This window comes from Cryptomeria japonica, chromosome 7, assembly GCF_030272615.1.
Source record: "Cryptomeria japonica chromosome 7, Sugi_1.0, whole genome shotgun sequence".
NCBI lineage: Eukaryota > Viridiplantae > Streptophyta > Pinopsida > Cupressales > Cupressaceae > Cryptomeria > Cryptomeria japonica.
Window position 1 is genome coordinate 585404888 of NC_081411.1, and position 72089 is coordinate 585476976.

Sequence of the window (72089 nt, forward strand, 5' to 3'; positions counted from 1 at the left end):
GGCATCATCATGCTGAACCTCAAAAATAAAGCATTCAATCTCACTACTGTAGTTCTTATCAGCACTCACCTTGCTATCATTTTCATTCACAGAATGAGGGACATTAACAACCAATTGATGCAAACAAGGAACATGAATGTTACAATCTGGATGTGATACTTCACTATATTGATCACACTCCATACTATCCTTGTTCATCCAACTCAAAACATCTGCATCCTCAATATCCCAATCATGGAAAAGAATGCATACCTCCGGCTGAAACAAATCCTCAGCTAAATCTTCTTCATTCAGACTTACATCCATCTGAAAAAATTCCATTTGTGGTCTGAAGTAATCATCACATAACCCATGCCTCTTATCTTCATCATGAAGTAAAACTTTGCAACACATGCTACTGCTATTCGGAACTTCATCAGCATTACAAACTTGTTTAACACAAGGGGAAACTTCAGCATTTTCATCAATGAGATCAACACTATGAACATTAATATCAAAGGCAAAGAACTCCATATCTGGTTCAAGCATACTATCAACATTCACATCCTCTTCATGGTACTTCAAATTCTGAAAGCATTCAAATATGGGTTCATTTAAATTTGAAAATAAAACATTATCCGAACTTACACACATGTTCTTATCTTCAAAGATACTTTCATTTTCAGATTCATGACTAAGATATACAACTTGGTCTCCTCTTATATCATCTTCATAAGATGAATAATAAGAATTCTCATAACCATCATCAGGTGCATGACTGGCATTCATTTGCTGGTCAAAAGAAAGTGAAAAACTTGTGCCAAGATTGATCTCATTTTGAAATTGATCTTCATTGTTCCCCGGTATACCTTCAAGGTGTTGAAAATCGAACTCAGTGTCCTCATAATCAGCAACACCACTCCATTCTAAAACACATTCATCACTGGGTATACTTGCATTGAAAACACTATCAGCATCATCCACAATTTCATTTTTAGTTTTATCAGACTTAATCAAAATCTGATTTACATCATATTGCACATTTTCACTTACATAATCAGCAACATTTAGTGATCCTTTAGTATTTGGTATTGCAACATTAAACACATCAGCAACATGTAAAGACCAATGGTCATCACCATCATTGTTTTCATTTTCATTATCCTTGAGAGATGCACGATTAACTTCAGAGTTTGTAGTCACATAATCAACATAACCGACATACAAATCAAATGGTACATATCCCTTATGTATGTCTATCTCTGTATCAACATTATCACAACAATTCCCATTGATCATTCCATCATTACTGTGAGAGATAACTAGCATTAACAACAAAGATTCTTGACTCTTATTTAAAATTGATTCACATATATCAGCAAAACCATTCAGAACAACAGGGCTTGACATATTTTGACACAGAATGTTTTGATCAGTATCAAATGGTATTTCACCATTGAAGGCATTTTGGAAAGAAACAACAATAGACACAAATCTCTTGGATATCCCAAATTTCAAATTATTTTCAATGTCCCTAGCTATGTTAAAGGCATCATACAAAGTTTTGGGTTCTTTGTTTCTCAATAAGAAACCCATCTTCTCGTCAAATGCACTCATATAGATATCCAAACATACTTTATCATCAAACTTATACTTTCTGGAAATTTTAGTCAATGTTTGTGAAAACTTGATATTAAATGTTGGTACCAATTCATCTTCCCTGATTTGTATGTATGTGAACTCTTTTAGTAAATCGCAATCACTTGCTTTTTCATCAAATTGGTCTATGAAATCGGAAATCAATTCCTCCCATGAGAAAATACAATCTGCCGGCAAAAAGGAAAACCAATCCCTTGCATCTCCTTTCAGTGATTGAACAAACAACTTCATACACACGTCTTCTTGACAAATTTCAAACTCTCCCATCAAATCTGGAAATCTTTTCACATGTTGACATGCTGATTCTGATTTCTTCCCACTGAATATTGGCAAATATTTTCTAATTTTTGTGGGTATGGGATTTGGGTAACCCGGAACATCTTTGAAATTTAGAGCAGCATAATACTTCATACTGAAACCTTTCCTATTATACAGTTGTGACACTTCACTAGGTATGGTCATATGTGGAAATACACCCAACTAAAAAACTTCACTACACATTTCTTCTTACTCCCACAAATGATTATACAACCTTGGATAAAAGAATGAAGCACTTCAAGCACATATCATCATCCAAATCTATCCATAACATTGCTTGACACAAAGCTTTCCAAATTTGCATACTATAGAAGAACATATACACTGGACATTCTGCAAAATAGATATGCAAATAAATTTGTGATTCCTCTCTTTCCCTCTTTACTAGTGTTGTTCACTTAATGGGAAAACTACATTACTCATTCAAATTTTCAGAAAAAACATCTTGCATTGAAACTTCTGAAAATACCTGGGTGTTTGCAGCTGTAAGACTTGTAGATCTGAGCCTTTATTTCAACTTTCAGCACTGTCTTTTATCTCAGAGTCGCCACCTCTTGCATAGAGGACATTTTGAATAGAAGAATGCCATTCAACACATATTCAAATTCTTTATTGTCTCCTTCAATATTGCTACAATAAACATTCTTCCAGGCCACAAACACATAGATTTGGGAATAATCAACACCACATCTATGTATATCTTTCTATTGCACTTTATACCAAACTTTTATGATGAAGAATTCATGTGTAGATCTATATTAGCAGTGATAACCCATATCTTTGCACTTATCTAAAAAACCATAAAAACCTTGTGCAATACTAATTGTACAAACATTAAACACTGGTATGAACCACCAAGTCACCACCCAATAAGGAATTGGGGAAAAATTTCCATACAGCTGCAAGGACTTGCTCACATCTCAACAACATGAATTTACTGTTACTCCTTAATAATATATGACATGAGAAAACATATCATTTTGTAGATCCAGAACACTAAACACTCTCTTCACCAAAAAATCAATCTCAAACTCTGTGCATATACAATGAACAGGCTGGATGGCTATGAAATTGACAGGATGAGGAGTACATTCAACTTATAACCTTATCAATCAAACATTCAAATCCATTAGATTCCCCAGTAGAGTTGCCATTTTTGTTGTTCACCAAATCTGGTTAACCCAAGTTCACTTGCAATCCTTCTATGAAACAACCAATTTTAGTCTATGAAACACATAAGGGCTTGGACAACATAACATAGGACCCTAATTGATCCTCCTACACTTCAGGTTCTGCTAGACCTATGGGAGGACACCCTTTTGATGCACTGAATCAAACTTATTTACTCACCATGACAGCATCAATAAAGCAGATAAACCATTCCACAAGCTCAACAAACTAGATAACACATACATATTGGCTAAATCTGTATAAACGACAGATGAAAAAGAGCTTGGAATGAAAGAACACAACCCCTAAACATAAAGGGAAATAGATTTGTCTTTTAAAATGTTGATCTGAAACTATCCCCAAATCTGCAAGACCAGTACCTTGTTCATTGGGCAACAGAGTCACACACAGAACTACAAATGTAAATCATAGACGCAAGTTTATTTTCCTTAAACAAGATATTCATGCATCAATACCTTATACTAATGCATTATTTGATTCATTCACAAAATTATCAGATCTGGATACATATTTCATCATTTATGACTGACTACAGAATTTAAAACCTTCATTGAAGGATACCTACAAACAACCACAACAATCTCCTTGAAATTGACAAATTTCATCCTCCTTAAGGATTCAATTCATGAAAATGAAATACATGCCTAGAGACAATACTGTGTGGAATTTACTCATGCCTGACACAAGTAAGACCTGTAACTAGAAAACATCTCCAAGACTGCAATGTTATCTCTGTACCCTAAAATAAACCAAAGAATTTTACACATTTGGGTCAAGAAGTTCAGAACTGGAAGCCATGAAAACTGGAGCCGCTCTCACCAAATTCTGGAATCATTACAATGAGAAGAAAATGAAATAAGAAGAGGGGGGAAAAATATCAGAATTCATCAGAATTTGCCAAGTGTCTCTTTTCCAACTGAATTTTATTTCCTTTCTCTTTCCCGTGGAAACTTCTCTCAAAATATCCAATATTTGTTAAAACAAACTTCACATCTACATTCCTCACTTCGAGAGCTTTTTGGCGATATATAATACTTGCCTATTTGACCATAAATAGACCTCTGGGCGAATTAATTTACTTTATGTGCACATCATTTAAATTTTTTAGTTTTTTATATAGTTTCAACTATATATTTAATCTGATTTTAACTTTGATTTATGGCCTGATTTTGCCCTGACGCCCTGTCACGTGGTGGTCTCTGATTGGCTAATGGGATCCATTGGGATGACACCTCACTGATTAGCCACCTGGACTGCCTCATCACTACCACCTATGCGCCACTGGACTGCCACGCGTACACCACCTCATTGCCATGTCATCGCCATTGGACGGGACCCATGAGTTGGACTTCCACCTGGACCTGCCACCTGTCTTTCACCATTTTGCGATGGCTAACGGTCATGCACCTTCGGGCTTCAAAATCACGCGCGTTGTTGGATCATCTTGAACCTGCAGGGTCTTTAACCTTCATTTTCGGCATGTGCTTTTCCCTATTTCGCGAATCCACGCAAGCCATTGGATCTCTTGCAACTTGCTCGCTGGTTAATCTGCTCCTTCTCTGCAAAATTTGCCTACCTCGAGATCTGTGCCTGCATGGGGTCCACTTGTCGACCTCCTTGGTCACCTCAAGAAGTGCGCCCATGCATGTGGGGTCCTCCTTGGGTGCCCATCAATACCATCCGTCAAAAGCCTCTAAGGCTTTCACAATATGAATGAGTGTGGCCTTAGTCTTAAATATCACAAATGTTCATTTCCCAGGGAATGTGGGATAAAGCCTCATGCCTGGAACTGCAAGTTTTTGAAGATTTTCATGCCCAAACTAGCAATGCCTTTGCTTTGGATTTTTTTCACTTCAAACATAAACGCCTTCTTCACCATTTTATTATGCAACATGCCATGGAGGATACTGGCAAGGGAGCTCCACCATGCACACAGGGAAGCATTTGAGTATGCAGTTGCTACTATTTTTAGCTTGGAGGCTTCAATAACTATGTGAGGGAGGAGGGAAGAAGACTCTATTTCTATTTGCATTCGTTTGAAAGCTTTAACCCCTCACACTCTACCAACTTCCATTTGCAAATGTCTAAAAACCCCATGCAGGCTGCCAATTTCCATTGCATTGGCTTGGGGTTTTCTATACTTCTTCAACTCTCCATGCAGTAGTGAGGATCGACATTCATTTGCTGATTGAATTTATTCAAAATTTCAATGCACATTTACATGTCATGCAGAGGAGGGAGAGGACTGCTGACCATTGCGTTTGTTAAGAAAGGTTTTCTGCCAATGCATTTTACTAAGAAGTTTTCTGCATTTCTCAATTTCCAATACTTTTCAATCTCCTCCTTTGTACGCCATGGAAGTCTCCCTGCAATCAGAGTCCACCTATCACCTAGAAGCTTATGGAGTCTAATAATTAAATCTCCTCATCTGTAGAAATGTGAGAGTAGTTCCACTCCATTCTAAGCAATTTCTCCACCGCCATTGCCTCAAGCCGATCTTGCACATCTCTCAAGTCCATGGGCCTTTCATGCTCTCTGACTGGGTCTGCACTGACTTTAAAGTCTACCCCTCTACTCTGTCAATGGCATCAAGGGTTATGAGGCTACAAGGACTTCATTCTATGTTTGTGATGCCAAAAATGTTGCTCCTCTCTTGGCTGCTCTAGAAGTATTTACATCGTTTAACCCAATTTTCAAAACCATATAGTTTCATAAAAGCCTCTCAATTATATGCCCACATAATGAAACAAAATCATCCCCTAATAAAACAATTTGCCAACAAAAAACAATGCACGGGCATGAGCCAGGTCGGGTCCCAAAGTGGGTCCGAGTAAAAAATTTTTTGTTTTCATGCAACTGACATCTGAAAAACCTTAGGAACCTTAAAATTACCTCTGGAATCGATCGACACCATTTTCGGATCATCAAACTAAGTTTTACAACTTTCAGGCATTTGCGCCACATTTTCGCATTTAATCGCGAAGATGTAATTTTCAAACCAGTGAAAACATCTTTCTGGACCTCGCCGTCTGACAGGCGTGTACTCTGATATACAAGAATGAACTCTACCAAATAGTTTCTCAAGAGGAATCCTGAGCGAAGAGATACTAATTGTCAAAAATGGCCACCTGGCTTTGTCGACACTGTGGACCTGATGAAGTCAATGTTCAGGCAACACATGATGCCTTTCTTAAAAATATCAAACGACCTCCGCAGACCCTCAAATATGAGACATAGGTACCTTGAAGTACATATCAAAACTTAGAATTCTTAGTTCAACCAAAATTCTGACTCGGTGCAAATCGCGCACTCATGAAAATAGCAATTTTAATTGATACGGCAATGAAAGTATGGATCCCTAAAAAAGATGGCTCAAGAAACCCTTTTGAAAACTGATCAAATGGATTGATAGGGGCTTGAAATTTGAAACATAGCTTGTCATTTATACCAGCAATAGCCTAGAAAAAACATTCTGACATGACATTCACTGAGGCAAGTTTTACACTTATGCAAAACAGGGCTCCGACTAGGTCCGAAAACAGGGACTTGTCAAAACATATAAACTGCAAATAGTTCGAGCTTGTTAAACTGAGCAAATGGATTAATGAAGACTTAAAATTTTGCATCATGACTCACATTTATACGTAAAATTCAATCCATTTTTAAATTCTTCATGACGATCAACAGAGCAAAAGATATAAGCACTCAAAGTAAGCTACTCAATAAAATCTGCATTTGTGCCTAAAATGCACTTTCAACTCACCTCTTGAAATGGGTACCTAATAAACTGATCCATACTAGAATCTAAAAGTTGCACATCACTGCATAGGTCAAATGAAAGTTGTAGGACATGCTTCCCAAGCCTTACCCTTTGAAAATCACCTAGCTCCATTTTACCCTCTCTCTAACTAGGCCATTCAAACTGACTCATTTGGAAATGCAGAGCAAAATTTTGAAATGGGCCTCTAAACTTGACTCAAATTTAATGAGTCCCAACACATAGCAAGGCCTACAAATTCTACAATAAAAGACTAAGAAGAGTCATTGAAAGTGTGCATGTTAGAGTTGATGAAGCTTTCTATAAAGGTAGACAAGCACAAGTGAACTGGTATGATGACTCATGTGATGAAGATGAAGTTCAGTTAGAAAATGAACCAAATGAAGTACTGAACAAGATCCCTAATAGATATGTATAGAAAAATCACCCAGAAGAGAAGATTATAGGCAATAAAAATGACAGTGTGTAGACCAAAAGAAGACTTGCCTAGAACAATGAGCAAATCAAGTTTTTCCTCATGACTGAAATGGAACCCAAAAAATTTAATGAGGCGAGCAAAAGTGAGAAATGAATGGATGCAATGGAAGAAGAGCTACAACAAATTGAAAAGAACAAGACTTGGGAATTAGTTCCTAGACTAGCAGATAAAAATGTCATTGGTACTAAATGGGTCTACCGGAACAAGATGAATGAAGAAGGTAAGATTGTCAAGCATAAAGCAAGGTTAGTGTGCAAAGGGTTTAATCAAGTAGAAGGAATTGATTTTGAAGAAACATTTGCACCGATTGCAAGACTTGAACTTGAGGCTATTAGAATGTTCTTAGCATTCTTTGCCTTCAAAGGATACAAGGTATATCAGATGGATGTTAAATCTGCTTTCTTGAATGGAAATTTGGAAGAAGAAGTCTATATAGAACAACTAGAAGGTTTTCTGCTACATGATGATGAAAATTTTGTATGCCGATTGAAGAAGCATTGTATGGTTTAAAGTAGGCTCCAAGAGCATGGTATTCAAGGTTGCATAAGTATCTTAAGGAGAAAGGTTTCAGAAAGGGAAGTGCAGATAGTAATATGTACATCAAAGCAAATGGAAATCACTTGATTATTGTTGTTGTATATGTGGATGATATAATATTTGGAGGCAACAAGGATACCTTGTGTAAAGAGTTTGTTGATCAGATGAAATCAGAGTTTGAGATGTCAATGCTTGGAGAGCTGTCGTATTTTCTTGGTTTGCAAGTTTCACAACAAGATAAAGAAATATTTATCTCTCAAACCCAGTATGACAGAGATATGTTGAAAAAGTTTCAGATGGAAGACAAAAAACCAGTAAGTACCCCCATGGTGATCAGATGCAAGTTGAGCAAGGTTGATGAGTCACCAGAAGTGGATCAGACCCTATATAGATCCATGATTGGTATTCTGTTATACCTTACTGCCTCAAGACCAGATATAGTGTAGGAAGTATGTATGGTGACAAGATTTCAAGATGCACCTAAATAGTCACATGAGAATGCAGTTAGAATAATCTTTAGGTACCTACAAGAAACACTTAATTATGGCTTATGGTATCCAAAGCAAGGAGATTTCACTTTATAGGCCTACACTGATGCTGATTGGGCATGTTGCATTGATGATCAGAAAAGAACAAGTGGTGGAGAATTATTTTTAGGCGATCAGTTAGTTTCATGGCACATAAAAAAGCGGGATTCAGTATCCTTATCTACTACTGAGGCGGAATATATTGTTGTTGCTACATGTTGTTCTCAGGTGCTATGGATAAAGTAGACCCTCAAGGACATTCAGATAGAAATATCTGACCCTATTTCAATCCGATGTGATAACTTGAGTTATGCACTCAAGGACAAAGCACATTTCTATCAAATACCACTTTCTTAGAGAAAAGGTTGCAGAGCAAGAAGTGAAGGTAGAATATGTTCCTACAAGTGAACAGGTTGTTGATATCTTCACAAATCCTCTATCGGTAAACACATTTGAATAACTAAGACACAAGTTAGGAGTTGTCTCACCAACTTTATGCACTTAAATGTGTATGGAGATCTGTGGTTCAGGGGGAGTTCAGAGGCATACATTTTTTACTCTTAGACCATATCCTGGACATAGGGGGAGATCAAATGTTTGTGTGGCAGTACCGACTTTTTTTAAGCTTTGGGAAGTTGTCTATTCAATTTGTTTATCTACCAAAGTCGCCATCAGCTTGACCAAGAGAGTAACTTCACATGGGGAGAACTTGATCATCAATCACTGTTTATGAGTTTTATAGTTGTCTATTCAATTTGTCTATCTACAAAAGTCACAATTGGCCTACCCGGAGATAGGGTAGAGTGTTCTGGCCTACCAGTAATTGGTGTCTGAGCCCTTTGTCATTTTTGTCAAAGGGGGAGATAGTGCATGTTGTGAGCCCGAATTATGGAGGTTAACCTGATAATATGTGTGTTGACATCAATGCCAAAGGGGGAGATTGTTGGGATTGTATTGTCATTGATGTCAATTGGTAAGTAATTCAACCGGTATGCAAGATGTTGCTACCGACATTGGAGATTGTTGGCATGTTGATGTCAACCAGTATGAGATAACAAGTGGTAAGTCTGTCAACCAGTAAGAAAACAAACCCGATAAGTACAGTCTGAGATAGCATGTTCTAACTAGTAGAACAAAGAAGTGCACGTTATAAAGGTTAAACAGTTAACGTATACCAATAGCATGTTCAGTTGGTGACCAAGTTTGAACCGACATAATCAAGTAAGATGTATGTTGAGAGAGATGTCACGTGGACTCCAAGTGGCGAACATGTAGTGGTAGGTGAATGGTGTGTCGGCGAGGTAGTAGCCGACTAGGTCGGTATTAAATGTCCACTGCAAAAATCACAGATTGGTTGTAGAGGATTGCGGCTCAAATTAGATCGAAGGGAAAATATTTTATTCTTTGAAATTATGATAGAAGGAAGATATCTAATGTTCTTGTTGATCTAGAGAAAGAAATAATCAAATCATTCTTTGTGATCGACAAAAGCAAGACCGATGAACAGAGTCCAGTTTGCTAAATATAGAGTAAACATTTATAAAAAGAATAAAAAAGGACAAATCTTTTTGCTGACCTATTGTAGGTTTTCGATTCAAGAAGATGAGATCCGATTTGATACGGATTGTGGTTGGTGAAGAAAACCCTAAGTGCATGAAGTTTGAGTTTTTGTTTTGACGGGAAAGCATGTGTATATAAATATGCACATCTAAGACTTAAGATGTTTGAAGTAAGAGAGAGTATGATGGATGAGAAAGTATGATTCTGCTAGGTTGATCAATCTGAGTGTTGATAGAAAAATATTGAAGTGACTGAGTGTTGGTCGAAGAACCGGTAGGAACGGTTTAACCGACAAGGTTTGAGGCAACCGATTGACAGTTACAGAGTGTAATATTTCATCTAACTGGCAGTGTCTGAACCGATAAGATAGCAATAGAAAGTGAAGGAGAGCAGAGTGAGTTTCAAAGAAGATCCAAAAAGGCAAAAACTGAGTTGTAGAGGATTCAGACAGAAATAAAAAAGGACTGGTAGAGAAGAGAAGCGGTGTGACAAAAAAGAGTTTAACCAATAGAGAGAATTGTTTGCAGGGGTTACAAAACTCATTTGTAACAAGTGTTTATAATTTTATTATTTTATATCTCATTGTATTTCATTGTGTAGATGATCGATACTGGGGTTGGTAATCCATGAGTTGGTGCTCAGAATAGAATAGGGGTTGGTGCTCCTTTGGGTAGGTGCCCATAAATTGCTAGGAGTTGTTGCTCCTTGGGTTGGTGCCCTAAACATTGTAAAACTGTTATTTCATTGTGAGGATGGATTGGAGCAGTAGTGTTAGACAGTTCAAATAACCGGAAGACAACTAAGAGGGGGGGGGGTGAATAAGTTGTCATTAGATTACTGAAACCTTAAGAAATTAAAACTTTAATACTGGAACCCAAAAGATCAATACCGGAATGCATAAACCAATTACTGAAATAACAGATAAACCAATTATGCACAAGCAATACTTAGAGAATAAATACCATCCACATGATACCAAGATTTATACATGAAAAACCCGGTAAAGGGAAAAACCATGATGGGAAGCCTACCCACAGTTAGATAATACTTTTGCAGTAAGTATGTTTTTACAATTGAGGGGCCTGCACTTGCAGGAAGGCCAATAGCCTAGAGCACATTGCTCATCACAAAATGAGTCTCACTGAATACATAGAAATCCAGACTATAATCCAGAAGAATGAATTAATTGCATAGATAGCATATCCTATGCCTGAATACAGTTCTGGTTAAGCTCAATACTGGAGGACTAAATCCTCTACATAAACCCAACTCGATCACCAATGATCGACCAAATCCTCTACTTGAATGATTATTACATTTTTTGCTCATATACATCCTCACCTAATCTACAATGAGATCTTACATCATATATATACAAACCCTTGACCACAAACAATAAGGTCGACCACTAGATGATAAAACAAATACATAATTATAAAACATGTTAGCCTGAGACCAAATAAATAATACCCAACCCATAAGACATCCCAAAAACACATCGAGAGGTCCAATCCACACGTTACATTAAGCCGATCTATAGCCTAAATAAACTAGGACCTAATTTAGGTCCACACACGCTAAAGAAATGATCCCAATCAACTAAGTCTCAAACATGATCACCATCAACATCTTGAATCTCTACTAGAAGCTATACCAACACCACTTATGCATATCATCAAGGATCTTCAACAAAGCTTTTCCAGTGAAATCCTCACCAGAAAAACATACCAAGCTTGCTAGCAGACATGATAGCATCTGATCACCATATCAAAACTAACTGACTGAACATGAATCCGAGTAGCATGAATAAGCCAATTCCATAACCCAAACATACTAGAGCATACCGAATCATCATGATCCAATCCAACCAAAAAACAAACATCCTACCGGGACCAAAAGTATACCGGTAAAGCAACTAAAATAGCTAGTGTTGACATCAATGACAAAACATCAATGCAACACATAATCAGTTCCTCCAAATGGCCAATAATCTCCCCCTTTGGCATTGATGACAACACTAGATGTGAAAAACATCTAAGTGCCAATAAATGACAAACAAGTCTCCCCCAATAGAAGACATCCAACAAAATATTCAAGATGATATGACAGTGAAGTCCTGAACCAAAGACCAAACTCCCCTTGATGTATATATCCCTTAAGTTTTTCACATGAATATCTCTCCCCCTTTGACATCAATGCCAGAAATCTGACAATAATATCAAATAAAAAACATAAACCTTTGATTCACAAGGCTAACTACTCCCCCTAAGTAGTAGCATTCCCACATCAATCCAGAATGAATAGTATCTCTGATAATGCATACCAGACTGATGCCAAATAGCATCAATCAGTTCTCTGCCAAAGGGGAAAAAACCCCTAATCTATCTTTGACGTACTCAAATGATTCTTTAGGCAAAGGTTTAGTGAAAATATCTGCAATTTGCTCTTTAGTGTTCACATAAACTAGTCTAACCTCATTTTATTCCACCTTCTCCTTCAAAAAGTTATACTTGATACATATGTGCTTTTTCTTAGAGTGAAATACCGGTTCTTTGATATGCCAATAGCAGCAAAGTTATCACAGTGAATAACTACCGGTCCAATACAATGCACTTTAATGTCCTTCAACATTTGCTTCATCCATAGAACTTGTGTACAATTAGTAGCAAAAACAACATACTCATCTTCAGAAGTAGATAAAGAAGTACATGATTGTTTCTTGCTGATCCATGAAATCAACTTCTTTCCAAGAAAGAAAGCTCCATTGGAAGTACTTTTTTGGTCATCAACATCACCTGCCCAATCTGCATCTGTATATGTACATAAAGTAAAGTCATCATCCTTAGGGCACCACAAACCATATTCAGATGTACCTTGCAAATATCTAAAATTCTTTTCACCGTACTCTCATGATTCTCTCTAGGATCACTTTTATATCTTGATGTAATACAAATAAAAATCATTATATCAGGCCTAGTCTAAGTCAAATATAGTAGAACTTCAATCATAGACTTGTATCTTGTAGGATTTACCGGTGCAGATACATTTTTCCTTGTCAATTTCTCACTTGTAACCATAGGAGTACTTACCGGTTTAGAGTCTACCATACCAAATTTCTTCAACAATTCCCTAGCATACGTAGTTTGATAGATGAAAATACCTTTATCAGTCTGAGTAATTTGCAAACCTAACAAAAAATTCATTTCCCCAATCATAGACATTTCAAATTCTTTCTCCATATTCTTAGAAAATTCCATGCACAACTTATCTTCACCTTCAAAAATAATGTCATCAACAAATACCTCAATAATAAATATATCATCATGAATGACTTTATAATATAGATTACTATTAGCATTACCTTTAGTGAAACCAAAATTCAAAAGATTTTTATCTAATCTTGCATACCAAGCTCTAGGTGCATGTTTCAATCCATATAAAGCTTTCCTTAACCTGCAAACCATGTTTTTATCATCTGAAAGTTAAAAACCATCAGGTTGCTCAATATAAACTTCCTCCTCAAGATCCCCATTCAAAAAGGCACACATAACATCCATCTGATAAACCTTGTAGTTTTAATGTGCATCATAGGCAAGAAATAATCTTACAACTTCAATCCTACCTATAGGTGCAAAAGTTTTACCATAATCAATTCCTTCCTTCTGAGAATATCCTTTACAAACCAATTTAGCTTTATTCCTTACAACTTGTCCATCTTCATTCAATTTATTCCTAAATACCCATTTAGTTCCAATAACATTCTTATTTTTAGGTCAGGGAACTAAAGTCCATGTGTTATTCTTCTCTGTTTGATCTAATTCTTCTTCCATAGCTTTCATCCAACATTCATCCTTACATGCTTCAATTACTGATACCAATTCAACTTGAGAAATTAAACATACCTCTTTAGCTGCCAATCTCCTTCTTCTCATCACTCCATTGTTCTTATCCCCAATGATCTGATCTTTTAAATGATTCATCCTTACATAACTAGGGGTCTTCTAACCCTCTGTTCCTCTTCTTGGTTCTTCAGTTAATGTTAAATTTTCTGATACTGCTGGAGTAACTAGTTCAACATTCTATTCCAGTAAAGATTTTACCAGTTCAGTTATGATCATTTCCACTGTTGGTTCTTTCTCTTAAACTCTGATTTTACTTTTATTTAGCTCACCCACCTTGACATTAGCGCTCTCCAAAATTCTTTGCAATCTCTTGTTATAACATCTATATGCTTTTCTTTCATTAGAATAACCAAGAAATATTCCTTCATCACATCTAGGATCAAATTTTCCAATGAAATCCACTCTCCTGATATAAGATTTACTACCAAAGATTCTGAAATACTTAACTGTAGGTGTATTGCCAAACCATAATTCATAAGGTGTCTTACCTGTTTCTCCTTTGATATGTACTATGTTGAATGTATAAACTGTTGTGCTTACTGCTTCTCTCCAATAGATATGAGGTAGACTAGCTTACATCATCATTGTTATAGTAGCATCCAAGATAGTTATGTTCTTCCTTTCCACTACTCCATTTTGTTGAGGTGTCAGGGGAGCAGAAAATTGTCTCCTTATACCATGCTTCTCACAAAAGTTATTACACTCACTGGATGTGAATTCTCCACCATGATCTGACCTTAAAAATTTAATCTTCAATCCTGTCTGAGTCTTAACTTTAGCTTTAAATAATTTAAACTTTTCAAAATCCTTAGATTTATCCCTTAGAAAAGTAACCCACATCATTCTAGAATAATCATCAATAATTAGCATAAAATATCTATCACCTTGAAAACTTTTAACTCTAGCAGGGCCACACAAATTAGTATGAATAAGATCAAGAACATCATTAGATTTGTCTTGTATACTCTTAAAAGAGGTTCTGACCTATCTTCACATTTGACATTCTTTATATATCGTATTATAGGGCTTCACAATCTTAGGTATATCTCTAATTGCATTAGTTGAACTTATCTTTACAATGCAATCAAAATTGACATGACATAGCCTTTTATGCCATAGCCAAATCTCATCAATTTGTGCAATCAAACATGTCTTCTAACCGGAATTCAAATGAAATATATTACCTTTTATTCTGAGTATTGGTTGCAATCTCCAATCCAGATCTATTAATGATTTTGCATTTTCCATCCTTTAATTGTAATTGAAATCCCTTATCCACCAATTGTCCTACACTCAAGATATTATACCTTAAACCTTCAATATAATAAACATTATCAGTATTTTTCTTACCATTCAATGATATAGTTCCTTTTCCCTTGATCATACATGCTTTGTCATCTCCAAATCTAACCAGATCACCATCAAATTCTTGTAAAGATAGAAAATTCCTTTTATCTCTAGTCATATGTTGTGAAGAACCACTGTCAATTACCCATTCATCCTTATCTTGAATCTTAGCAACAAGTTCCTTCTCTTCAGGTACATTCTCTTCTAGTGCCGGAACATCTTCCTTGATAGCCAGGAACACCCATTCCTTTTCATTGCCGGAACCACTAGTCGAGTCTTGTGCCAATTCATCATCAGAATCAGTCACACCTTCCTCATCCGCTATGTAGCATGATTTATCTCTATTTTTTATGTACTTATACTTGTTATGATATCTAGGGTTAGGCTTAAAATATCTTCTAGCTCTCTCATCAAATCTTAAATTATTTTCACGACATCTAGATGCAAAATGACCTATCTTATTACATGCAAAACATTTAAAAGGTGCTTTTCCTTCATAGTTGCTTCCTACTAGTCCTTTAGGTACTCTTCTAGCAAATAGGGCTTCAAGTTTCTCAAATTCTTCATCTTCTCTCTTCATATATTCCAATTCCTTTGCATACAAATCTTTCCAATATTGCTTGCCAGTTGATAATGTAAATGCATGAAAAGTAGGTTAAGACTTCACAGCTCTTGAAGGTCCAAATTCGTCAAGCTCAAAAGAAGATAATTTCCCAACGAAGGTATCTCTATTGACAGAAGCATTAGCCATTATTCTCAATTAATTAATCGCAGTAGCCTTCATCTTATAAGCTTGTGGTAAAGCTCTCAAAACTTTAGAAACTATCTCATCTACACTTAGAGTTCCACCACAACATTGAATTCCCATAAATATTTCATTTACCCTTTTCATGAATGCAGTAATCCTTTCATCTTCTTCCATCTTCAAGTTTTCATATCTCACCCAGTAACCATCAAGTTTAGAAATATTCACAGTAGGGTCACCTTCATTAAGAGTCTCCAACTTGTCCCATGTAGCCTTTGCAGATGATTTGTCAGTTAATCCCATTATTTGTTGATCAGAAAGTGCACATAAGAGGGCTTCTTTTTCTCTACAATAATTCTCAAGCTCCTTATCCAAGTTTGCCAAAGGAGGATTTCCAGATGCTGGATTATAAAGTGTAACACCATTCTCTATGATTTCCCAAATCTCCTTACCAAGACATCTCAGATGAGTCTCCATTCAAATCTTCCATACTCTATAATTTGTTCTATAAAGCCTAGGAATATCTCTCTGAAAGATAGCAGCAGATGAACTAGAGGAAATTGAACTGTTAGTCACCATAGGATCTTCCTCAAGTTGTTAAGCTTCTGCAGAGAGGACTATAGCTGTGATACCAATTGTTAGACAGGTCAAATAACCGGAAGACAACTGAGAGGGGGGGTTAATTAGTTGTCACCAGATTACCAGAACCTCAAGAAATTAAAACTTTAATACCAGAACCCAAAAGATCAATATTAGAATGCATAAACCAATTACCAAAATAGCAGATAAACCAATTAAGTACAAGAAAAAATTAGAGAATAAATACCATCCACATGACACCAAGATTTGTACGTGGAAAACCCGGTAAAGGGAAAAACTACGATGGGAATCTACCCACAGTTAGATAATATTTATGTAGTAAGTATGTGATTATAATTGAGGGTCCTGCACTTCCAGGAAGCGAAATAGTCTAGAGTACACTGCTAATCACAAAAGGAGTCTCACTTACTGCATAGAAATCTAGACTACAATCCAGAAGAATGAATTAATTGCAAAGATAGCATCTCCTATGCCTGAATACAGTTTCGGTTAAGCTTAATAGCAGAGGACTAAATCCTCTAGATAAACCCAACTCGATCACTAATGATCAACCAAATCCTCTGCTTGAATGATTATTACATTATTTGCTAATATAGATCCTCACATATGATCTACAATGAGATCTTACATCATATATATACAAACCCTCAACAACAAACAATAAGGTTGGCCACCAAACAATAAAAAAAAATACATAACTACAAAAAATGGCGGTCTGAGACCAAACAAATAATATCCAACCCATAAGACATCCTAGAAACACATCGAGAGGTCCAATCCACACGTTACATTAAGCCGGTCCATAACCTAGATAAACCAGGACCTAATTTAGGTCAACACACGCTAAAGCAATGATCCCAATAAAATAAGTCTTGAACATGATGACCATCAGCATCCCGAATCTCCACTAGAAGTCGTACCAACACCACTTATACATATCATGAAGGATCTTCAACAAAGCTCTGCCGGTGAAATCCTTGTCGGAACAAGAAACCAAGATTTCCAGCATACAGGCTAGAATCCGGTCACCAGATCAAAACCAACTGTCTGAACATGAATCTGAGCAGCATTAATAAGCCAATTCCATAACCCAAACATATCAGAGCATACTGGATCATCATGATCCAGTCCAACCAAAAACCAGACATCCTACCGGGACCAGAATGATACCTGTAAAGCAACCAAAATAGCTAGTGTTGACATCAATGTAACACATAATCAATTCCTCCAAATGGTCAACAAGTAGATCTCCAGCAACATTTCTCATCGAGGTTTTTCCCACATTGGGTTTTCCTCGTATATCTGATGTTATGTGATGTGTTCTTATGTGTACTTTCTTGTTAGTGTTTCCATTATCCTACCAGTTGTACAAATTATTTGAAATTGTTTATAATCACTAATTCGCCCACCCTCTCAGTGATATCGTGTGTTCTAGAAGCTCTTCGTAGGAGTACCACTAATCAGAGACTCAGAGGTAACTCAATCACCATAAGACTCTTACACACAACCTCAATCTCATGCCCCTCATATATAGCAGATACAATATTATTGGAAATTTGGAGGAATTGATTATGTGTTGCATTGATGTTTGTCATTGATGGCAACACTGGAAACACCGACTACACTAGTTGCTTTGGCAGTTTATAGGTATTTGGTTGGTCCCGGTAGGTTATTTGGTTTCTAGTTGGATTAGATCATGATGATCCGGTATGATCTAGTATGTTTGGGTTATAGAATTGGCTTATTCATGCTACTCAGATTCATGTTCAGTCAGTTGGTTTTGATTTGGTGATCAAATACTATCTTGTATGCTAGCAAGCTTGGTTTCTTATTCCGGCAAGGATTTCACTGGTAGAGATTTGTTGAAGATCTTTGATGTTATGCATAAGTGGTGTTGGTATAGCTTCTAGTAGAGATTCAGTATGCTAATGGTGATCATGTTCGAGACTTGGTTGATTGGGATCATTGCTTTGGTGTGTGTGGACATAAATTGGGTCTCGATTTATCTAGGTTCTGGATTGATTTATGTAACGTGTTGGAGGATGTTCTTGATGCGTTACTAATGGGATTTAAGGATTGGTTTACATTGTTTTCGTCCTAAGCCGATTTGGTTTATCATTTGATTATGCGTTTAAATTATGAATTTATTGTATTATATTTTAGGTGGCCGACCTTATTGTTTGTGGTCAAGGGTTTGCATATATATGATGTAAGATCTCATTTTAGATCATATGAGAGGATGAAAAGGATGCATGCATGTGAATAATGTAATAATCATTCATGCAGAGGATTTGGTCAATCATAGGTGATCGAGCTGGGATTGTGGAAGAGGCTTTAGGCCTCTGGTATTGAGCTTAACTGGAATTGTACTCAAGCATGGGAGATGTTATTCTTGTAGTTCAATCTTCATTCCAGATTGTTGTCTGATGTTTTATGTAGTCAGTGAGACTCCTTTTTTGATGAGCATTGTGCTATAGGCTGTTGGCCTTCCTGCATGTGCATGCCCCTTATTGTAATATTTATTCATCTGATCAGTGGATAGATATTGTGGGCCTCCAATCTCACCGTGGTTTTTCCTCTTTGAGTTTTTCTACATATAAATCTATGGTGTTATGGTGTTCATCTTTGTGATTACATTGTTGCTTATTGTTATATGCTTTTATGTATACTGGTTGATAAGTTATTGTATTAATAAGGTTAAATTTTTCATTCTGGTAGAACACTAATTCACCCCCCCCCCCTCTAAGTGTTCTTGGTTTCCAATAATTGGTATCAGAGCCTGGTGCCTCAGAGGAAGTTTAACAGCTTGAGGAAGATCCTGTTTCAGGAATCTATGGAGGTAAATTTGAGGAAATAACTTCAATTATCTCTTGAAGACTATGGTGTTGAAAGGTTGAGGAACATGAAGATGCAAGATGAGCTGAGGTCTACGTAGGAATTCATTTTTATCTTGCAGGAGAGGTTGTTAGCTGCACAAGCTAGGAGGAAGGAACTTTTACAAAATCAGGATGATGAAGAGAAGGATTCCCTTAAGGAACAATGTCAGAAGTCGAGTCAGGAGAATATGGTCATGAGGAATGAAATGCAAGCCCTAACTATGAGGATGTCAAAGGAGATTGAAGACTAGAAGAAGAAGGAAGAAAATATTTCTATATCTTTGAAGGACAGATCTGAGAAATATATTTGGTTGGTTCATTAGAATGATATGTTGAGAACTGAATTGGTGCAATCACAGAACAATGAGAAAGAATTGGAAATAATGGTAGCAATCCTAAGAGATGATCTGGCTATTGCAAATGAATACAAAGATAAGTTCAAGGTTAGTTCTGCCAAGCTTGATGAATTATTGAAGGATCAGAGGGACATTGGAGACACTAGTGGTCTTGGATTTGAGCATGGAGAGAGATCTGGTACTGCAAATGAAGATAAGAAGGTCAACCAAAATCTGAGGTCACCGATAAGGAAGCCCAATAAACATAGCATGCATAATTTCAAATGATAGAAAATACCATAATACAAAACCATCAATGACATCTAAAGAAACTTCTAGAGGGTTTCATGTAAGTTTGACACAATAGGCAGCCAAGACACACAAACAAAAGCATGTCATCACATAGCCTTAACATGGGTTATCCTAGTAGTCTCTCTAGACCACGACTCCCATTCAAAAACTCATGTTGAACCATACATTCCTTTTGTGAAGACAAGGTAATGCATGATCTTGCCAGCTCAACATCTCAACAAACGACCAAGCCTTCCCATACTCACCCTTTGCCTATATGAGCACACGAGGCATAAGTGGGGCACATAATTATATTGTTAATGTGTAACTCAACCCAAAGTTTATTAATGTTATCACTTATGACTAAAATCACCTATGGGTTATCCTGGCAGCCACTTTGGGCCCCGACCCCCATAGTGAGCCACTCCCCCTATGTGTACCTAGCTAACCTATCACCTAAGGTTCAAGCAAAAAATAAATATAAAAGAACTAATGTAGGATCAAAATCAAACACAGTTTACAAAACTAAATTATAACTTCATGAAAACCTAAATCTTGCAAACAACAATTAGAACACAATCACATATGACAATTATGTTTCAATCAACCCCAATTCCCCCTAATAATCATTTAAAATAAAATTACATAAATCAAGAGTAAAATGTATACCTACTTGAATACCTCTGAAAGAAAAAAGAGAGAGAAGAGAATGTCGATGACGAATTCTGAAACACAAATCTTCTGAAATCAACAATCAAGCTCAATAAATTCCAATCATGCTTCAAAGAAAATCTATAACTGCAAATTCCTATCCTCAAATTTCTCCCTAAATTCTTCTCTCTAAAAATTTGAAAAGAAAATAATAATCATCACCTCTCAAAACAATTCTAATAAATAAAACATAATTTCCTAAATAAAGCGCACAAGGAGAAAGCAAAATCCCTAAACCTAAAAAATATTATATAAATAAATAATAAATAAATAATTAAATAATATTAACAAATAAAAAATCACCAATCCAAAATCTTTTATAAAAATTTAACTCCTCAAAAAAGAAATATTAATAATAAATAAGTAAATAAATGATTAAAATATAATTATCCACAAAATAGGACAACTAGTCTCCCCCTAGATCAAACAATTAGTTCCATCTCAAAGCAACATAAATAAATAATAAAATAACCACTTGCACAATAAATAAATAAAACAACAATAAAAAATAGATAATAAACAATAAATGATAAGTAATAAATAATAAATAGTAAACAATAATAAATAATAAATAATAAATAATAAACTATTATTAAACTATAAATAAATTAAACAATAAACAATAAATAATAACCAATAGATTAAAAACAATAAATAATAATGATAAACCATAATAAGCAATAATGAATAATAAATAAATAATAAATAATAAATTAATTAAATAAATCAAAATCACAATAATCTTTAATTAATCATTAATTTAATTTACAACACATAAGAAGAAAATGCATCACACTCAAACAAATTTTAAAATAGTGCTATCATCTAAACAAGACTCACTACTGACAATAGAGTAATGAAATGTTGTCCATATGACAAATTTGATAGGATACATGAAAATAGATAATTGTCCCTAAACTAGGACAATGACCAGGGTTAGGTATATTTTGGGCCTTGCATTATCTCCTTTTACCACCATTGGGAATTATAAAGACACGCTCAGACCTGTGGTACCAAGTGGAGTTGATGCCTAGTACCTACAATCTTGCACCAAAACATGTTGTATACAAGTACACATATATACATATAAATCTCTTATACAAATGAGTGATATAAAATCATTCCTATCACCCTAAACCCCAATCAAACCATGCATAGAATCACACATCAACAATAATCAAATGATATCATCAAAACATAAATTTACATCACATAATGTATCATAATGAATCATCAAAATATAATCCATGTCACAAGTATCTCAATTCAAGCATCAATATCCAACTCAATGAAATATAGCAATAATCATATCTTGAAATACATAAACGACATAACATAGCCTAACAACAAGGATCACGTGAATGTAATCATTCACATAGATCAATGAAAATAACCATACAAAACGAATCAAACCTAGTCCAATAAATCAAAGTAGCATGTATCTAAAACAAGGCATGGAGGGGCATTACACGTGTGGTGAATGTAGAACCTTTTTTAGATATATTTGGAAGGTGTGTTGACATGGTGTGAAACTTCACACGTCTCTTTTTTCTTTCACATGTGGGTTATAGATGATTAGGGCTTGATAGTGCACATACACACTACATCTTTTATAAGCTGACCTAATAAAGGATATTGTAGATCCGGTTGATATATAAATGACAAAATAATTCAGTACATTGTGTATGATGTTCAATTCTGAGGTTATATGTGGTGTGCAAAGCTAATTTGAAGTAATTCAAAGGTCTGGATGTGGTGCAATGTAGTAATAAATGTCTGATCATATGAGTAAATATATTAAATTGTGAACTACTATTTGCATATTGGTAGATGCCATTCTCTTGTAGTTCAATCTCTTGACTCTATTGTATCTAGAGAAAGGTTTTGTCTTTCCATGAAGAAGTGATCTTTAGCTATGCAAGTATTTTGTATCTTGTCCTAAGGTTGTGCATCTAAGCCTACTAATCTAAAGTAGTGAGCTACCTGTTCTATGGCCTAAAAAATTGTTAGCAATTTTTACATATATTGTAATTGTGATTCTCATTGTGGTTTTTCCACATAAAAATCATGGTGTTGTTGTGTGGGTCTAATTTTTATTTCAATTATTTACTTTCATGTATGTGTAATGAATGTTATATTGAAGACCAAATTGAATGAATGATTTAAACTAATCAAGTTTTAGTATATGTTGATTCACCCCCTACCCCGCTCTTAGCATTTGGTAGTGTTCACTAGCCTTTTGTAGGGAGGAAGAACCATACACAAATAGATAGTTATTTCTCTTTTGGGACAATGAATTCTAGATATCGATCAATTTAGGTCCATGATCAGAGCCAACTAGTGTTCCAAATAGATAAAGTTGTATTCTATAAGAATTCATTTATAAAATCTATGCAAATGAGTATAAAAAAGGGATGAAGATGTAAGACATGACTTTAATCCCTTATAGTATGGAGGGATTTATTCACATTAATGGTACTTGTATTCTTATTGTAACATAATATTTCTAAACCTTTATTTTTGTATTAGGGGAGAGGACATAATAAATGAGAACACATAAATACATGTTATGGTCTTGTGCATTAAGGGCCCTTTTCATTTATATTTAGCCATTACTTGAAAATTTAACCAAATACTATAACAGTGTTGTGTAGTAAGTTTCCTTATTGTTATAACTTTTTCCCATTAATGTTAAGGTTAATCATCAATAATTATTATCACTGCACATAGAATAATATAGAAAACGTAGCCATTTTCACATGTCAAAGTAAAGAAACAACAAAAATTTTAGAGTATTTTTAGTCAACTCAACAAAGAGATAGCCAAAATAATTAAGGATTGATGCCCATAAACTGAAACAACAATTTTAAGCTCTTAACACATTTACAAAAACATTGTAAAATTTTAATCAAAAAATCAATTTACCATTTAATAACTTGAGAAGTCAAGAATAAACATTTCAATTGTCAAAAGACTTTTATATCACTATATTTAACCATTTAAAAACTTGAGAAATCAAGTATAAACATTTCCATTGTCAAAAGTTTTTTCAATTTGTAGACAACTTTACAAGGTCAAAAGATTATGTATATATGATGACTTATAATACTATTCCCTATATCAAATTCTATATAATCATTTACTATCTAAAAGTCATTATAATAGTTTTGAAATTGGGCTATGCAAATGATTTGTAATAGATGAAGCCTTACAATCCTTGTTTACTTTATCAAAAACAATTGGTAAATACCCATCAGATTACTTTTCATGTCAAATTACATATCATCGATTACTACAAAATTATTTTTTTATTCAAATTCTAAATATTTTAAAAATTTAAATTAGATATAGCAGTTGAAATTAGTGGAGCCCTTATAACACCTCTTTATTTTATAAAAGCAATTTGTAAATATGCTTTTCATGTCAAATAACTTATTAAAGACCAATTTTCATATTAAATATCACATATCCTTTCTTCAAAGTATATGGGTAAAACTTTGATTTCTCAAACGAATACTAAGAATTCGCCCTCCTTAAGCTCCAGTCAAAATACGGAGAGGTGAAGATATGGTAAGAGATAAGCGTTCAGTAAAGTGGGTCAAACAACTTTTTGTAGGAAGGACTGAACTAACCTCCCCCGTACCAGTCATTCGATCTACTTTATGTTTTTCTGTATAAGATGAACCCCATCCTGACGTAACATAATGGGCGTACACTCCAATGGCCCTGATTGATTCTCTTCTATTCAATATTCAATACTGCTATTAATATATATCCGATTCGATGAACAATTCCTATTCTGTGGACGACAAGCAATTTATGTTAAACAAATTGGTAGTTTATATTAAATGGAAAGTCTTGAAAAAGTAGATGAATGGCTGACTCGGGATGTCTGAACAAGCTGTCAATCACAAGAGACGAATGTGATTGCACGGGGTCAAACACAAAACTAGCCTTTCTTCTGGTTTGGTTTACAGGCACGGGTTACAACACACTGTAAAAAAAAATAAAAATTAGAGAGAATCACGGGAGTTTATTGTATATTCATTTACCCTCTTGGAATATTTGTCGTTAAGTGGCGGTGAGAGAAGAGAAGGAATCTGACCGGCAAACAAAACGGGTGATCCAAGTTTTCTTATTCACGAGCTCTGCCATTTCTAGGGTTTTTATTATTGTGGATAGAGCTTTCACCTTTGAAAACAAATTTACAAGTTGTTTGAAATTCTGGTGCTTGAATCGATCATAAAGGAAATTGAATTCTATTGCTTTATTGTTTTCAGTGTTTGGAGGAATAAATTTCTTAATATGTTAGACCGGATTTCGAAGAATACAATAAATTAACTGTGTCGGTATTGTTGGGTGGACTTATTGAGTATAATGCCTGCATTTCATTGTCAATTAGGCTTGTGTTTTTTATTTAATGTAAATGGAAATGTGCACACGCAACTATATTATAATTGTGGTATCGTAAAGTTTTGAGCTATTATTAATGGCGATAGGTATGTCTTTCAAACCGAGGAATGATTATGAGCATTCTTGCGGTGACATCAATTATAGCAGACAGTGATACAAACCGAATAATACAAATGAATATATATCATCGAGGGTGAGCGTTTTATCCTAGCAAACGATCATATTATGACTACGTAGTAAAATTGTAGAGTCGTTAACCGTCTCGCTCTTGGCAAAAACAGTAGTATGAGATAGCAAAATCTAGGAGCGAAAATAGCTGTTTCCTTCTAATCCGCCACATTGGTTACGACCACGGCATCAATGATAACGATTGCTTCAAAACTTGACAGCTAAAGATCCATCAAATGAGCTGCAGATTAAAATTGCTCCACTTCATCCCAAAATTTCACGCTTCATTGTCTTTTCATCGTTATAATGCAATATTCTTTTATGGAAGTAAAAAAGGTTCTACTATCCATTAGATAAAAGAACCCTAGTTTAACTTAACTGGTAATTTAGGGTACTCTAAGATGATTTGAAGGTTCAACTCACAATCATCTAAGAGTACTAGCATGATTTGATGATTTGAGGGTACTCTAAGAGGGCTGTGTCTATTCTGGCTCCAAAACGATCGAATCTGTCAGACTAACAAGACATGTTATGTATTCTCAGCCATCAGATAGAAAACCTATGGTTGAAAATCGCGACTAACATCGCATGTTAGTCGCATCGTACCACATTTTGGAGCCAGAATAGATGCATCCCTCTAAGAGTACTAGCATCTTAGTACTCTCCTTTTTATCCCTCATCTTTGTGCCTTGCTTTCTCTTCTCACTTTTTAAGGCAACATTTTGAAATAAATCGAAGATGCGAGGATCTCCACATTGGTCAACTAGCATGAGGCATATTTTTGTGGTATAAACTAATTGAATGGTGATTCAGTGGCTCAAAATATAAGGACAAAAAGAAGAGCAATGGAGGGTGGAACTCTTCCATAGTTGGTAAGCCACCAACTTTCCAAACATTGTAAGGGGTTCCACAAGCAATTATAGTAGATAAGATCCATGTGTTACAACTAAAATAGACCCCTAGAAGAAATAATAAAGAACAAGAGCAACCTTAGAACAACCAATTAGCAAAGTTAGACTCTATTACTGCTATAAAGAAGCCTAACTTAAATGCCACTAATTGTGAGGCTTTTGTCATCCCATGTCAAAGGAGTTTGCTTCAAGAAGCACTAAAGGACATTAATTGAATAGGTGATGTGGTGATAAACCTATTACAAATATGGTGCATTATGTTGTTATTGATGTCAACCCCTGTTATATTAATCTAAATACACTTGTATGACCTAGATGAGTGGTGCAAATAACCTAAAATAGAGTTATATGACTTGGGAGAGTGGTGCAGATTACCAATGAGATGACTAATGGGAAGACTAATTCAGTTATTGACATCCACATGGTATCATTACATTGTAGTTCACCCTTGTGGTGGTGTGGGAGAAGGATTAAAAATTGAAGTGTTGTGGAAGACAAGGATACATTCTTGATGAGTTAATGGTTCATTGAGTACTGTTTCAATGTCTCAGTATGATGTAGTTCCGTGTCCATTTATTTCGATATTTTTTCAAGACTTCTACAATGATATCTTGTCAATTTCGTGTGTTGGCCACTTGGAGGAATTGATTATGTGTTGCATTGATGTTTTGTCATTGATATCAACACTAGTTATTTTGGCTGTTTACCGGTATCCTTCTGGTCCCAGTAAGTTGCTTGGTTTCTGGTTGGATTACATTATGATGATCTGGTATGCTCTGGTATGTTTTGGCTTATTCATGCTACTCAGATTCATGTTCACTCAGTTGGTTTTGATTTGGTGATCGGATGCTATCCTGTATCTTGGTAAGCTTGGTTTGTTGTTTCGGTGAGGGATTCACTGGCAGAGCTTTGTTGAAGATCTTTGATGATATGCATAAGTGGTGTTGGTGCGGCTTCTAGTAGAGATTCAGGATGCTGATGGTGATCATGTTGGAGACTTGGCTAATTGGGATCATTGCTTTAGCGCGTGTGGACCTAAATTATGTCTGGTATTTGATAATTCTGATACTTAATATAAGTACAGATCCAATAGCCAACAAGATGAGAGGGGGGGGTGAATCATACAAACTTAATCATCCATAAAAACATCAGATTCAACCTTGGTAACATATATATTAGTCATATAACCAAAACTGTCAAACATGCAAACTCAAAAGCATATGAACAATATAAACCCCATAACACCAGATTTAACGTGGAAACCCAAATAGGGAAAAACCACTGTGGGATTTCGGACCCACTAAGAAATATACTCTTCTAGAGTATGCTCGGTTAAAAGCAAATCTTGTTAAAGATTACAAACACATTGCTAGATGTGACCCGGTTAAGGGATTTCCCTCAGATCTGTTAGGATCTTCACTTTGTTAGAAGTGACCTTGCCAAAGGATTTCAAACACTCAATCAGAATGTCACCTTGTTAGAGGATTTACATATAAGACTGTTAAGTCCACTCGGTTAAGAGATTTCCTATCACTTTCACAAAATAACAGTAATACAATCTGTCTGCAACTTCACATCTAAAATGCTAAAGCAGATTCCTATTTGTTCAATACAATCTAGACATAGAACTAATCTTGTCTATCTATTGGGCATCAATACTCTATTATTCTAACAAGTCTTCAAGCTTCTGTGCTCGGTAATTACTATGTAGCATCCCTGTGCATACACTTGCCCGCATATATTATTTATCAATAGTTTCCTATTTATAAACAATCTTCTAACCGCTTAATCTCCTTGATCACATTTCCCATGATCAATCATAGCCATCAAATCTTCAATCTTGTCCAGGTTCATTGTATCTTTCGATCTGAAAACATTTTACCCCATCTTGGAACTTGCACATTCACCTTGGAACTTGTGTTAGGGTAATGTGGTTCAATCTGAGCTGTAGATCTTCTTGTCAACTTTCCATTGCCTTAGATTCATTAACAAACTTTTTCCACGGCTTACCAATCATTGATCTGCTCCAGCTCATCAGCTTCTTTCATTAAATATCACATCTAAACATTTAATGCATTCTATTATAGCTCGGTTACAACTCAATGAATACTAAACTTCACTTGGTAGACATTCTGTCTTCATTAACTGACAATGATAACCTTAGGGTTTACCGACTAGGTTCTTTGCCTGATAACATAGTATAGTATTAAACTTTACATTTTACAACATATGTATGATGTTAAAACAATCTAAAACATCAAGATCTCATCATTGTCTGACTCGGTAGAGTTGCCTATTGAATAACTTATCCCCTTATTCATCATATTCTTTCCTATGTCTTTATCGACTTCTTTATAATCTTCATATCATACTTCACAAGATGTGGCAACATCATACTGAATTAGAAAATCAATTTCTTGACATCAATGACAAAATAATAATATCAAGATAGTAAAACATCTTTAATCAGTTATGTCCATAATCATCAACAACCTTCTCAATATCCTTATTGAAATGTCAACAATCTTTTATTGTCAGTAATAATGTAATATTGCCAACAATCTCCTCCTTTGGCATTGATGGCAAAACCAATTGATTTGACCTTTAAAAGATTCAGATTGCTATGATTCTGAAATGCTCTCCCTCATACATTAGACTTCTCTTTTGTTTTCAGTCTTCATTTCAATCTATAGTCTTCTCTCAGTCTTCTCAGGTCTTCTCCCCCTTTGGTAGATCTTCTCCCCCATAATAGTCTTCTCCCCCTTTGACAACAATGCCAAAAAGAAAAGAATTAAAACAAAATTTCTTTCTGTAAGAAGTTATTGCCTGCTGTTGTGTATCAACTGAGTCTCAGTCAGAGCATTTGTCTTCAATTCTCGTTCCCTGTATCATTCTCTGTATTATTCCAGTATTAGTACACTTTCAGAAAAACATTCTAAAGTGTATCACTCCAACATCAACTCCCCAAAAGATATTCAATAGAGTTATCGAAGTGATGCTTTCACCGAACTCGGTTAGTGAGTAGAAGATAGGGGTAGGACCCCTAACTTACTTCTAAGATATTCAAAAGTGTCCTTTGGTAGTGGCTTGGTGAAGATATCAGCTATTTGCTCCTTTGTGTTAACATATTCCAACACCACTTTCTTCTCTAAGATAATGATATTTGATAGATATGTGCTTTGTCTTAGAGTGCATAACAGGATTCTTTGAAATATTAATGGCATTAGTATTGTCACAGAATATAGTTACTGGCTCGGTAACTTTCTCATTTATACCTTCCAACAGTTGTTTGATCCATGCAATGTTGGTACAATTCAGTGCTGCTGCAACATATTCAGCTTCGACTGTTGACTGAGAAACACATCCTTGTTTCTTGCTAAGCCAACTCACTAGTCTTTCTCCTAAGAAGAAAGCTCCTCCACTTGTGCTTTTCCTGTCATCAATTTTGCCTGCCTAATCAGTGTCAGTATAAACTTTTAAATCAAAATCATTTCCTTTCTGATATACTAAGCCATAATCTTCAGTGCCTTTCAAGTATCTGAATATTCTTTTGATTGTCGTCATGTGTATTTCCTTAGGATCTGCAAAGAATCTTACAACAATACCTACTCCATGTGCTATATCTGGTCTGTTGTGAACAACATATTGTAGTTTTCCAATCATGTATCGGTAGAGTGTCTCATCAACAGATGCAGATTCATCATTCTTTGATAGTTTACAGTTAGTAGTCATAGGAGTACTTACTGGTTTTGAATCCTCCATTCCAAATTTCTTCAAGATTTCCTTTATGTACTTGGATTGAGTAATGAAAATCTCATTTTTCATTTGCAGTATCTGTAAACCTATAAAATACTTTATCTCATCGATTAATGACATCTCAAATTCTTTGCTCATTTCATTTCCAAAGTTCTTGCATAAAGAGTCATTTCCATAAAATATAATATCATCAACAAATATGGCTGAGATTAGTATTCCATTTTCATTATTATTCATGTACATGTTGTTGTTCTCACTTGTCCTTATAAAACCAATCTTAATCAAATAAGAGTGCAATCTTTCATACCATGCTCTAGGTGCTTGTTTCAGACCATATAAAGCTTTGTTCAACTTGCATACCTGATCTTTATCATTGTCTTCAACAAATTCTTCAAGTTGTTCAATGAAAATTTCTTCTTCTAATATTCCATTCAGAAATGCAGATTTGACATCCATTTGATATACCTTGAAGTTCTTGAAAGCAACATATGCCAACAATGTTCTTACTCCTTCAAGTCTAGCAACAGGTGCAAAAGTCTCACCATAATCAATTCCTTCTTCTTGGGCATAACCTTTGCAAACTAATCTTGCTTTGTTCCAAATGACCTCACCTTTTTCATTTAGCTTGTTTCTGAAGATCCACTTTGTACCAATTACATTTTTGTCCTTCGGTCTTGGGACTAGTGTCCATGTGTCATTCTTCTTGATTTGATCAATCTCTTCTATCATAGCATTTATCCAATCTTCACTGTTAAATTCCTCTTTCACTATTCTCAGTTCAAATTCAGATATCAGACATGTGTTCTGTCTCAATTTGTTCCTTGTCATCATTGGATCATCCTTATCTCCTATAACCTGACTTGGTGCATGGTGTCTTCTGACATACTTGGCTAATACAGGCTTGGTAGGCTCTATATGATCTTCTTCATCACTCGGTAACTAGATATCTTCTTCATTTCCTTCAACAGTTATTTCGGTAGGACTTCTCGGTTGCACATACACAAATTCATCATAGTCTTCCGGTTCTTTGGAATTCCCTTCATCAGTTCTTTCTGCAAATTCATCAATTTTCACATTTGCACTTTCTACTATTTTGTTAGATGATTTGATCAGACATTTAAATACTTTGCTTCTAGAAGAATTTCCTAGAAATGTTCCTTCTTCACTTTTCTGATCAAACTTGCCATTTCTATCATCTTTATGAACATAGCATTTACTTCCAAAGATTTTAAAATAACTTACATTAGGTTTTTTGCCATACCAGATTTCATAAGGTGTCTTCAAAGTACCTTTCTTCAATTGAACTCAGTTCAAGGTGTAAACAGATGTGCTTATTGCTTCTCTCCAAAAATTTTGTGGAACCTTCTTCTCAATCATCAGTGTTCTAGCACAATCCACAGTAGATCTATTTCTTCTTTCAGCTATTCCATTCTGCTGTGGAGTTCTCGGTGCAGAGACTTGTCTTTTAATACTATGATCATTGCAAAATAGGTTGAACTCATTAGATGTGAACTCTCCTCCTCTATCTGATCTAAGACATTTCAGTTGTCTTCTTGTTTCATTTTCAACTCTAGCCTTGTACCATTTAAACATTTGAAAAGCTTCTGATTTTTCTTTTAAAAACATTACTGACATCATCCTTGACTAATCATCCACAAATAATATGAAATACTTATCACCATAATAACTTTGAACTTTCATAGGACCACAAAGATTAGTGTGCACAAGATCTAAAATTCCCTTAGAAGTGTAGGACTTACTTGTAAAGCTTGATCTTGTCATCTTACCCATCTGGCATCCTCGGCACATAGCATTCTCAGGTTTTTCAAGAATCGGTAGACCTCTTACTCTATGCTTCTTACTTATCTTGATCAGATTATCAAAATTAACATGACAAAACCTTTTATGCCATAACTAGGCATTATCAATCTTTGCATGCAAACACTTATTGTGAGTTGAGTCAAGGTGAAATGTATTACCTTTTGTTTGTGTGACGGTAGCAGCTAACTTTCCATTCTTGTCATGAACTTTGACAATTCCTTTCTGAAATTTTATTCGGTAACCTGTGTTGTTTAGTTGTGCTACACTCAACAAATTGTATTTCAAACCTTCAACCCAATAAACATCATTGCATCTTGCTTTATCAAGAAGTGTTATGGATCCTTTACCTCTTACCGGACATGGTGCATCATTACCAAATCTAACATAGCCTCCATCATAATCTTCTAACATAAAAAACTTGTGTTTATCTCCTGTCATATGATGTGACCATCCACTATCTATACTCCAAGAATCATTAGTGTTTATGTGAGATATTAGGGCTTTTTCTTCATACCTTTCTTCATCTAATCCATCCTTGATAGCCACATAAACAACTTCCTCTGTATCAGTTTCATCTGATTTATCATCATTAGATTCCTCATCAGCAATTAAACATGTCTTTCTATCTCTTCTTCTGAAGTCTCAGTGTCCTCTGTAATGATTATCTTTTTGTCTGTCATCTCGATAAGCTCTCTTTTTCAGAGAAATCTTTGTCAGGAGAGTTAGAAGCCATATGTCCAATCTTATCACAATTGAAACATTTCAAAGGTAGTTTTCCTTTATACTTACCTTTGCCTCTCGATAACCTTTTGGCCAATAGTACTTCAAACTCTTCTTGCTTTCTGATTTCTTCATACAGTTTGTGTACCTCCTCCATGTTTTTCTGAAATCTTTCACTTGCTCCACTGTGATCTCCTTCATAGTACTTATACTTTCTTTCATTGTAATCATTAGATTCATTTAGATGAAAAGAACTAAATGCAGATTCAACTTTATTTACCGATGACCCACTGTTATCAAAATTACTTAACTCAAAGGCATGTAGCTTACCAATAGTAGGATCCAAGGAAATTGGCATATTAGGTACAGACCTCAATTCATTGATTGCAGAGACTCGGATTACATAGGCAGGTAGAAGGGTTCTTAACAACTTAGTTGTCACATCCTTTTCTTCAATAGTTCCTCCTGCTCCTTTGATTTGATTTACAATCTGCTTTAGTCTTGTACTATACTGGGTTATGTTCTCACCTTCATTCATCCTCATAGATTCAAGTTGTCCTCTTAGACTATCAACTTTTTCTCTTTGAACATGTTCATCTCCTCCATATACAGATATGAGCTTATTCCACATTGCCTTTGCATCATTGTAGCCTTCTAGATCATTAAACTCTGAGTTGGTCAATGCAGATGTTATTTCAATCATTGCTTGAATATGTTCTTGCTTTGCCTTTATCTCTTCCATAGTCAATGGATAGGTGCTCGGTGCAACAAAATCTTCTCCAGATAATATATAGCATATTCTCCAACTCCTGATAGATGTAGCTTCATCCTTTTCTGCCATGTAGAGAAAATTGACTTATTCAGCTTAGGTGCATCCCTCTTATACATCTTTGGATCTTTAACTCAAGTGCCTTTAAACTTTCCTTTCAGAGTCCAAAGCTCTGATACCAATTGATAATTCTGATACTTAATATAAGTACAGATCCAATAGCCAACAAGATGAGGGGGGGGGGGAGGTGAATCATACAAACTTAATCATCCATAAAAACATCAGATTCAACCTCGGTAACACATATATCAGTCATATAACCAAAACTGTCAAACATGCAAACTCAAAAGCATATAAACAATATAAACCCCATAACACCAGATTTAACGTGGAAAACCAAATAGGGAAAAACCACTGTGGGATTTCGGACCCACTAAGAAATATACTCTTCTAGAGTATGCTCGGTTAAAAGCAAATCTTGTTAAAGATTACAAACACATTGCTAGATGTGACCCGGTTAAGGGATTTCCCTCAGATCTGTTAGGATCTTCACTTTGTTAGAAGTGACCTTGTCAAAGGATTTCAAACACTCAATCAGAATGTCACCTTGTTAGAGGATTTACATATAAGACTGTTAAGTCCACTCGGTTAAGAGATTTCCTGTCACTTTCAAAAAATAACAGTAATACAATATGTCTGCAACTTCACATCTAAAATGCTAAAGCAGATTCCTATTTATTCAATACAATCTAGACATAGAACTAATCTTGTCTATCTGCTGGGCATCAATACTCTGTTATTCTAACAGGTCTTCAAGCTTCTGTGCTTGGTAATTACTATGTAGCATCCCTGTACATACACTTGTCCGCATACATTGTTTATCAACAATTTCCTATTTATAAACAATCTTCTAACCGCTTAATCTCCTTGATCACATTTCCCATGATCAATCATAGCCATCAGATCTTCAATCTTGTCTAGGTTCACTGTATCTTTCACTCTGAAAACATTTTACCCCATCTTGGAACTTGCACATTCACCTTGGAACTTGTGTTAGGGTAATGCGGTTCAATCTGAGTTTTAGATCTTCTTGCCGACTTTCCATTGCCTTAGATTCGTTAACAAACTTCTTCCACAGCTTACCAATCATTGATCTGCTCCAGCTCATCAGCTTCTTTCATTAAATATCACATGTAAGCATTTAATGCATTCTGTTATAGCTTGGTTACAACTTGGTGAATACTAAACTTCACTCAGTAGACATTCTATCTTCATTAACCGACAACGATAACCTTAGGGTTTACCGACTAGGTTCTTTGCCTGATAAAATAGTATAGTATTAAACTTTACATTTTACAACATATGTATGATGTTAAAACAATCTAAAACATCAAGATCTCATCATTGTCTGACTCAGTAGAGTTGCCCATTGAATAACTTATCCCCTTATTCATCATATTCTTTCATGTGTCTTTACAGACTTCTTTATAATCTTCATATCATACTTCACAAGATGTGGCAACATCATACTGAATTAGAAAATCAATTTCTTGACATCAATGACAAAATAATAATATCAAGATAGTAAAACATCTTTAATCAGTTATGTCCATAATCATCAACAACCTTCTCAATATCCTTATTGAAATGTCAACAATCTTTCATTGTCTATAATAATGTAATATTGCCAACAGTATTATCTAGGTCATGGACCGGCTTAATGTAACGTGTTGATTGGACTTCTTGATGTGTTTCTGAGATGTCTTATGGGTTGGATATTATTTGTTTGGTCTTAGGCCGAAATGTTTGTAATTATGTAATTGTTTTATTGTTTGGTGGCCGACGTGATTGTTCATGGTCGAGGGTTTGTATATATATCATGTAAGAGCTCATTGTAGATCATATATGTAAGGGATATGGATATGTAAGGAGAGAATAATGTAATAATCATTCATGCAAAGGATTCGATTGATCATTGGTGATCGAGTTGGGTATATGTAAGAGGATTTAGTCCTTCGGCATTGAGCTTAACCGAAACTATACTCAAGCATAGGAGATGCTATCTTTGGAGTTCATTCCTTCTTCCAGATTGTAGTCTGGATTTTTTATGTAAACAATGAGACTCCCTTTGTAATGAGCAGCGTGCTCTAGGCTATTGGCCTTCCTGCAAGTGTAGGCCCCTCGATTTGTAATCACATACTTATTGCAGAAGTATTATCTGACTGTGGGTAGGCTTCCCACCATGGTTTTTCCCTTTATCAGGTTTTCCATGTACAAATCTTGGTGTCATGTGGATGGTATTTATTCACTAATTGTTTCTTGTGCTTAATTGTATATCTGCTATTTCGGTAATTGGTTTATGTATTCCGGTATTAATCTTTTGGGTTCCGGTATTAAAGTTTTAATTGCTTAAGGTTCCGGTAATTTGGTGACAACTGATTCAGCCCCCTCCCCCTCTCGGTTGTCTTCCGGTTATTTGAACTGTCTAACAATTGGTATTAGAGCTCTGGTCCTCTCTGCAGAAGCTTAACCACTTGAGGAAGATCCTATGGTGACTAGTAGTTCAGGTTCATTTAGTTCATCTGCTGCTATCTTTCAGAGAGATATTCCTAGACTTGATGGAACAAATTACAGAGTATGGAAGATTCAGATGGAGACTCATCTGAAATGTCTCGATAAGGAAATTTGGGAAATCATAGAGAATGGGGTTACACCTTTTAATCTTGTATCTGGCAATCCTCCTCCAGCAAAATTGGATAAGGAGCTTGAGAATGATTGTAGAGAAAAAAAAGCCCTCTTGTGTGCACTTTCTGATCAACAAATAATGGGATTAACTGACAAATCATTGAAGCAAAGGCTATATGGGACAAGTTGGAGACTTTTAATGAAGTTGACCCTAGTGTTAAGATTGCTAAACTTGATGGTTATCGGGTGAGATATGAAAACTTGAAGATGGGAGAAGATGAAACGATTACTGCATTCATGGAAAGGGTAAATGAAATTGTTATGAGAATTCAATGTTGTGGTGAAACTTTGAGTGAAGATGAAATAGTTTCTAAAATTATGAGAGCTTTGCCACCAGCTTACAAGATGAAGGATACTACAATTAATGAATTGAGAACAATGGCTGATACTTTTGTCAATAGAGATACCTTGGTTAGGAAATTATCTGCTTTTGAGCTTGAAGAATTTGGACCTTCTGGAGCTATGAAGTCTGAACCTGCTTTTCATGCATTTACATCATCAACCGACAAGCAAGATTGGAAAGCTTTATATGCAAAAGATTGGATGATATGAAAAGAGAAGATGAAGAATTTGAGCAACTTGAAGCCCTATTTGGTAGAAGAGTACCTAAAGGACCGATAGGAAGTAAGTATGAAGAAAAATCACCTTTTAAATGTTTTGCATGTAATAGGATAAGTCATTTTGCATCTAGATGTCCTGAAAGGAATTCAAGATTTGAAGAGAGAGATAGAATATCTTTTAAGCCTACCCCTAGATATCAGAACAAGTATAAGTATAGGAAAAACAAAGATAAATCATGGTACATTGCGGATGAGAAAGGTGTGACTGATTTTGATGATGAACCGACACAAGACTCTACTAGTGGTTCCAACAATGAAAAGGAATGGGTGTTTCTGGCTATCAAGGATGATGTTTTGGCACTGGAAGAGAATGTACCTGAAGATAAGGCACTTGCTGCTAAAATTAAAGATAAAGATGAATGGGTAATTGACAGTGGATGTTCACATCATATGACTGGAGATAAAAGGAAGTTTCTATCTTTGCAAGAATTTGATGGCGGTCTGGTTAGATTTGGAGATGACAAAGCATGTATGATCAAAGAAAAAGGAACTATATCATTGGATGGTAAGCACAATACTGATAATGTTTATTATGTTGAAGGTTTAAGGCATAATATTTTGAGTGTAGGACAATTGGTGGATAAGGGACTTCAATTACAATTCAAGGATGGAAAATGCAAAATCATTAATAGATCTGGATTGGAGATTGCAACTGGTACTCAGACAAAAGGTAATATATTTCATTTGAATTCCTATGAAAAGACATGTTTGGTTGGACAAATTGATGAGAGTTGGCTATGGCATAAAAGGCTATGTCATGTGAATTTTGATTGCATGGTAAAGATGAGTTCAACTAAGGCAGTTAGAGATATACCTAAGATTGTGAAGCCCTATAATCCAGTATGTAAAGAATGTCAAATGGGAAAATAGGTCAGAACCTCTTTTAAGAGTATACAAGACAAATCTAATGATGTTCTTGATTGTATTCATCCTGATTTGTGTGGCCCTGCTAGAATTAAAAGTTTTCAAGGTGATAGATATTCTATGCTAGTCATTGATGATTATTCTAGAATGATGTGTGTTACTTTTCTAAGGGAGAAATATGAGGCTTTTGAAAAGTTTAAAATATTTAAAGCTAAAGTTGAAACTGAGATAGGATTGAATATTAATTGTTTAAGGTCAAATCATGGTGGATAATTCACATCCGGTGAGTTCAATAACTTTTGTGAGAAGCATGGCATAAGGAGACAATTTTCTGCTCCCCAAACACCTCAACAGAATGGAGTTGTGGAAAGAAAGAACATAACTATCTTGGATGCTTCTAGAACCATGATGATGGAAGCTAATCTACCTCATGTCTACTGGAGAGAATTAGTGAGCACAATAGTTTATACATTCAACATAGTACATATCAAAGGGGAAACTGGTAAGACACCTTATGAATTATGGTTTGGCAATACACCTACAGTTAAGTACTTCAGAATCTTTGGTAGTAAATGTTATATCTACAGAGATGATTTCATTGGCAAATTTGATCCTAGATGTGATGAGAAATATTTCCTAGTTATTCTAATGAAAACAAAGCATATATATGTTATAACAAAAGATTTCAAGCAATTATGGAGAGTGCTAATGTCAAGGTGGATGAGCTAAATAGAAGTCAAATCAAAATTTATGAGCAAGATCTGGAAGTGGAAATGATCTGTTGGCATTTTTGATGATGTTGTTGCGATTGTTATTGATGGACACACACTTGCTTTGAGATCACTTTTTGTATGTATGAGTTATGCTCAACTGGTATTTGTTTCAACCGGTATTATGTATTATAGTCTTTAGACTATCGGTGTTTTGCAGAGTGTTTACCGATCCCAAGCGGTATGAAGACCTCAAGCGGTTCGAGGATCCCAAAGCGGTATGAAGAAACAAAGTGGTTGTTATCATTTTTCCTAGTCTTCATTTTGGCAAACCGGTAATTAGTAAAATGTGTGAACGAGTAATCGGTAAAATATGTGAACCGGTAATAGGTAAATGTATGAACCGGTATTACTCTGTGATGAGTTACCAACCGGTATTATTTTTGTGATGAGTTATCATCCACCAACACTTTGGTGGTGATTCTGTGTCGTGTTACCAAATGTGTCCAGATGCACTGAACCTAGGAACTTGCAATGTAATCCTACCCTTAACCGGGTAGGCCTAGCAAAGCCTTTGTAAATCCTCTAACAAGGTGGTTCACAACTGTGGATCTGAAATCCTCTCACAAGGTAGTCTTTAATCGGACTTATCTCCTAACAGAGATTGAGATTCCTAACAGGATCTGTTCTGGTAAAGAGCATTTTTATGACCTTAACTGATCTAGTTACTATTCTGTAGATAGTTACTTGTGAGTTTCATCTCACCGTGGTTTTTCCCATTGGGTTTCCATGTCAAAATCTGTTGTGTTATGGTGATTGTGCTTCTATGGTTAAATGCCTTATTTTCTATTTGGTTTGCATTTGTGTTAACCGATTTGTTAGTAAAACTGTTATACCAATTTATTGCTAAATTGTTTAAGTGTTTAAGTTCAGTATTTTTGGTATACTAATTCAACCCCCCCTCTTAGTATTCATCAATTGGTATCAGAGCCAACCTTTCTATAAGTTTAACCACTTGGAAGGAGATATGGGGGAATACACTATGAGGGAACTTACTCATCATCTCAATCAGACTGAGAAAGCCTTTGATGAACTCAAAGTCAAATATAAAGCCTCTCTAGCAAAGAGAAGAGAGCATGCTGAGAAACTGATGGAGCTTACTAAAAATAGTTCTTCTGATGAAGCAGACATGGAAGCCCTAGTTGAAGAAGTTGAAAAACTGAATGAATCTAATGCTAACCTAAGAAGGGAACTAGAAGGACTGACTATCAAAATGTGTCAAGAGCTTGAGAACCGGAGGAAAGCTGAAGATCTGGTAAAAGACAAAGATCATGAGATCTCCAAGCTGAAGCAAGAAATAAGTGCACTTACCACTCATCTCCAAGAGAGTAAAGTGGAAAAAGAAGAAATGCAAGGTGAACTAAACATGGCTATTTTTGAGAATGCAACCTTGAAGGAATCCAATGTTGCTATTTCCAAATAACTCACTGAGTCAAAGGAAATACTTGCCAAATTTGATAAGAGCATTGTTAAGCTAGAACAAAAGCTTGAATTAGCAAAACTGGTGAAGAATACCACTGGACTTGATTTTTCTGGTAATGAGGAAGGTGAGACATCTGGAACAAAAGATGGAGCATCAAAGAAGAAACCGACACCAAAGGATAAAGGTAAGAAAAAGTTCAAACCTGTTTGCTTTAATTATCTCAAGGAAGGACACACTGCCAATGTATGTAGAAGTAAGGCTTACAATAATTTTCCCTACTTTCTAAACAATAAGCCTAGATCCAATAGATTCAATGGTAATTGTTATGCATGCAACAAGTTTGGGCATAGAGCATCTGAATGCAGGTCTGTTATACAAAACACTAAAAGATATCCTTAAAGGAGTCAAGGAGTTTTTCTTGAATCCACTGTGAACTGGAATCCAAACTGGTATAATGCCTATGACCATCAGTCAAGTGGTGGTGGCTATCAAGTGACAACCAGTTGGAGGGAAACCTGTTTGATTTGTCATGGTAGCGGTCACATTGCTGCAACATGTAGGAGGAAGAATGAATAATGGACCATGGAGAACACCTGGAATGGTTTGCTATCATTGCAACAGACCAGGAAACCTTGCCAGAACCTATAGAATGAGAAAGAATATATCAGATGATATACCGGTCACTCCGAAAGGAAAGATTGATTTTGAAACTATTAAAATAGATATGAAGACAACATGGAAGAAGAAACCTGAAGAAGTGTCACAAGAAGAACCAGTTTCTGCACCTAGTGTGGAAGTTGCTGAACCAGCAAACTAAGCTTCAGAAAAGCTTAGGGGGAGAAAAACGGTGAAATGTTTCGAACCCTCGGTTTACACCGATAAAAGACCTTAACTGGTATGTGATACCTGTCAATTGGCAGAAGACCAAAAATGGTAAAAGGAAAATTAGGGTTTATGCCCTAATGGTGGAGCATTTACTATGGTAGGTGAAGAATTCATTTAAAAGGGATTTTCAAGTTATTTTCACTTATCATTTGCAAGTGAAGAAATTTTCAAGTCCAGAGCGATAAAAGGTGATTTGCCTTGTGATTCAGAGAGATTTCAAAACTTTGAAAGAAGAATCCGGAGGTAATATCAATCATTCAGGTTAGAACACAAGGCGGTAATCTAGCAATAGAAGTAGTGTGTGGCGAAGCTGAACTTGCAAACCCTAAATTGTGGATTTCTGAAGGTATTTATCGAAAATTCTTGTTTATCCTTTTATCATGGCTTTTGCATCGCACTCCAGTCCTAGTACACCTAATGATTCAGTAGATTTCATCCAACGGAAGGCCAAATACAATGCCCTATCCCAGATACCTGCTGGTTTTATAGTTGAGGAAGGTATTTCAGATTATATTGATTGCAAAATAGAAGACCTAGGATCTCTAGTGATCCATTCTCAGTTAAGTTTATTTTGCGGGAAGGACAAGAAGATCAAACCGAAATATAGCATCCTGGAAAAGAAGAAGCTTCACAATGCAGTGTATTTTCTTGAAGAGTTCATAGAAGATCACATTTGAATCATTCTAAGCAGAGTGCACGGTGACAAAATGTATCTTGAGTGCACACATGACATCACACCGGAAGCTATTCATGCCATCACCAATTTCTGTAACGTTGGAGATGTGCCAGCCCTAAGGAAAGTCATTAAGATAGAAATGACGAAGCTCACCGGTTCTATGAGTGACCAATGGGGAATGACCATCAATACCATCAAGGACGATCTGGTCAAATATGCTTGTATGGCGATAGGTTACCGGACATTCTATGCTAGCAGAATTAACTTTGTCTCTGTTGCAGCAGTAAATGCCGCCTATAGGATGATCATGGAAGATGCCTCGTTTGATTTATGCACCTGTATGCAAAGGCAAATTTTGGTGAATCTGAAGTCAATTAAATAGGACAATGCCTTAAGATTTAAATTTGGACAACTACTGGTAGGATTGTTTTTCTATTTTCAAGGCTATTTCCCAGGAGTTGGTGATATACAATGGTCTGCTGACCAACCAGTTACCAAGCAAATCAGAGAGAGTCTACAAGCAGTAGGAACCGGTTATGCTAAAGTCCCAAACAAATAGTTTGATGAGTTCAGACGCAAGATGAGCCATAGGGCGAGAATATCTGGTGATATTGTCAAGAAGTATGAAGAGGACATCTGCTTTATCATTAGAGTAGATGAGTGCATAATGGAGGCGGTTGAGCCTAGAAAAGAAAAGTGGAGCCCATGGGATATGAGGTAATGTATGACATGGTAGACAGGTATGCCTCTACCCTACATGCCTCACCTCTTGATCCTAAGAAGAAGAGAACCGATACCTTAGCAAGTCCTAAAGTGACCAAGCGGTTACCGGCAAAGAAGAAACCGGAAGCTGCACCTACTAAGGTCTTTGAAAGGAAGTGGAAAACTAACAATACCTCACCAGACTCAAAGGATACAAAACCTAAGGTACAGCCTAAAAAGACTAGGCAAATGAGAAAGAAGATAAAGACAACCAACAATGAATCGACATCATCAACATCGGTAACTATAGACATTTCCTCTTACAAACCTTTGACACATTGTCAAAGAGCTATAAAGAATACTAGGAGAAAGGTGCTAAGTGATTTAATAGATCATTTTGATGATTTTAATAACAATGAAAAGGAGGAAGTTGAACAGGAAGTTATTCAATATTTATGTATTAATGACCGGTCACCATCAGAAATTAGATCTGTGACACCGGATTCTTTATATAATTCTTTAGATAACAAATGGCGTATTTCCATAGAAAAGGAATAGGAAATAAGAGAAGAAATATTTGCACAATAATTTCCTGATGTGTTATGGAAAAGTACAAAGGCCTCTTCTTCATGAGAAGAAGAAGACTCCTGTTATTGGAAGGGAAAGTCCTTGAAGTGGTAAAAGATACCCACTCACATGCCAAAGGCGGTCTGAGGTTGCACTAAGTGACCGAATCCAATAAGAAGGCTGAGAAAGAACCGGAAAGTGGAAAACCGAATGAGGTGTATGACAGTGATGGAGAACCAGTCACTGAACAAATGGACCCTATTGACATTGATGCTTTGGATGGTGAAAATGTCACTCTAGATGCAACAAAGGACAAGGCTAACAAAGAAAAACAGGACAAAGATAAGGTTGATAAAGGGAAAGAGAAGAAGAAGCAGAAGGAAGAGGAGAAGAAGAAAAAGGAAGAGGAGAAGAAGAAACAAGAAGAGGAGGAGAAGAAAAAGGAAGAGGAGAAGAGGAAATAGGAAGAGGAGAAGAAGAAAGAAGACGACAAGTGGAAAGAAGAAGATAGAAAGAAGGAAGAAGAAAAGAGAAAGAAATAAGCAGAGGAGCGAAAGAAGGCTGAAGAGAAAAAGCAAAGAGCCAAAGAGAAGGAGGAAGCGGCAAATAGCACACAAGTGGAGACCCTTAAGGAAACTGGTAGTCAAGCCAAACCGGCTAACATTACCAGTCCCATTGACCTCCAATCTACAAATGAAAGGGAGCTGCTGCAAAGCATTAAGCTTGCCCAAGAGCAGCTGGAAGCGCTAAGGAGGAAGAAGGAACAAGATGTTATTCAAGCTATGGTAGAAACTCTTACCAGTTTGATACCTGGTACCAACCTCCTCAGTACCGATTCCTCTCTGGCCCAACTGAAACTTTTATGCATAGTTGTAGAGGGCTAGGTGCAATGCCTGGAAGATGTTGCTAAAGCCAATGCACAAAAGAAGCATCAAAAGGCACTGAACACTGACTTAGTGAAGAAATTAAATGAGCTCCAGTCAGAACTTCAGAAAGCACAGAAAGACATAAGAGATGCCATGGATGAGGGGAAATTACTGCTCAGTAAGATAAGCCAACCCCATCTATTCAGTGATGATGTGCTTGCTCAGAAAGACAAACTGCAATCTGATTTGTAGGCATATATAAGCACCTTCAAGATGCCCTATGATTCCTTCACCACATTTGGGCAAACCGTTCACCGGTTTCAACTCCAGACTGCCAGAATAGAGTTGGAAATCACCAACCGGACCAGAGATTTGTAGGAACTTCAACTAGTTATACTACCATGACTGCAAATTCTTCAGAAGTGCTATCTCAATCTGGATGCCTTAATGGTCACTCAAGATATGAGTACCTTGGACACCATGGAGGAACAGGTATCCCAGATGCAAACAGAAAGTGAGGTTGCTACCTCATTGCTTGAGTCATGGTCCTTATCCATGAAGACAGTTATGCAGGATTTTAAATCAGTTTTTGATAAGTTTCACTCATTATTGTCCTAAAAATTAATATAATATTAATGATAATGAGAAATGGGGATTATTCTGCAATACTTTGTCATTGTTGGCAAAGGGGGAGTAGTATTTTGTATTTAAAATTTTGATGTATGTTATGTATAATTTCATGTTTATCTTTGTAAGGGAGTAGTATACATTGTATTTCCTGCAAAAGGGGTAGTGTATATGCTTAGGGGGAGTAATTTTGATTATGACATATATTTTTGTTGTAAAACACTTAGATGTCAAATTTTTTCCTAAGTGTTGCCATCAATGCCAAAGGGGGAGATTGTTGGCATTTTTGATGATGTTGTTGTGATTGTCATTGATGGACACACACTTTCTTTGAGATCACTTTTTGTATGTATGAGTTATGCTCAACCAGTATTTGTTCCAACCGGTATTATGTATTATAGTCTTTAGACTATCGGTGTTTTGTAGAAAGTGTTTACCGATCCCAAGCGGTATGAAGACCTTAAGCGGTTCAAGGATCCCAAAGCGGTATGAAGAAACAAAGCAGTTGTTATCATTTTTCCTAGTCTCCATTTTGGCAAACCGGTAACTGGTAAAATGTGTGAACTGGTAATCGGTAAAATATGTGAACCAATAATATGTAAATGTATGAACCGATATTACTCTGTGATGAGTTACCAACCGGTATTATTTTTGTGATGAGTTATCATCCACTAACACTTTGGCGGTGATTCTGTGTCATGTTACCAAATGTGCCCAGATGCACTAAACCTAGGAACTTGCAATGTAATCCTATTAGACTGACATGAAATCAGATTCCTTTATAAGGACATCATGTCAAGGGTTTTATAAGTTGTTAGGGTTTTTGTGTGGTTAATGAAGTTTTTGCATGTGCGATCACAAAAGAAGATTAGGTCTTTATGAAGAAACAGAGTGTGAATATTTTGAAGACTGAAGTAATGCTGAAATGCATTAACAATGAGCTATCAAGGATCTAACCAAGCATACTGTGCTAGTATTTAGATCACTCACTTGTTGATTACTCACATCTTCGACAAGTCTGTAACCCTTAACTGGGTAGGCCTGGCAAAGCCTTTGTAAATCCTCTAACAAGGTGGTTCACAATTGTGGATCTAAAATCCTCTCACAAGGTAGTCTTTAATCAGACTTATCTCCTAATAGAGATTGAGATTCCTAACAGGATCTGTTCTAGTAAAGAACATTGTATGACCTTAACCGGTCTGGTTACTATTTTGCAGATAGTTACTTGTGAGTTTCATCTCACCATGGTTTTTCCCATTTGGGTTTCCACATCAAAATCTCTTGTGTTATGGTGATTGTGCTTTTGTGGGTGAATGCCTTATTTGCTGTTTGGTTTGCATTTGTGTTAACCAGTTTGTTAGTAAAACTATTATACTGGTTTACTGCTAAACTATTTAAGTGTTTAAGTTCAGTATTTTTTTGTATACTTATTCACCCCCACCCCCCCCCCCTCTTAGTATTCATCAATGATCATAACTGAACTGGTAACACCTTTACCAAAACATAATGTTGAACCAGTTACTTCGACAACATCATAAAATTCAACAGTAACTGAAGGACAAGAAAGAAGAACAGAGAGTCAAAAAACTCCTAGGTATGTAAGGATGAATCATTCAGAATATCAGATCATTAGGGATAAAAACAATGGAGTGATGACAAGAAGGAGATTGACAACTAATGAGGTATGTTTAATTTCTCAAGTTGAACTGATATCAGTAATTGAAGAATGTAAAGATGAATGTAAAGATGAATGTTGGATGAAAGCTATGGAAGAAGAATTAGATCAAATAGAGAAGAATAACACATGGACTTTAGTTTCCCAACATAAAAATAAGAATGTTATTGGAACTAAATGGGGTTTTAGGATTAAATTAAATAAAGATGGACAAGTTGTAAGGAATAAAGCTAGATTGGTTTGTAAAGGATATTCTCAGAAGGAAGGAATTGATTATGGTGAAAAATTTGCACTTGTAGCTTGGATTGAAGTTGTAATATTATTTCTTGCCTATGTTGCAAATAAAAACTACAAGGTTTATCAGATGGATGTTAAGTGTGCCTTTATGAATGGGGATCTTGATGAGGAAGTTTATATTGAGCAACCTGATGGTTTTTCACTTTCAGATGATAAAAACATGGTTTGCAGGTTAAGGAAAGCCTTATATGGATTGAAACAGGCACCTAGAGCTTGGTATGCAAGGTTAGATAAATATCTTTTGAAGCTTGGTTTCACTAAAGGTAATGTTGAGAGTAATCTATATTATAAAGTCATTGATGATGATATACTAATTATTGAGGTTTTTGTTGATGACATCATTTTTGGAGGTGAAGATAAGTTGTGCATGGAATTTTTTAAAAATATGGAGAAAGAATTTGAGATGTCTATGATTGGGGAAATAAAACTTTTCTTAGGTTTGCAGATTACTCAGACTGATAAAGGTATTTTCATCTATCAAACTAAGTATGCTAGGGAATTGTTGAAGAAATTTGGTATGGTAGACTCTAAATCGGTAAGTACTCCTATGGTTACAAGTGAGAAATTGATAAGGAAAGATGAATCTGCATCGGTAAATCCTACAAGATACAAGTCTATGATTGGAGGTTTGCTATGTTTGACTTTGACTAGGCCTGATAAAATGAATGGTGTTTGCATTGCATCAAGATATCAAAGTGATCCTAGAGAAAATCATGAGAATGCGGTGAAAAGAATTTTTAGATACTTGCAAGGTACATCTAAATATGGTTTATGGGTAAGTGCACAAAGATGAGTCCCACTTAGGGGGAAGTGCACACATTGGGAAACATGCCACTAGGAACGAGGCCCCGTTTAATAGAAAATAGGAACTCATTATGCTTCGGGCTCCCAAGCCAAAAATTCATAAAATAGGGCCCCGTTATTTACAAAACGGGGCCCCATTTTGTAAAAGTTTTTTTTAAAAAAATTACCTACAGAGTCATTTTTGCACTTTATATAATGGGAACCTAGTATATTTAAATAACAGGGCCCCATTATTTGAAATTTCAAAACCAAACCCGCTATGTGCATCGGTTTAAGGTTCGAGAAAGGCATGGAATGCCCAAACCTTAGACTTGGACCTGCAAGTTCAATCTTGTATCAATGACATGCTCAAATACTGACTTCTGCCAAATTTTTCATGCCTATTATCAAAGAATTTTTTGACAGAATTAAAACCCATTTCAGATTACACTATGTAGATTCTAAATTGGTATTTTTTTTTAAAGTTTGATTTTTTTCTTTATTTTTCAATTAATTTATACTCAATATAGTCCATAAACTTGAAATATTAATTGATTTTGTTTATTTAATAAATTTTTTGTTTTAATGTTTTTTGAAAAACAAATTATATGTCATCAATCTACACAAAATTCTTTTCTATTTTAAAAAAAAATTCAGAAAATGATAAGTTTAAGTCAAATTATGTGGGCCGTACACGACAAGTTTTTAAAAACGACAATTAGGGCCAATAAAAACTTAATTAAAAAAAATAATTCGAAAAAAAAAGAAAAATTATGCTCATCAATATTTAGTGTGTTACAAATCATTTCCCAAGAGGGTTTTAAAAAATAAAAATTATTTGTGTCAAAAAGTGTGGGTCGTACATGTGCATGGTATGGTCCTAAAACAAACATTTTTAAAAAGTGGTTTTTAGAAGTCCCTTTTGAAAGTCAATTTCTATTTTGGGGGTACTAAAATAAATTAAATATTTGGAAACTAGACTCTGAGTGCTATATTTTGTATTACTGACTTTATTCAAGATTCAATCTCTAAGTGCTTCAAACTTTCAACTCAAATGTGGCAAAATCTGAAAAATCAGGGAAAACACTTTCACTTTTAGGCCAAAAAGTGGACTCAACTTATTGCATTGACCCTTATGGTACCATAAGGATGATGAATTTAATTTATGTGCATATACAGATGCAGATTGGGCAGGTGATGTTGATGACCGAAAAATTACTTTTGGTGGAGCTTTCTTTCTTGGAAAGAAACTTATTTCATGGATCAACAAGAAACAATCATGTACTTTATCTATTGCTGAAGTTGAGTATGTTGTTGCTGCTACTAACTGTACACAAGTTCTATGGATGAAGCAAATGTTGAAGGACATAAAAGTGCTTTGCATTGGACCGGTAGTTACTCACTGTGATAACTCTGCTGCTATAGACATATCAAAGAATCTGGTATTTCACTCTAAGACAAAGCACATATCTATCAAGTATAACTTTTTGAAGGAGAAGGTGGAAGAAAATGAACTTAGATTGGTTTATGTGAACACTAAAGAGTAGATTGCAGATATTTTCACTAAACCTTTACCTAAAGAATCATTTGAGTACCTCAGAGACAGGTTAGGGGCTTCTACCCCTCCGACAGAGAACTGATTGATGCTATTTGGCATCAGTCTGGTATGCATTATCAGAGATATTATTCATTTTTGATTGATGTGGGAATGCTACAACTCAAGGGGAGTAGTTAGCCTTGTGATTCAGTGATTTATGTTTTTGCTTTGATATTTTTGTCTGATTTCTGGCATTGATGTCAAAGGGGGAGAGATATTCATGTGAAAAACTTAAGGGATATATACATTAGGGGGATAAATTTGCAGAACTTACTTGATATATCATTTACAGGGAGAGTATGGATAAGAACTTCATTGCTATATCTTTGTGTGGGAGATTTGTTTGGCATTTCTTGGCACTTGGATGTTTTTCACATCTAGTGTTGCCATCAATGCTAAAGGGGGGGATTGCTAGCCATTTGGAGGAACTGATTATGTGTTGCATTTATGTTTTGTCATTGATGTCAACACTAGATATTTTGGTTGTTTACTGGTATCCTTCTGATCCCGATAAGTTGCTTAGTTTCTGGTTGGATTAGATCATGATGATCTGGTTTACTCTGATATGTTTTGGCTTATGGAATTGTCTTATTCATGCTACTCAGATTCATGTTCAGTTAGTAGGTTTTGATTTGGTGATCAGATGCTATCCTATATACTGGTAAGCTTGGTTTGTTGTTCCGGTGAGGGTTTCACCGGCAGAGATTTGTTGAAGATCTTTGATGATATGCATAAGTGGTGTTGGTGTGGCTTCTATTAGAGATTCAGGATGTTGATGGTGATCGTGTTTGAGACTTGTCTGATTGGGATCATTGCTTTAGTGTGTGCAAACCTAAATTGGGTCTGATATTATCTAGGTTATGGACCGACTTAATATAAACTGTTAATTGGACTTCTCGGTGTGTTTCTAGGATGTCTTATGGTTTGGATATTATTTGTTTGGTCTCAGGCCAACATGTTTTTTATTATGTAATTGTTTTATTGTCTAGTGGCCGACCTGATTGTTTATGGTCGAGGGTTTGTATATATATGATGTAAGATCTCATTGTAGATCATATATGTAATGGATATGGATATGTAAGGAGCAAATAATGTAATAATCATTCATGCAGAGGATTTGGTCAATCATTGGTGATTGAGTTGGGTATATGTAAGAGGATTTAGTCCTTCAGTATTGAGCTTAACCGGAACTGTACTTAGGCATAGGAGATGTTATCTTTCCAGTTCATTCCTTCTTCCGGATTGTAGTTTAGATTTTTATGTAGTCAGCGAGACTCCTTTTGTAATGAGCAGTGTGCTCTAGGCTGTTGGCCTTCTTGCAAGTGCAGGCCCCTCAATTTTTAATCACATACTTACTGCAGAAGTACTATCTGACTGTGGGTAGGCTTCCCACTATGGTTTTTTCATTTACTGGGTTTTCCACGTATAAATATTGGTGTCATGTAGATGGTATATATTCTCTAATTATTGCTTGTGCTTAATTGGTATATCTACTATTTCGGTAATTGGTTTATGTATTCGAGTATTGATCTTTTGGGTTCCGATAATCTGGCAACAACTAATTCAACCCCCCCTCTCAGTTGTCTTCCGATTATTTGAATTGTCTAACACGGTGTACCAAACATAGTAGTAAGTTGTAGAAGAATTGTCTAAATCATTAACAGTTTATCTTCCAAAGCAAAGATTCTATAATGTTGTCTGCATTCCTTCACATAGCAAGATATTGTCTTGTAGTTCAAAAGTCAATTTTTTTGTTCTTCAAAGATGTTATATTCAAAGTTTCATGCCACATCCTATTCTTTACAAAAAGTTAGGGATGATAGTGTATGATGCAGAGTGGGAAACAAGAAGATAAGAAGACCCAATTCACCCTTCTAAGCCTAGACAAGGCTTATTTCAACCCACAACTAGGGTTCTACACACACACACCAATATACTAAATCAACCACAACACTTCCTAAGGAGGGTTTGGTCTATTTAAAAACCAAGGTCACTCATCCTATGAATTTCATCCAAGTTTGAAGACTTCCTACTATACTTGGGTCAAGGAACCCCCAATTAGGCCTATTCCTTGTAGCCCTATCTGACCGGTATTTCTCAAATAATCCAAATTTTCCTCAAAACACCCTAGGAAAAAATTACATTTTAGAGTACCCTTTTGGGTATTACATCCAATTCCAAAAGATAGAGCTATGATCTTGCTCCAGCACCCCTAAGAACCTACTAGGTTTGCAGACCTAATAGGCCTGTTTTCCAAAGCAACTACTTAAGAATGGAGTTGTAGAATCTAACTCACTCCTTGGGATGTTCATTAGGTTTCTAATGGAACAAATCCACCATTAAACCAGTTCCCAAACACTCCCTAGGTGACTATTTTCTCATTCCTCCTTATGGCTAGGCTAAACACATGGTTTTGTTTAACCTAGGGTTTGATGGAAACCACACCAAAACTCATTCCCAGATTCCACCCTTTTGTAACCACAATATACAAACCCTCAACCTGAATTTCCCAAAGGTTCTTTCAATTCCTCATTAGGATCTGCAAGTAAGGGTCATGTTTTTGATGAAACCTTATAAATTGAGTCTTTGAGTGATAGTTTTTGGTAAACTGCCCACCACTTGCTCCAGACTCCACTAGTTCAAGTCATACCACTTGCATTCGAACCTTCATTCACACCAAAATCCAACTATAGATAGGAATTTGGAAATCATCAAAGCAATAGACAAATTGGACTAGTTCAACCATGAAAACTAAAATGCAGTGATAACAATCCTAAAAACATTCAATGAAAACATGAAAACAAGACATTCAACATGAAATCCAAGCAAACCAAATGCAGATGTCTCCTTCATGTGGCTCCATTGTCCTTCTTGCTCCTTCAAATTTCTTTATTTTGTGGATCTCACCTTCAAGTGCATAAGTATAATATGAAAGCAAGACGAGATGACAGCATAAGGGTACTAGAAGCATGATTGATTCGACCAGGGACTTTGATTGAAGAAATTCATCCAATTTATAGACAAATTGGAGAAAAGATCAGATTAGTATGAAAGTGATTCGAATAGAAATTCAAATCAGGAATAGCAAAATTATGACAAGTGTATGACAAATTGCTATGCAAGGATTTATGACGATTTATGACAATTTATGACAATTTATGACAAATTGCTATGCAAGGATTTATGACAAGATTTTGAAATAGAAATAGACATTTAGGAATTTTGGAGAAATTAGAAAATTAAGTTAGAAATGATGACTTGGAAATTAGGAAATTGATGAAAATTAGGTAAATTAATTAATAATTTTTCATTCATTAATTAATTTACAAAAATAGGAGGAATTAATTAGCCAATTAAATAAACATTTAATTGTGACAAGAAGACTTAGGATAAATAAATAAATCATTTATCCTAAAGAGAAAATGGAGAGAAAATGACAAACAAGGTTAAATGAATAAATCATGAAACCCTAGAAGATAATTTAGAAATGCAAGGACGACAATTAGGTCTTGATGTATGATTGATTTGATGTCGATTCGATCATGATTTTGAATTGATAAATGATTCATACTGATAAGTGATTTGATTGAGAAATGCGCCAATTGACATGATTGAAAAGGAAAAGGATCGATGACAAATCGATCACAAAATTGATGAGATTGACAAAGACAAGGATCGATGACAAATTGATTGCAAGATGACAAGATTGAAAACAACAACGATTGATGACAAATCGATTGCAAGTCGACAAGATTGAAAAGAGGACAACGATCAATGACAAATCGATCACAAAATGACAAGATTGAAAAGAGGACAAAACCCTAATTAGGATTTGACAATGTCCAAAATGATGACAAATGAGCACGCACATTGATGCGACAGGATAAGATCGATCAAAATCATGACTGAAGATTGTTATCAACAAGACCAAATTTGAAAGCGAGATAAATGAAGAATGCAGAAGAAGGACTCGATGCTCACAAATGATAAAGATCAAGTGCGTAACATAGGAGAAATGTTAATGTGATGCAAAAACCCTAAAATAAGGCAATGCGCAGATGTTAAAGTATGACTTCACAAGCGTTGACCATTTTTAGACGTCTACACCAACTAATTCAATTTTTCATGCCAACCAATCCTTTGTCAGATCATACAATACAGAAAACTTGTGAAAATGGGCAAAATATGAGTTTTTTGTATATTCAAACCACCAACTTCATAGAGTCATCATCCAACCCACTCATAGATGATCTAAAAGGCACAAATAGGCCTTCCCCCAATGGATACAACTAATTTCCAACTAGTTATGACCATTGGAACTTCTTTACCAATTGGTGGGTAAATGTTGCTTAGCAAATTTTGCAACTTTTAACAACTTTTGACAACTTTTCAAATTTGACATTCCAAAGTCCCTAATGGAATTGTAGACCAACCCTAGGCTAAAAAAACTTAGGAAAAACTAACAACATACCTCCTACCGTACATGAACCCATGGTCACAGTTAGTTTCTAGGTTTATAAATGACCTAGAGCCAATTGACCTTACAAAAGGTTCTTTATTACATTCATAGGATCCAAAGATCCAATCTGATCCAAAACACCATCCTAGGGTGTAGGACCACCTACCAGCACACAAACAACAAATAAAATCCAAAACCAAGAGGTGCCCTGCACCATACTCCCGGGGTTAGAAAAACTTAAGTCTCTTGAGTTGGCAAATCTAGAACCTTGCACCCAATCTTCGCCAAAGCCTGCTTTGTCATCTAGGTTGCATCTTCTAAGGGTTTTTCCTTCCATTGGACCAGGTACTCATAGTAAGTATGCCTCCTTGTTTTCTTACTCACCCTCCTATCAAGTACATGCGTAATGGAAAGCTTAGGCTGCCTAGGTAGGTCGTGTAACATCTCTTCCCTGCTGGAATCATTTGGGCCTCCATCACACACATCAGTAACAGGACATTTATATGCATAGATATCTAAAACATTGAAAGTGTTAGAGAGACCAATGTCCCCGGGTGGAAGATCAATCTTGTAGGCATTGCTGCCACACTTTTGAATGATCTTGAAAGGGCATATCTTCTTCATCATCAACTTGGTGTATTTCTCCTTAGGGAGTCTCTCCTTCTTGAGATGAATCATCACCATATCTCCAACCTTAAAATGCAAATCTCTCATTTTCCTATCTATTGCATTCTTGTACTTGTCTGAGGTTTGTTCTAACCTATCCTTAACTTGTTGATGGATATCCCTCATTACTTCTGCAAAGTCCTCTACTTGTGCACTTCTTCTGTCCAAATATTTCACATCTCTTAACTCCAATAAACCTCTAGGGTGTGACCCATACACTATTTGAAAGGGACTGTGACCAGTGCTTCTATTTACTGAGTCATTATAAGAAAATTCTGCTTGAGGAAGTATTGAATCCCTTGTAGTTTCTTGATCTTTAGTCAGACACCTTAATAGGTTTCCAAGTGACCTATTGATGACCTCAGTCTGTCCATCAAATTTGGGATGATAAGACAATGTGAAGGACAAACTGGTACCCAGCCTTCTCCAAAGAGTTCACCAAAAATGCCCAAGAAACTTAGAGTCCCTGTCTGAGATGATTGACAGTGGCAAACCATGTAATCTTACAGCCTCCTTGAGGAATATACCTACTATATGAGATGCATCATGTGTAGTTTTACAAGGTAGGAAGTGAGACATTTTTTAAAACCTGTCAACAACTACATAGATGCTATCATGACCCTATTTAGTCTTTGGAAGTCCTAATACAAAGTCCATGCTGACTGAATCCCATGGCTTGCTTGGTATGGATAAAGCAGTATACAAACCTGCATTTGAACTGCTACCCTTGGCTTTTTGACAAATCAGACAACCTTCCACATACTTTTTGATCTTAGTCTACATCTTAGGTTAGAAATAGAATCTTCTAACCAACTCAAGGGTCTTGTCAATTCCAAAATGACCTGCCAATCCCCCACAATTCTTCTCTTTCACAATGTTTTCCCTCATGGAACCTTTAGGAATGCAAAGTTGACTTCCCTTGAAAAGTAGACCTTCATGTAGAATAAAATCTAAGCACTTCTTGTGGTACTTGTCACCCATTTCTTGACACACTTGGTATGCTTCTTTGAAATCCTCATCTCCTTGGTACATATCCTTCATGGAATTAATGCCTATGCTCTCCAACTGAATCTCCTTCACTGTCAAGTTCCTCCTACTAAGGGCATCAACTACCTTATTTTCTACTCCTTTCTTGTGCTTGATGGTGAAAGTGAATGCTTGAAGGTATACCATCCACTTCATATGTTGGTGATTCAACTTGTCCTACCTATTCAAGAAACTCAAAGCATGGTTATCAATATAGACTAGAAATTCCTTTCGCAACAAATAATGCCTCCATTTCCTCAAGGATTGGACCATTGCATACATCTCTAAGTCATAGTTTGAGTACTTTTGTTTGGCTTCATTCAATTTTTCACTAAAGAAGGCTACTAGTCTACCTTCTTGGCTCAAGACTCTTCCTACTACCTCGTTACTTGCATCAAATTCTATGGTGAAAACCTTATGAAAATTGGGTAAAACCAATATAGGTTGTTCTACTACCCTTCTTTTCAAATACTTAAAGGACTTATTTGCTTCACTAGTCCTTACAAACTGACATGTTCTAGCCCCCTTGATAATATCAATCATAGGTGCACATACACCACTAAAATTCTTAATAAACTTCCTGTAGAGGCTTGGAAGACCATGAAAACTCCTTACCTCACTTTCACTTCTAGGTGTAGGCCAATTGAGGATTGCTTCCACTTTGGATGGATCCATCTTGAGGTTGCTCTTGGAGATTACAAAACCAAGAAATACCAACTCTTCCTACAAGAAGATACATTTCTCCAAATTGATCTTTAATTGCTCTTCATTCAACCTTTTCAATACCAAATCCAAATGTATTAGATGCTCATCTCTCTTCTTGCTAAAAATCAGAATATCATCTAAGTGCACAACAAAATGATTAAAAAAAGGCTTCAAGACTTCATTCATGAGTCTCGTGAATGTACTAGGAGCATTTGAGAGGCAAAATGGCATAGCTAGCCATTCATAAAGTCCTTCATTTGTTTTGAAGGATGTCTTCCACTCATCTCCCTCTCTTATCCTGATTTGATGGTAACCGCTCTTCAAATGCACCTTAGAGTAGTACTTGGCTCCTACTAGATAGTCCATCAAGTTCTCTATCTGAGGCATAGGAAACCTATACTTGATTGTGATCTTATTTATGGCTCGAGAGTCTATCCATAATCTCCATGTACATTCTTTCTTATGAGCCAATACTACAGGGACAACACAAGGGCTAATGCTCTTCCTTATGAATCCCTTTTATAGGAAATCATGTACTTTCCTTGCAAGTTCTTCATTTTGATCAGGGTTCAATTTATATGTTGCTTTGTTGGGCAATGTTGAGCCTAGTATAAGGTCAATACAATGACTCACATCTTTGAAAGGTGGCAAGGTCTCTGGTTTGCTTCTTGCAACTATACCCTTGTATCTTTCCAACAACTCCTTCACTTCTCTATGACCTGTAGTCCTTTCTTGCACCTTGTCTTCCTCTTTCTTTCTCACTTCTTCTCTTGGCTTCACCACTATGGAAAAGCATGGGGTATCCTTCTCTCTGATTGTATGCATAAAATCCTCTTTACCTACTAACATGACACTAGTCACAACATGATTGTCCTTACCATCATCCAGTAGTGGAGTCATAGTGTATTGCACACCATCTTTGGACAACTTGTAGACATTTTTCCTCCCATCATGTCTTGAGTCTACATCATATTGCCATGGTCTTCCAAGGAGTAAATGACAAGCATCCATCTCTGCAACATCACACAAGATCTTGTCTCTATATTCACCTATTTGAAAATCAACCCATACTTGTTCACTTACCAAAGCTTGTTGCTTTTTGCTCAACCAGGAGAATTTGCAGGGGCAAGGATGAGGAAGTTTCTTCAATCCAAGTTTTTTGACCATCTCAGTTGAAGCAAGATTATCAGTTGACCCTGAGTCCACAATGACTCTACATACCTTTCCACTTACCTTGCAAGTAGTTCTAAACAATGTCTTCCTCTATGGTGGCTCCTTGATGGTTGGTACCTTCAAGAGGGTCCTTTGGAACATCAGACACTCCCCTTGCTCTGGATCTGCATGCCTTGAAGGTGAGTTCACACTTTGGGTGTCCTCTTCCTGTGCCAAATTGACTCTTCTTTCTCCACCTTGACTCTTAGAGCCTTTCTTTTCCGGGCATTTAGATGACTGATGGCCAACTTGATTACATATGAAACACCTTCCGGTGAACACATTGGCTCCTCTACCCCTAAATCTACCTCAACCATTGGGTCTCCTTCCTCAAAAACTACCCCTATGACTTGGTTCTCCTTCTAATTCCTGATTACTTGACTCTCCTTGTGGTTTAGGAGAGTTTCCTCTTCCACCAAATCTGCCTCTTCCTCTACCTTGTTGGTCTCCCTTTCTTCTGAAATTTTCTTTAATTCTTAGTGCCATCTGATAGGATTTATGAACTATCTTAGTATTGAAGAGACTTAATTCATCTTGAATGGCATACTTGAGGCCATTCCTGTATCTTGACAACTTTTGCTTCTCATTCTCTGGCACCTTTGCTCTTAAGGACAATTTGTGGAACTCCTTTGTGTATCCACTGACATCCAAATCCTTTTGTCTTAGACTATGCAATTTCTTATGTATTGTCACTTCATAATACTCAGATACAAATTGCCTTTTCACCTCTACAACCATCCTCTTCCATAATGAGATGGGGTTCTTTCCCTCTTCTACTCTCTCATTTTGCAAGAAGTTCCACCAACTAAGGGTGGATCATTTCATCTTAGACTTAACAATCTTCATCTTTTGGTTCTCAGGAACATCTTCACACTCCAAGTGATTCTCTAAGGCCTCCAACCAATCCATGACCTCCTCTAGGTTCATCTTTCCAGTTAACACAGGTAGGCTTGCTTTGTCATCTCTGCTACCTACTCTCCCAAGGGCTTCAAGGAAAATTCTCTAATCTACAGGTATCCTTTCTCTTGCCTGCAAAAAGGCATCATCCTCATTTTGTTCTTCTTCTTCTTCAGAGTCTCCTTTATTCTTATCCATCTTCCCCTTGAACCTATCCAATTATTTTCTCATCTCTTTGTTGGATGTTGTCTGCTCTCTTACCAACTTGGCCAATTCAACATTGGTCATCCTTCTTCCATCAATAGTGTCTACTCCTTCTGACATATTTCCAACCTCCTTCTTCCACCCTCAAGAACCTTTAAGGCTCTAATACCACCTGATGCAGAGCGGGAAACATGAATGTAAGAAGACCCAATTCGCCCTTCTAAGCCTAGACAAGGCTTATTTCAACCCACAACTTGGGTTCTACACACACACCAATATACTCAATCAACCACAACACTTCCTAAGGAGGATTTGGTCTATTTGACAACAAAGGTCACTCATCCTATGCCTTTCATCCAATTTTGAGGACTTCCTACTACACTCGGGTCAAGGAACCCCCAATTAGGCATATTCCTTGTAGCCCAATCTGACCAGTATTTCTTAAATAATCCAAATTTTCCTCAAAACACCCATTGTTCTCCATTTTGAAAACTTATGTTTCCTCTCTTTAAAAGTGAAAACTACTGCCTCTATGCTGCAATGGAAGAGAATGACAAAAAGTTTGAAATAAAGACAACAATATGAGGTTCCAAATGAGGAAACCTCCTACACTTTAAGCCTTTAAAAGCTTGGGCAGGTGAACCCTTTTGAGACTATTTTCTTACAAAAATAGCAAAAGATTTACAAAAAACCAGTGTAAATTCTTGTAAACATTTCTTTTTTGACTAGTACAACTAAAACATAAATGGAAAGTTGAATTTGTCTTTTGAAAAGGATCACAAAATGCACCAAAAAACCAACAGGTAAACCAGTGCCTTATCTGGGCAATAGAGTCATCTACAACAGACTGCAACCTAACAAGAGAAACTAGTACACAAATCACAAGTTCTTGATCTATTAACTCTGAATATGCCTGACATATACAGAGTCCTAATCTGCACCAGACTTCATCATCAAATCCACACCAAGAGTACTGATATCAATGACTTTGTTTGAAGTATTTTATATTTTCCTCCTTAAGGAAAAGACTTAGAACAACTTCATTAGATGCCTAACAAATCATTCAAATAAGCGATCCTTGATTACTTAAATGGAATGAACACTAGTACAATGACATAAAGACAATACAAATATGGATTTAAATTCTCTGGATTGTATATTTCATTCCCCTATCAAAGGGTTACATGTACTTCATATCTGACTTAGAAATTGCCAAGAAACAGGCCTGCATTAGAATTTTGCCAGAGTTTAGTTACAAAATTTATGTCACCTTTTTTAGGTAGCCTTGGTATCCTTTTATAGAAATTCAGGATGCAACAAGCTTCAGACTATCTAGAAGAAAAATCTTACCCTAACAGTCATTTACTCCAAAAGTTACATTTCTATGCCATTGCAATTAAGGGAGAAACCTAACATTCTTTCTGGGATGTGTGCTTCATTAATTCACTGGGCATTCATTTGGAAAATGGTCGAAAGGGTAAGTTCCTATTACCCAAAATCGGTTACAACCACCATCAGCTTCATAATGCTGGTGGATCGTCTCGTACCAGAGCATTAATGAGTTCTTATTTAAGAAAACACACAGTCGTGCACCATTATGTTCTCTACACATCTCCTTGAATACCTCTCACCAACTTTCACTTCGAAACAATATCTGATGAGATTTGTACATCTCTACCATTGATTCTTTTAAATATTTTAAAATTTGGCACCAACGGACCAGGGAAGCCTTCTTTCTGAGCATCTTTCCTTTAGTCACCATGTTGCGGTGTTTAACGTTCGGACGTACTTCCATTACAGTATAGCGACAACCATCCAATCATGGAAAACTAGCACACCCTTTAAATTTCCTGAGTAATCCACTTAGAAATAGGCGCCACCGCTTGGTCTCTAGCTGTTAAAAACTTAATTGCTACCACTAGTTGTCCGTCGTAACCTCTTACCTTAACTACTGTCATTAACCGCTGTCGCACTTGGCCTAAAAAAAATTATCACATACTGATTGAGAAATAACTTCTGAGATCCCAAGGTTACTGCCCCAAAAATATTCGTCATGGGTTACACTTGACTGCAAAATCAGATTCCTCGAATCAAGAGCTTTCCAATGATACATGACAAATCCATATTTGGGCAAAATTTAACCCTCAGGTGAATAAATCCCTCTGCAGGTTAGTCATTAATTTCTCCTTTCTCACTATAATCTAAAACTATATTTTTAACCTAATTTTCCTGCACAGATCTTGACCACATGTCACCTCCTAGTTTTCTCATGAGTCCCTCTGGACTCCACCTATTTGCCACTTGGACTGCCATCAGACCTGGGCATGCCTTGGTTCTTCTTCTCCTCCCTGCCACGTGGCATATCCTGATTCACTTTGGGGTCCCTATCCTGCCACCTCCGCATGGCCTAGACTCACCTCCAGAATGAAGCTCTTCCTTATCTTTTCTTTGTCACTGATCTGCGATGGATATTCATCGTGCATCTTCGGACTGCGGATCAACAACCACCATCGATCTCCCTCGGACTTGCTTGCTCTTTATTTCCTCCGGATTGCTCTTTCTATGGGTCCCACTGCTTGGTCGCAAAGTTGCAGGGGATATTTGGCGAGCGTCTTTCCATCGCGGTATAGCGACCGCTATTAGATCTCTTCTGATCACTATTGATCTTCCTTGATCTGCACAAGCTTTAGCCTCTCTGAATGGCTCTCTCTTATGCCACATGGCACCTCCTGATTCGCTTATGAGATCTACCTAGGCACCACTTGTCTGCCACGTCTGCCATGTGCCAGCCTCTAGTTTGTCACCTGATCCACTTGATCATGGCCCCATCCGCCACATTAGCACCACCGGACCCACCATTTCACTTTGGTTTGTTTGATGTTATTCTTTCAGCGAAACTCCTCCCTTGGCGAGCCGTTTTCGTGTCTCATTGACACCTTTTATGTCGATGAAACTGATGCCTTTGGTGAGTCCTTATAGTGATCCATCGAAGCCACGGTCTGTTCGATGTTCATTTTGATGACATGGCACATGTCTACCATGTGTCACCCCTGACTGGCTCCGGGGTCCCTATCCTGACACCTTAGCATGTCCTCCACTAACCTTTGGAATGAACTTCCTCATAATCATCTGCCTTAACTTCTTGTACTAACTGTCGGCCATAGTTCTAACACATGGGTGACCCCTTAGGACCACACAAGGCCCCTTACAACACATGTGCACCCCTTACGAGCTATTAGGACCACATAAGACCAAATGGAGTCGCAAGGAGTCTTATGTGGTCCTAAGGGGTCACACATGTGTTCTAAAGTAGGGGTGACCCCTTAGGACCACACAAGGTCCCTTACGACACATGTACACCCCTCAGGACCTATTAGGACCACATAAGACCAAATGGTGTCACAAGGGGTCTTATGTGGTCCTAAGGGGTCACGCATGTGTTCTAATGTATGGCTGACCCCTTAGGACCACACAAGGCCCCTTATGACACATGTGCATCCCTTAGGACCTATTAGGACCATGTAAGACCAAATGGTGTCGCAAGGGGACTTATGTGGTCCTAAAGGGTCACGCATGTGTTCTAACACATGGGTGACCCCTTAGGACCACACAAGACCCCTTACAACACATGTGCATCCCTTAGCACCTATTAGGACCACATAAGACCAAATGGTGTCGCAAGGGGTCTTATGTGGTCCTAAGGGGCCACACATGCGTTCTAACACATGGGTGACCCATTAGGACCACACATGGCCCCTTAAAACACATGTTCACCCCTTAGGACCTGCTACTTGCCTAAAGCTTGCAAGCTTTGACACTAAGGATATATGCGGCTGTGCATTTAAATATTAAAACTCTCTCTGCACTGCCAATGTGGGATAAATGTTTATGCCCGGGCCTTTCCATCGGATCATTGGGACTCCACTAAAGCATGTTAGCCCGATGGCCGATGCCATCTTCCTCCACCTTATGATGTCTCATCGGGTCATCGGGTAGCATTACATTGTGCTATTCTGATGGCCAATATCACTGATGTCTACCTCCTTCACTTACACCTTGTCATCGGGTCATCGGGAAAACATCAAAACCCGACTTCCGATGGCCGATGACAACTTTCTGCACTCTACACTTCCATCAGGTCATTGGCATAACATTAAACCGCTCCACCCAATACCCGATGGCTCTACTCCAGTCCATCCACTTTTCTATCGGGTCATCGGTGTAGGGGAGAAACTTGCCAGCCAATACCCAATACAACCGCTTTGCGCCCATACTTGCTCATTGGGTCATCGAGGTAGCCTAAAACTACTCGCCTTGATACCTGATAACTTACTCTGGTATGTTCCACACTCCAGTGACCTCATTGAGGTAAGTTCGGCCGATCGGGGTAGGTTTTGCCGATAGGGCAACAATTCAAAAAACTGCCATAAACACACCAGGAGGAAGTGCATATGCAAAAATCTTGGAATAGGCCTCCCAAATTCATCAAAATTTTATGAGTCCCAATAGTGGCTCTGACTGGGGATGGTTGATTGCAAGATCAACACAAGAATTTATCAAAAAACTCTGGAACGCAGACTGACAAAATCCTAATGAAAAGAAAACTGAAATATATACAGGCTACAACTACTGTGCATGGAGTGAAATAGATCAAGAGAAGTAATATTTCAAGAATTGTCCATGCACTGGAAATTCCTATACTTCACCATTCATTCTTTGCAAGAAGTATGAATCCTTTCCATTGATATCACAAACAATTAAAGGGCTTATCTATAGTGATTCAAATTTCCTAGGTTTGCCTTTGTCTTGGTCTTTTACATTCCACTGCAACACCATGTGACGACTCTGGAAATTTCTTGTACTAGTCCTTTTATCAAAAAGGTACTTTGACTGTAATTGAAGTTTCATATTCCTTTTATGGGCTATAGTCCTCATTTCCTCCAGCTCTACCAACTGAATCATTCTTTCTTCCATGGGTTCAGACATTTCTAGTTCTTCAATCTGCAAAAATTGGTAAACTAGAAGCAAATTATTCACAGGTAATTTGGCTTTCACTCCATAAACTATCTCAAAAGGGGATGTACCAATGGCCTTTTTACAGTCACCCTGTCTGCCCATAAAGCTAACCTGAGCTTTTGATCCCAGGACCTTTTATTTTCCTCTAGGATCTTCTTGATGATGTTGAGGAGACTTTTATGACTCGATTTTGCCTAGTCATTTCTTTGTGGGTGGTATGGTGAAGACTATGACATAATAATCCCATAATTAGCATAGAACTCTGGAAACTCCTCAAACCTGAAGCACATAGCGTTGTCCATGACTATTTTAGCTGGCACACCAAACTTTGTCAGTATATTATCCATCAAAAAATTAATGACTACCTTACTAGTGGCCTATTTGGTAGGTATGGCTTCAATCCACTTGGTGAAATAGTCTGTAGCCATGAGGATCCATCTGTGACCCCTACTTTATTTTTTCATTATTTCTCCAATAAAATCAATGCCCCATTGAACAAAAGGGGCTTCAACTGTAACAGAATTCAAAGGCAAAGCACCAACATAATTTAGTTTAGAAGAAAACCTTTGACAAGGATCACATTTTTGAACATATTTATGAGCTTCCTTGAACAAAGTTGGCCAATAATACCCTGCTTTGATTATAAGTATCATGAGCAAGCTAATTCCATCACCAAACTATACCGGAGCCTACCCGATCATACCGGATCCAAGTTAGCCAAAAACCACTTAACCTACCAAGACCAGAAGGGTGTTGGTAAAGCATCCAAACAGCTAGTGTTGACATCAATGACAAAACATCAATGCAACACATAATCAATTCCACCAAATGGTCAACAATCTCCCCCTTTGGCATTGATGGCAAGACTAGATGTGAAAAAAACATCTAAGTACTAAGAAATGCCAAACAAGTCTTCCCCTATAGAAGACAACCAACAATCACCCGTATATAGCTCTGAATATTTCTCCCTTTTACTTTTCATATCGCTCCCCCTTTGACTTTTTCTTTTTATTTCTTTATACTTTTCACATCAATATCTCTCCCCCTTTGACATCAATGCCAGAAATCTGACAAAAATATCAAAGCAAAAACATAAGCCTCTGAATCACAAAGTTGACTACTCCCCTTGAGCAGTAGCATCCCACATCAGTGCCAGAATGAATACTATCTATGATAATGCATGTCGGACTAATGCCAAACTGCATCAATCAAGTCTCTAGCAGAGGGGCAGAAACTCCCAATTTGTCTCTCAGGTACTCAAATAATTCCTTGGATAACAGTTTAGTGAAAATATCTGCAATCTACTCTTTAGTGTTCACATAAACTAGTCTAACTTCATTTTCTTCCACCTTCTCCTTCAAAAAGTTATACTTGATAGATATGTGCTTTGTCTTAGAATGAAATACCGGATTCTTTGATATATCAATAGCAGCAGAGTTACCACAGTGAATAACAACCAGTGCATCACAATCCACCTTTATATCCTTCAACATTTGCTTCATCCATAAAACTTGTGTACAGTTAGTAGCTGTAGCAACATACTCGGCTTCAACAGTAGATAGAGAAGTACATGACTGTTTCTTGCTGATCCATGAAACCAACATTTTTCCAAGAAAGAAAGCTCCACTGGAAGTACTTTTCCGTTCATCAAGATCTCCAGCCCAATCAACATCTGTATATGCACATAAGGTAAAGTCATCATACTTAGGGTACCATAAGCCATATTCTGATGTACCCTGCAAGTATCTAAAAATCCTTTTTACTGACATCTCATGATTATCTCTAGGATCACTCTGAAATCTTGAAACAATACAAATAACATTCATAATGTCAGGCCTAGTCTAAGTCAAATAGAGAAGACCTCCAATCATAGATTTGTATCTTATAGGATTTACCAATGCAGAAACATCTTTTCTTGTCAATTTCTCACTTGTAACCATAGGAGTACTTACTGGTTTAGAATCTCCCATACCAAATTTCTTCAACAATTCCCTAGCATATTTAGTTTGATAGATGAAAATGCTTTTGTCAGTCTGAGTAATTTGCAAACCTAATAAAAATTTCATCTCACCAATCATAGACATCTCTAATTCTTTGTCCATATTTTTAGAAAATTCTATGCATAACTTATCTTCACCTCCAAAAATAATGTCATCAACAAATACTTCAACAATCAGTATATCATCATCAGTGATTTTATAATATAAATTACTATCATCACTGCCCTTAGTAAAAGAAATCTTCAAAAAATATTTATCCAACCTTACATACCAAACTCTAGGTGCCTCTTTCAATCCATATAAAGCTTTCCTTAACCTACAAACCATATCTGTATCATCTAATAGTGAAAAACCATCAGGTTGCTCAATATAAACTTCTTCATCAAGATCCCCATTCAAGAATGCATATTTAACATTCATCTGATAAACCTTGTAGTTTTTATAAGCAACATAGGAAAGAAATAATCTTACAGCTTCAATCCTAGCTATAGGTGCAAAAGTCTCTCCATAACCAATTCCTTCCTTTTGGGAATATCCTTTACAAACCAATCTAGCCTTATTCCTTATAACTTTACCATCCTCATTCAAATTATTCCTATAAACCCATTTAGTTCTAATAATATTTTTATTTTTAGGCCAGGGAACCAAAGTCCATGTGTTATTTTTATCAATCTGATCTAATTATTCTTCCATAGCTTTCAACCAATGTTCATCTTTACATGCTTCAATTACTAATACCGGTTCAACTTGTGAAATTAAAAATACCTCATTAGTTGCCAATCTTCTTCTTGACATCACTCCATTTCTCTTATGCCCAATGATTTGATCTTAAGAATGATTCAATCTCACATACCTAGGAGTCTTTTGACATTTTTTTCCTCTTCCCTGTTCTTCAGTCACTATAGAATTCTCTGATGTTGCCAGAGTAACTAGTTTAACTCTTTGTTCCAATAAAGGTACTACCGGTTCAGATATAATCATTTCCACTTTCGGTTCCTTTTCATAAACTCTAATTTGACTTTTGTTCAGCTCATCTACTTTGACATTAGCACTCTCCACAATTCTCTACAATCTCTTGTTATAAAATCTATATGTTTTTCTTTCATTAGAATAACCAATAAATATGCCTTCATCACATCTAGGATCAAATTTTCCAATAGTATCATCTCTCCTGATATAACATTTACTACCAAATTTTTTGAAATACTTAACTGTAGGTGTATTGCCAAACCATAATTCATAAGGTGTCTTACCGGTTTCCCCTTTGATATGTACTATGTTGAATGTATAAACCATTGTACTCACTGCTTCTCTCCAATAGATATGAGGTAGACTAGCTTCCATCATCATTATTCTAGCAGCATCTAAAATTGTTTTGTTCTTCCTTTCCACAACTCCATTCTCCTGAGGTGTCCGGGGAGCAGAAAATTTGCTTCTTATACCATGCTTGTCACAAAATTTATTAAACTCATCGGATGTGAATTCTAAACTATGATCTAATCTCAAACATTTAATATTCAATCTTGTCTCAGTTTCCACTTTAGCCTTACAGATTTTAAACTTTTCAAATGCTTCAGATTTTTCTCTCAAAAATGTAACCCACATCATTCTAGAATAATCATCAATGATTAGTATGAAATATCTATCACCATGAAAACTTTTAACTCTGGCATGGCCACACATATTAGTATGAATAAATCAAGAACATCATTTGATTTATCTTGTATACTCCTAAAAGAGGTTTTGACTTGTTTACCCATTTGACATTCTTTACATACCGGATTAGAGGGCTTCATAATCTTAGGTATATCACTGCCTTAGTTGAACTGATCTTCACAATGCAATCAAAATTTACATGACACAACCTTTTATGCTATAGCCAACTCTCATCAATCTATGTAATCAAACATGTCTTCTCACCGGAGTTCAAATGAAATATATTATCTTTTGTCTATGTATCGGTTGCAATCTCCAAGCCAGATTTGTTAATGATTTTGCATTTTCCATCCTTTAACTGTAATTGAAATCGCTTATCTACCAATTGTCCTACACTCAAAAGATTATGCTTCAAGCCTTCAACATAATAGACATTATCAGTATTATTCTTACCATCCAATGATATAGTTCCTCTTCCTTTAATCATACATGCCTTGTCATCTCCAAATCTAACTAGACCACCATCAAATTCTTACAAAGATAGAAACTTCCCTTTATCTCCAATCATATGATGTGAACAACCACTGTCAATTACCCATTCATCCTTGTCTTCAATTTTAGCAGCAAGTGCCTTCTCTTCAAGTAAATTCTCTTCCAGTGCTAAATCATCTTCCTTGATAACTAGAAGCACCCATTCCTTCCCATTACTAGATCCACTAGCATAGTCTTCTATCGATTCATCATCTGAATTAGTAATGCCTTCTGCATCCGCTATGTAGCATGATTTGTCTCTATTTTTCTTGTACTTATACTTGTTCTAATATCCAGGGTTAGGCTTAAATGATCTTTTAACTCTTTCTTCAAATCTTGAATTCTTTTAGGACATCTAGATGCAAAATGACCAATATTATTACATGCAAAACATTTAAAAGGTTCTTTTCCTTCATACTTACTTCCTACCGGTTCTTTAGGTACTCTTCTAGAAAATAGTGCTTCAAGTTGCTCAAACTCATCATCTTCTCTCTTCAAATCTTCCAAATCTTTTGCATATAAAGATTTCCAGTCTTTCTTACCGGTTGTAGATGTAGATGCATGAAAAGCAGGTTCAGTCTTCACAATTCCAGAAGGTCCAAATTCCTCAAGCTAAAAAGTAGATAGTTTACCAACCAAAGTATCTCTGTTGACAGATGTATTAGCCATTATTCTCAACTCATTAATAGTAGTAGCCTTCATTTTGTAAGCCGGTGGTAGGGCTCTCAGGACTTTAGAAACAATTTCATCTTCGCTCAGAGTTCCACCACAACATTGAATTTCCATTACAATCTCATTTACCCTTTCCATGAATTCAATAATCCTTTCATCTTTTTCCATCGTCAGGTTTTCATATCTCACCTGGTAACCATCAAGTTTAGCAATCTTCACTGTAAGGTCACCTTCATTAAGAGTCTCCAACTTATCCCATATAGCCTTTCTAGATGATTTGTCTATTAATTCCATTATTTGCTGATCAGGAAGTGCACACAAGAGGGCTTCTCTTTCTCTACAATCATTCTCAAGCTCCTTGTCTAGGTTTGTCGAAGGAGGATTGCCAGATTCCGGATTATAGGGTGTGACACCATTTTGTGTGATCTCCCAAATCTCCTTGCCAAGACATCTCAGATGAGTCTCCATCTGAATCTTCCATACTGTGTAATTTGTTCCATCAAGCCTTGGAATATCCCTTTGAAAGATAGCTCTAGAAGAACTTGATGAACTTAAACTGATAGTCACCATAGGATCTTCCTCAAGCAGTTAAGGTTTTTACAAAGAGGACCAAAGGTCTGATACCAATTGTTAGACAGTTCAAATAATCGGAAGACTATTGAGGGGGGGGAGGTGAATCAATTGTCTCAAATTACAGGAACATTCAACAATTAAAACTTTAATACCGAAATCCAAAACAATAATAATGGAATAGCAGTTAATCTAATTAAGCATAAATAATAATCATAGAATAAAAGCCATCCACATAACACCAAGATTTATACATGGAAAACTGGGTAAAGGGAAAAACCACGGTGGGAAGCCTACCCATAGTCAGATAATACTTCTATAGTAAGTATGTGAATTACAATGAAGGGCCCTGCACTTGCAAGAAGGCCAACAACCTAGAGTGCACTGCTCATCACAAAAGGAGCCTCGCTGACTACATATAAATCCAGACAATAATTCGGAGAAGTGTTGAATTGCGAAAGATAGCATCTCTTATGCCAAAGTATAGTTCCAGTTAAGCTCAATACCAGAGGACTAAATCGTCTTACATAAACCCAATTCGATCTCCAATGATCGACCAACTCCTTTGCCTAAATGATATTACATTATTCGCACATTACATTCCTTGACCATGACCTCATACATTAACCATGATGATCTACAATGAGATCTTACATCTATATATACAAACCCTCGGCCATAAACAATTAGGTTGGCCACCAAATAATAAACTAATTACATAACTACAAACAATGTCGACCTTAGAGCAAACAAGCAATATCAACACATAAGACATCTCAAAAGTACATCAATAGGTCCTTTCCACATGTTACATTAAAGCCAGTCCATAACCTAGATCAACAAGGACCAAGTATAGGTCCACATGCTTCAGCAATGATCTCCATCTGCCAAGTCTCGAATACGATCACCAACAACATCCTGAAACTCCATCAGAACCTGAACCAACACCACTTATGCAATTCATCAAATATCTCCATCAAAAGCTCTATTGGTGAAACCCTCACTAGAACCAAAAACCAATCTTCTAAGCAAGCAGGATAGCATCCAATCACGAGACCAAAACCAACTGACCAAATATGAGTATAAGTATCATGACCAAGCCAATTCCATCACTAGACTATACCAGAGCCTTCCGGATCATACCGCATCCAAGTTAACCAAAAATAACTTAACCTATCGGGACCAGAAGGGTGCTGGTAAAGCATCCAAATGGCTGGTATTGACATCAATGATAAAACATCAATGAAACACATAATCAATTCCACCAAATGGCCAACAATACCAACAATCTCTAGAAAAAGGATAATTAAGAAAAAGATGATCAAAGGAATCAATAAAATGACCACATAACACATAGGGAAAAATAGTAGTAATGCCAAGTCTATCTAATCTCAATCCAATAAGGACTCTTTCTTGAACAACTATGAAATAAAAAATCCCCATGTTTAGGGAGACAGGCAAGAGCCCAGAAAAGCCTAGTTGGGAGATCAAAAACAATAGATGCATCAATAAGAGAATTATATACCCTTCCTTCACAAAATATTTTCTAGATTTAGCCTTAGTCCAATTTAACTCATCCTCTTGATTAGTAAGAATAATGGAACTATGAGTCATCTCTTCCTTATAAGATGAAATCAAATCCTAAGAAATAGGAAAAAAATCAATTGATATCTAGCAAGCTATTGGCAAAACACTAGAGTAATCAATATAGAAGTAATCTGAGACAAAATCCCCCCAAAGAGACTTTAGTTAGATCATTAACTCAGACCAATCCTTGATATTTTTTAGGGAGGAATACCCATTCCAAGGATGATCCCAAAACCTAGCATTTCAGCCATCATGAACAAGCCATGAAAAATGAGGTAAAATGATAGATCAATAAGAAGAGAGGAAGTTCCAAATATTAGAGGAACTGCAATCCATAGAAGAGGCTCTAAAATTCTCTCTCTTAGAATTATTTAGATATTTAGCATACATGATCTTTCCCCATTTAGACAAAAGATTTCGATATAGTTTCCAAACCAGTTTATCCCCCAAGGCCATATTCTGAAGAGCTAGACTTCTAATGCCAACACCACCACATTCCTTTGGGAGACAAATCTTCTCCCTGACAACCAAAGGAATTTTAGCTCTACCCCCAACATTGGCATTCCAAAGAAAAGAACACAAATTAGACTACAATTGGACAAAAGAATTCTTAGGAGCTTTAAGAACTGACATAAGATAAATGGGGATATCATTAAGGATATGTTTAATCATCATAATTTTCCTTGCATATGAAAGCCATTTATGTTTCCAAGATAGTATTCTAGAAGATATAAAAGAAATAACCTTGTACTAGAAGTAATGCCTTTCAAAACCTACAAAGAATCTGATTCCAAGATACTTACAAGGAAGATATCCCACAAAGAAGCCCCAAAAACTAGTTAATCTACTTTGGACCAGAGGCAGGACATTAATAAAAAATACCATTGACTTAGTAGGATTAACTAATTGACCTGAAGCAATAGAATAATCAAAGATAATTTATTTAATAATATTATAATTTGCCATTGTATCTTGTCCAAAAAGAAAAGTATCATTAACGAATAAATAATGCATTTGAGGTTCAAAAAGATGAGGAATGATAATACCTTTCCAAGAACCACTCAAATTAGCAGAATTTATAGCCCTACTCAATCCTTTAGCCATAAGAATAAACAAGAAAGGAGACAAAGGATCACCCTATCTGATTCCTCTAGATGAAGAAAAGAACCCACAAGGGGATCCATTAAAAAGAAAAGAAAACCTTGTAGTGGAAATAAATGACAAAATCCATTTGACCCATTTATCAGCAAAGCTAAACCTCCTGAGAACCAAACAGTTTCATCATATCAAGTTTAAGAATCATAGCTTGGATTTTATGAGAGCAAATAGAATGCAAAATCTCATGAGTCACAATGGCCTCATCCAAGTTCTCTCTGCTAGGGACAAAACCCCCTTGCTCCTCAGAGACAATCTTAGGAATAAGTTTAGCCAACCTAGAAGAAATAGATTTTTTAAAGATCTTATAGAGGGTGTTACACAGAGATATAAGCTGAAATTCAGCAAAGGCCTTAGGTTTCTCGACCTTAGGAATAATGGTGATCAAGGTAGCTTATATTAATATTATCATATTTTGTGAGTTATGAGATTATTAATATGTGTAAATACAATTGTTGTGGTGGACTAATAATTAATTAATCTTTTTACTTGAGTAATTATTCTAGAGGGGTAAATTATATGCACTGGTTATTGATTTTTATTTATTATTAGTGGGAGTTGGTTGTGTTTTATGTGAAGTTTAATTAATAGATTTCTAGAATTATTTGTATAGTTTTGTTTTGGGAGTTGGTTGTGAAATCCCATAAAAAAATTTGTTAGATAATTTATTATTTTATCATTGGTTTTGAGAGGAGAAAGTTGGTTATTGTTGGATCCTTTTTGAGAGAGAATTTTGTGAGAAAGAATTTGTGAGGTTTGGAGGGTTTTTGGAAGGATTTGCTTACTTGTGGAGAGAGGATTTTGGAAAGATTTTGGGAGATTGTATTTGTGTATTTGTAGAGGGTTTTAATGGAGGATTATTTCTGCATTTTGGATTTCTTGTCGGTTGGAAACTCCTGGTTGTTCATGGGAGTGGATGTTTTCTTCATTCTTCTTTCTTCTTCATTATTTTTGTCACCTCAGGATCTGAGGTAGGGTTTGAATACCTCTTTGAATGTTATTTGATTTTATATGATTTGGAAATGGAAAAAATTTCATTTAATGTATTTTATTAAAATTTAAAAGTGTTTTAAATTATGTTCATGTGTGTTTAAACATTGGCATTGAAATGCACTCTCTTTCTCTATGTTTTCAAATGGATTGTTCTTTGGGTTTGTTACCCTCTTTGTCTTATCTTTTTATTTTCTTTGATTTTATGTTTTTGAAATGGAAAAATGTTGTGTTTATTACCTTTCTTTTCAATC